This window comes from Xenopus laevis, chromosome 8L (genome assembly GCF_017654675.1).
Source record: "Xenopus laevis strain J_2021 chromosome 8L, Xenopus_laevis_v10.1, whole genome shotgun sequence".
NCBI lineage: Eukaryota > Metazoa > Chordata > Amphibia > Anura > Pipidae > Xenopus > Xenopus laevis.
Genome location: NC_054385.1, coordinates 2,586,930 through 2,654,764, shown reverse-complemented (window position 1 = coordinate 2,654,764; position 67,835 = coordinate 2,586,930). Strand labels below are relative to the sequence as shown.

At 42.4% G+C, this 67,835-nt stretch overlaps 6 protein-coding genes across 6 annotated transcripts in view; 2 read left to right on the top strand and 4 right to left on the bottom strand.

The window, feature by feature from the left end:
- arrdc1.L (arrestin domain containing 1 L homeolog) overlaps window positions 1-1,869 on the bottom strand; it is an 11,358-nt gene extending 9,489 nt beyond the window's left edge. Inside the window, exon 1 of the mRNA XM_018229439.2 lies at window positions 1,646-1,869. Within this exon, the coding sequence (XP_018084928.1) occupies window positions 1,646-1,763 (118 nt within the window). The 5' untranslated portion in view covers window positions 1,764-1,869. The remainder of the gene's footprint in view (window positions 1-1,645) is intronic.
- A 17,465-nt stretch (window positions 1,870-19,334) lies between these two features.
- Window positions 19,335-24,937, bottom strand: glul.L (glutamate-ammonia ligase L homeolog). Its single transcript, NM_001089079.1, is given in 7 exon segments — window positions 19,335-20,082; window positions 20,644-20,843; window positions 20,927-21,054; window positions 21,555-21,701; window positions 21,794-21,955; window positions 23,190-23,368; window positions 24,887-24,937. Coding segments are annotated over 6 exon segments (1,179 nt in total). The 5' UTR covers window positions 23,356-23,368; window positions 24,887-24,937; the 3' UTR covers window positions 19,335-19,706.
- Window positions 24,938-38,039: 13,102 nt separating this feature from the next.
- On the top strand, window positions 38,040-46,339 carry LOC108698160. Its single transcript, XM_018229438.2, has 7 exons — window positions 38,040-38,911; window positions 40,468-40,595; window positions 40,784-40,886; window positions 41,168-41,283; window positions 43,365-43,432; window positions 43,740-43,881; window positions 43,994-46,339. Exons 1-7 carry the CDS (start codon window positions 38,795-38,797, stop codon window positions 45,654-45,656), a joined length of 2,337 nt encoding a protein of 778 aa, XP_018084927.1. The 5' UTR covers window positions 38,040-38,794; the 3' UTR covers window positions 45,657-46,339.
- Window positions 46,340-46,666: 327 nt separating this feature from the next.
- nelfb.L (negative elongation factor complex member B L homeolog) lies at window positions 46,667-53,246 on the bottom strand. The gene is given in 13 exon segments (NM_001096402.1): window positions 46,667-47,191; window positions 47,290-47,398; window positions 48,594-48,735; window positions 48,831-48,937; window positions 49,028-49,170; window positions 49,573-49,668; window positions 49,960-50,062; window positions 50,142-50,254; window positions 50,972-51,157; window positions 51,251-51,481; window positions 51,856-51,955; window positions 52,041-52,204; window positions 53,069-53,246. Coding segments are annotated over 13 exon segments (1,734 nt in total). The 5' UTR covers window positions 53,171-53,246; the 3' UTR covers window positions 46,667-47,053.
- Window positions 53,247-57,490: 4,244 nt separating this feature from the next.
- fcn2l.L (ficolin 2-like L homeolog) lies at window positions 57,491-61,702 on the bottom strand. The gene is given in 8 exon segments (NM_001086304.1): window positions 57,491-57,931; window positions 58,498-58,632; window positions 58,883-59,012; window positions 59,272-59,399; window positions 59,715-59,753; window positions 60,116-60,160; window positions 60,555-60,668; window positions 61,585-61,702. Coding segments are annotated over 8 exon segments (906 nt in total). The 5' UTR covers window positions 61,652-61,702; the 3' UTR covers window positions 57,491-57,683.
- A 2,217-nt stretch (window positions 61,703-63,919) lies between these two features.
- Window positions 63,920-67,075, top strand: LOC108698159 (nicotinamide N-methyltransferase). Its single transcript, XM_018229437.2, has 4 exons — window positions 63,920-64,024; window positions 65,089-65,294; window positions 65,408-65,612; window positions 66,233-67,075. The coding sequence occupies exons 2-4, from the start codon at window positions 65,147-65,149 to the stop codon at window positions 66,660-66,662; spliced, it is 783 nt and encodes a 260-aa protein (XP_018084926.1). The 5' UTR covers window positions 63,920-64,024; window positions 65,089-65,146; the 3' UTR covers window positions 66,663-67,075.
- Window positions 67,076-67,835: the final 760 nt, after the last annotated feature.

The window sequence follows — 67,835 nt, the reverse complement described above, 5'->3', positions numbered from 1 at the left end:
CATGTCAGCACCTGAATGACTAATGAAACGACACAGTGTGTACAAAATACAGTCCCCGCACCTCAGCACCGGGACCTTTAACCCAAACAGAACTTGCTCTGCAGTGTCCCCACCCCGGGCCCCAACTCAACCGACAAACAAAAGTTCTTGGGTAGCCCTGAGGGAGGTATTAGGGAGTAGCCTTGTAGTTACTAGTAGTGAGTTATTTACCCCTGGGGGAGGTATTAGGGTTACTAAGAGCTGGGAGTAGACTTGTAGTAATTAGTAGTGAGTTATTTACCCCTGAGGGTGGTATTAGGGTCACTAAGAGCAGGGAGTAGACTTGTAGTTACTAGTAGTGAGTTATTTGCCCCTGAGGAAGGTATTAGGGTCACTAAGAGCAGGGGGTAGACTTGTAGTAATTAGTAGTGAGTTATTTGCCCCTGAGGGAGGTATTAGGGTCACTAAGAGCAGGGAGTAGTCTTGTAGTTACTAGTAGTGAGTTATTTGCCCCTGAGGGAGGTATTAGGGTCACTAAGAGCAGGGAGTAGACTTGTAGTTACTAGTAGTGAGTTATTTGCCTGTGAGGAAGGCATTAGGGTCACTAAGAGCAGGGAGTAGACTTGTAGTTACTAGTAGTGAGTTATTTGCCCCTGAGGGAGGTATTAGGGTCACTAAGAACAGAGAGTAGACTTGTAGTTACTAGTAGTGAGTTATTTGCCCCTGAGGGAGGTATTAGGGTCACTGAGAGCAGGGAGTAGACTTATAGTTACTAGTAGTGAGTTATTTGCCCCTGAGGAAGGTATTAGGGTCACTAAGAGCAGGGAGTAGACTTGTAGTAATTAGTAGTGAGTTATTTACCCCTGAGGGAGGTATTAGGGTCGCTGAGAGCAGGGAGTAGACTTGTAGTTACTAGTAGTGAGTTATTTGCCCCTGAGGGAGGTATTAGGGTCACTAAGAGCAGGGAGTAGTCTTGTAGTTACTAGTAGTGAGTTATTTGCCCCTGAGGGAGGTATTAGGGTCACTAAGAGCAGGGAGTAGACTTGTAGTAATTAGTAGTGAGTTATTTACCACTGAGGGAGGTATTAGGGTCGCTGAGAGCAGGGAGTAGTCTTGTAGTTACTAGTAGTGAGTTATTTGCCCGTGAGGAAGGCATTAGGGTCACTAAGAGCAGGGAGTAGACTTGTAGTTACTAGTAGTGAGTTATTTGCCTGTGAGGAAGGCATTAGGGTCACTAAGAGCAGGGAGTAGACTTGTAGTTACTAGTAGTGAGTTATTTGCCCCTGAGGGAGGTATTAGGGTTACTGGGAGCAGACTTGTAGTTACTAGTAGTGAGTTATTTGCCCCTGAGGGAGGTATTAGGGTTACTGGGAGCAGGGAGTAGACTTGTAGTTACTAGTAGTGAGTTATTTACACCTGGATGAGGTATAAGGGTAATAAGAGCAAGAAGTAGACTTGTAGTTACTAATAGTGAGTTATTTACCCCTGGGGGAGGTATTAGAAGAAAGAGGTAAGGTGAGGGCAGATTGGAGTAGTAGTTGGGGTGTAGGTGAGAGGGAGAGAAGTATGAGAAGTATTAGGAGGAGTAAGAGGTGAGTCATCAGGGGGTAAGATTGGCCCCAGTCAGCGCCAGTGACAAAAGAGCAACAGTTGGGGGGGGACTGACCTTTATAAGAGAGGGGGGCGGCGGAGCGGACGGTGACGGTACCAGCGAGGGGCTCCCCGGGGCTGTAAATCACCCGACTGTCCCTCAGGCTGATGTCGAACTGCTGTACTTTACCCATGGCAGGAGCTGAGTGTGTCTGGCGGCGCTGGGACCGCAGCTCTCTCCCCTGTCTCACAGCCCTCAGCACCCCGTGACCTCCGGAGTCCGCCAATCACCAGCCTGGAACGCACGCACGTCACTGTCAGACACGCCCCCCGCTCTGCTACACTGTATTAGCCTGTGTCTCTCACTTCCGGACTTCTTTCTGTCACTGCCGGGGCTGCTGGGAGTTGTAGTTCAGTAGCAACTGTACAGAAACAGACTGGATACTCTGGCCAAGGAGCTTGCAGTCTAATTAAATGGAAGAGAAGGTGTAGGATACATAGCAAGTCCCCTTCTCACATCTGCATCTTATATACTGAATGTATGTTGGGAATTTACTTACAATGAGACTTTCTTTCATTGGGCCAAAAAAAAAAAAAGATTTGAGGCGCAGTTTACCTTTAATTTCACTTAGAGGGGTTGTTCCCCTTTAAATAAACTGTTAGTAGAGAGGGATATTCTGAGACAACTTCCTATTGGTTTTCATTTCTTATTATTTGTGTTTTTTTGACTTATTTAGATTTTTATTCAGCAGCTCTCCAGTTTGTAGTTTCAGCCATCTGGTTGCTAGGGTGCAGATCACCCTAGCAACCATACATTGATGTGAATAAGAGACTGGAATATGAATTGGAGAGGCCTGAATAGAAAGATGATTCATTAAAAGAAGCAATACATTTGTAGCCTTTTTTAGATGGGGTCAGTGCATACCTCCCAACATTTTCAAAGTAAAAAGAGGGACAAAAAAAATGTTTCCGCATGTAGCGCAGCAATTTTTTGACCACACCCCTTTCTGTGGCCACACCCCCTAATTACCAAGTTCGTTTTACAAAATTTGGCAGGTTATGAAAGTTTGAAAATATTTCTCCTTATCTAAACTGTGTTTTTATGTCTCAAAATTGTTACAAAGTATCTTATTTGCACCTGTTAGCTGTTCTGGGCTCTCTGCTAAAAGCCAATTAAGTGAGAAACTTTGTTTCTTTTTCTGGCTGTTCAGTGCAGAGAAAGTTGAAATTTCACTTACCGTAATTTCTCTTTCCTTTTCAGTCCAATTGTCAGCACACAAAAGAGAATTGGTGTCTCTTAACCCAATTGGTAGGACAGTAGGAACAATAAAGTTTTTCTCCTATAAAGACCCACCCCCCCCTCCTCCCCTCATGTTCTTTTCAAGCAATAACCACATCAACACTGAATGCATAATAGTTTAATAGGGAAGGGATAGATCAATTGTGCTGACAATTGGACTGAAAAGGAAAGAGAAATTACGGTAAGTGAAATTTCAACTTTCCTTAACGTCCAATTTCAGCACACAAAAGAGATCTAGCAAGAAAGGGTGGGATTCAGGAATCCTTCATGTTTGATTGCAGAATGGTTCTACCAAAAGCTGCCTCCTGGGAAGCCTCTATGTCTAGTCTGTAATGCTTAGAGAAAGTGTGGAGACTTGACCAAGAAGCCGCTCTGCATATCTGATCCATAGGAACCAGGAATTTTTCTGCCCAAGATGTAGCCATCGCTCGGGTTGAATGTGCCTTCACAAATATTGGAGGTGAACGATCATCTGCAATGTAACAAGTTTGAATGGTATCTTTGATCCATCTAGCCAAAGATAATTTTGAAGCTGTCTTTCCCTTGTTATTTCCACAAAAGGATATAAACAAGCTTTCTGATACTCTAAATTCCTTTGTTCTCCTAATATATTCTTTGAGAATTCTTCCCACATCTAATGAATGTAAACGAACTTCTTCAGGCGTCGAAGGTGTAGGTAAGAATGTAGGTAAACAAATTTCCTGATTTATATTGGACCAAGACGCTACCTTTGGTCTGAAATGAGGTGTTGTTCTTAGTAGGACGTAATCTTGAAAAAATCTTATATAAGGTTCCTTCACTGATAACGCCTGAAGCTCACTGACTCTTTTGGCTGATGTAATTGCTGTGAGAAACAGTGTCTTGAACGACAGATGTTTTAAGTCTACTTTCTCCAATGGTTCAAATGGAAAACCACACAATCCTTCCAGGACCACATTTAAGTCCCACTGTGGGATGGGATGTAAAACAGTTGGTCTGAGCTTTCCTGCAGCTTTTATAAACCTTTTAATGAGAGGATTCCCAGAAAGCCTGATTCCTAAACAAGCCGACAAAGCGGAAACTTGCACTTTGAGAGTATTTGGTCTAAGATTGTTCTCAAGACCTTTCTGTAGGAATTCCAAAATGTGACTAGTGTTAGTCTCCGACCAGCAAAGCTTCTGAGAAACACACCATCTCTTAAAGGCTTTTACAATCCTGGCATATACTTTTGATGTTGAAGGTTTTCTTGATTGTAGTAACGTATTAACTACCTCCTTTGACAGCCCTAATTTGTCTAATAAGGGCCCATCAACTTCCAAGCTGTTAACCTCCACCTGTGTAGATCCTGGTGAATCTGATGGCCCTGCTCCAGTAGATCTTTCTTCATCGGGAGGATCCAATACTCCCCGTGACACATTTCCATCAGGCTTGAGAACCAACTCCTCTTCGGCCAGAAAGGTATTACTGCGATTACCGAAGCTTGTTCTCTTCTGATTTTCTTTAGGACTCTGCCGATCAGGGGGATGGGAGGAAAAAACATACGCCAGTCTGAAGTTCCACCGAATGGAGAACGCATCCAGGACCCAAGGGTTGTCCTCTCTGTACAGGGAGCAAAAACTGTAGGTCTTTGCATTGTGCCGTGTTGCCATTAAATCCACCTCTGGTACACCCCATCTGTGGATAATCGTCTGAAAGACCTTCTGGTTCAATGACCATTCTCCTGGGCAAACCTTTCCCCTGCTCAGCCTGTCTGCCAGAAAATTGTCCTTCCCCCTGATATGGATCGCCTTGATATCCAGAAGATTGGTCTCTGCCCAATCGAGAATCTTTAAAGACTCTGTGAGGAGAATCCTGGACCTTGTGCCACCTTGTCTGTTCAGGTAGGCTACTACTGAACTGTTGTCCGTTTGGACTATGACAGCATAACCTCTGATCTGTGACTGGAATGCCTTCAGAGCTTGGAATACTGCCCTTAACTCTCGGAAATTTGATGAGAGAGAGCTCTCTACATGATCCCAGGTCCCCTGGACAGTACGACATTCCAGATGAGCCCCCCAACCGAATTTGGAGGCGTCCGTCGTGACAATGAGCCAGCTGTGTTCTCTTATTGATCTCCCTCTCTCCAGTCTGTCCTTCTGGAGCCACCACTCCATCGAATGCCATACTGGTTCCGGAATGAAGATCATTGAATCCAATGTAGCTATGTTCCGATCCCATCTGGATAGTATCTCGTGTTGAAGCAATCTCATGTGAAGACGGGCCCACGGAACCGCTTCTATGGATGCTGTCATAAGGCCCAAGACCCTCATCATCTGACGGAGAGAGACTGGAGAGCGATATTGCCATTTCCTGATCTGTAGCTGAAGGGCTACAATCCTCTGGTCTGTCAGTCTTATCGACATATGCTCTGTGTCTACAACAAAACCCAGAAATTGTTTTTGTCTTGCGGGAAAAAGGGAGGACTTTTCGAAATTTACTATCCAGCCTAGAGCCTCTAGGACTTTGAGTGTTCTCCGAATGTGTATTGTTAGCAAAGAAGCCGTTCTGGATTTTATCAGCCAGTCGTCCAAATACGGGACAATATGGATCCCCTCTTCTCTGAGACTCGCTACTACAGCTACCACTACCTTTGTGAAAACCCTTGGAGCAGAGGTTATTCCAAAGGGGAGGGCACGAAACTGAAAATGCCGGACTTGATTGTTGACAACCACTGCCACTCTTAAAAACTTCCTGTGCTTTGGAAAAATTGGGAGGTGCAAATATGCATCTCTTAAATCCAGAGTGGCCAAAAAATCCCCTTCTTCCAAGATCTGTATGACTGATCTTATAGACTCCATCCGAAAATGCTTCTTTCTTATGAATCTGTTTAATTGTCGTAGATCGACTATCATACGAAAAGTTCCGTTTGGTTTTGGAACTAAAAAATTCTGGAATATGTTCCCAGACCTTCTTCCAAAGATGGGACTTCCTCTATCACCCTCATCTGAAGAAATTTTAGCACGTATTCTTCCAGTGCTAACTGTTTTTGAGGAGAACAGGCTCTCTGGGTAATGCAGAATTGATGAGGTGGTTTTCTTAGAAATTCTATCTTGTATCCTTCTTTTACTAAATGAAGGACCCAGGGGTCGGTTACCCATAACTTCCACTGAGGAAAGAAAAAAGTTAGCCTGCCTCCCACCTCTAGTCTTCTGGCGTCATGAGGAGAAACGATGTCCTCCTGGGACACCTCTGAATCTTCCTCTTGTAGTTCTGGCCCTTCCTTGACCTCTGAATGATTGAGGTCTATCTTTCTCCTTTTCGCTGTCTTGGAACCTTGACTGACGAGTTCTGGGCGGAGACCTTCTTTGCCTGCGAAAAAAGAAATTTCTACTGCGTCTATCTCTATCTTGTGGTAGAGACTTTCCTTTTTCATCCGAGAGTTTTTCCATGAGATTATCCAACTTGGATCCAAATAAATGCCCTGGTTCAAAATCCATGTTGCACAGATTTATCTTAGAGGTCGAATCTGCCCTCCAGGGTTTTAGCCATACTGCACGCCTAGCTGTCGTTGCTAGCGCCATATTTCTGGATGCAAGTTTCAATGCTTCGATTGATGCATCACATAGAAATTCTGAAGCAACCTTGATTATCTTCATCTCTTTTAACATGTCCTCTCTAGAGATTTTACTTTGCATATCCTCTTCCAACTGGACTACCCAGTTCCTGAGAGCTCTGGACACCTCAGATGCTGCAATAAGAGGCTTGCACTGATTTGATGAAGTGGAATATATTCTTCTAAGAGAACACTCCGCCTTACGGTCCATTACGTCTTTAAGACCGGACCCATCCTCCACAGGAATTGTGGTTCTTTTAGATAGGCGTCCAACGGCAACATCCACTTTGGGTGGTAATTCCCATACTTTAACTTCATCACTGACTGGGAACAGTGTCTTAAATCTTTTACTAATTACAGGAGCCTTATCCGGATTCTTCCATTCGAATTGAATGAGATCCTTAATTACCGGATGAAGTGGAAAAACCCTTTGTTTACTCTGAGTCCATCCTTTCTCCTTTTCTGGGCACAAGGATCTTCCTTCCTGATCCTCAATAGCTGTTCTAACCGCCTTAATTAGTTTAGACACTGATTCCGTCTGGCATACTGCCATCTCAGTTTCTTCCTCTTCCGAAGAAGAAAAAACTTCATCGATTACTGTATACTCTGCCCCATCCAGGGATCCTGGAGACTTCTCCACATCTCTTTGTGCAATAGACTGTTTAATCTCTGAAAAAGATTGTTGGAGGAAATCTTTAAGCCATGACAAAGAACTTTCTTCTTGCTGAGGTGCATCATCTGTTTTTGCTAAACATTCCTCACAACGTCCTCTCTCATAATTATCTGGTAACGGTACATCACATACACGGCACACCAAATGCCTTGTCTTAGACTTTCTTTTCCCAGAAGTTTCTTGACTAGACATCTGTAACACAAACACATATACATTGTGGTATATACTGTGGGCTAAGAATAATCCATGTCTAGTAAAAAGACAGAGAGGAGAGGACGTGAGCATACCTTAGGCTTTATCCCAGGCAAATACAGCTTTTAGGACCCAGCATACACACACAGCTGACAGTAGGAAGCAAATCCCAAATGCAAGCGCCTCTCCTTTGGAGTCCCGCGCTAAACTCTTCCTGCTGGCGTAAAATATGCGCTATCCAGCGTGTATGCGCGTGATGACGTTAGACGCAACGTCCGACTGCGTGATTACGTCACTGCGCCTGGAATGCGGAAGTACCGGACTTGCCGGTAAAAAACTCCGCAATTGCTCACAAGGGGCAAGAAACTGCAGCGCTATATCCTCCCCTGTAAGGAACACCAGACTCGCTGGCTCCCTACCCGTCCACGGCTCACTTGGAGCCGGAAAAAAAGAAAAGAAAAAATGACGATCCTACCATCCTACCTAAGGTAGGACAGAAAAAAACATGAGGGGAGGAGGGGGGGGTGGGTCTTTATAGGAGAAAAACTTTATTGTTCCTACTGTCCTACCAATTGGGTTAAGAGACACCAATTCTCTTTTGTGTGCTGAAATTGGACGTTAAGGAAAAGAGGGACTTTCCAGTACAAATGAGGGACTGCGGGTTGAGCTGTCAAAAGAGGGACTGTCCCTCCGAAAAAGGGACAGTTGGGAGGTATGTCAGTGACCCCCATTTGAAAGCTGGAAAGAGTCAAAGGCAGAAGGCAAATCATTTAAAAAAATAATAAAAATAATAAATAATGAAGACCAAATGAAAAGTTGCTTATAATAGGCCATTCTATAACATACTGAAAGTTAACTTAAAGGTCAAACACCCTCTTAAAGTGAGGTCCCGCCTACCCTTTAATGTTTAATGGGCCTTTCTACTGTATCCACCATCTCTCCCTACTATACCTGCTATCCCACAGTCACACTCCCTTCCCAGAGACTATTATCCACTGTTACTATAGACACCATCTCTCCCTACTATACCTGCTATCCCACAGTCACACTCCCTTCCCAGAGACTATTATCCACTGTTACTATAGGCTCCATCTCTCCCTACTATACCTGCTATCCCACAGTCACACTCCCTTCCCAGAGACTATTATCCACTGTTACTATAGGCACCATCTCCCCCTACTATACCTGCTATCCCACAGTCACACTCCCTTCCCAGAGACTATTATCCACTGTTACTATAGACACCATCTCTCCCTACTATACCTGCTATCCCACAGTCACACTCCCTTCCAGAGACTATTATCCACTGTTACTATAGGCACACATCTCTCCCTACTATACCTGCTATACACAGTCACACTCCTTCCCAGAGACTATTATCCACTGTTACTATAGGACACCATCTCTCCCTACTATACCTGCTATCCCACAGTCACACTCCTTCCCAGAGACTATTATCTACTGTTACTATAGGCACCATCTTCCCCTACTATACCTGCTAACACCACAGTCACACTCCCTTCCCAGAGACTATTATCCACTGTTACTATAGGACCATCTCTCCCTACTATACCTGCTATCCCACAGTCACACTCCCTTCCCAGAGACTATTATCCACTGTTACTATAGCACATCTCTCCCTACTATACCTGCTATCCACAGTCACATCCCTTCCAGAGACTATTATCACTGTTACTATAGGCACCATCTCTCCTACTATACCTGCTATCCACAGTCACACTCCCTTCCCAGAGACTATTATCCACTGTTACTATAGGCACCATCTCTCCCTACTATACCTGCTATCCACAGTCACACTCCCTTCCCAGAGACTATTATCCACTGTTACTATAGACACCATCTCTCCCTACTATACCTGCTATCCACAGTCACACTCCTTCCCAGAGACTATTATCCACTGTTACTATAGACACATCTCTCCCTACTATACCTGCTATCCACAGTCACACTCCCTTCCCAGAGACTATTATCCACTGTTAGCTATAGACACCATCTCTCCCTACTATACCTGCTATCCCACAGTCACACTCCCTTCCCAGAGACTATTATCCACTGTTACTATAGCACCATCTCTCCCTACTATACCTGCTATCCCACAGTCACACTCCCTTCCCAGAGACTATTATCACTGTTACTATAGACACCATCTCCCTACTATACCTGCTATCCCACAGTCACACTCCCTTCCCAGAGACTATTATCACTGTTACTATAGGCACCATCTCTCCCTACTATACCTGCTATCCACAGTCACACTCCCTTCCCAGAGACTATTATCCACTGTTACTATAGCACCATCTCTCCCTACTATACCTGCTATCCCACAGTCACACTCCCTTCCCAGAGACTATTATCCACTGTTACTATAGGCACCATCTCTCCCTACTATATCTGCTATCCCACAGTCACACTCCCTTCCCAGAGACTATTATCCACTGTTACTATAGGCACCATCTCTCCCTACTATACCTGCTATCCCACAGTCACACTCCCTTCCAGAGACTATTATCCACTGTTACTATAGGCACCATCTCTCCCTACTATACCTGCTATCCCACAGTCACACTCCCTTCCCAGAGACTATTATCCACTGTTACTATAGGCACCATCTCTCCCTACTATACCTCTATCCCACAGTCACACTCCCTTCCCAGAGACTATTATCCACTGTTACTATAGGCACCATCTCTCCCTACTATACCTGCTATCCCACAGTCACGCTCCCTTCCCAGAGACTATTATCCACTGTTACTATAGGCACCATCTCTCCCTACTATACTGCTATCCCACAGTCACACTCCCTTCCCAGAGACTATTATCCACTGTTACTATAGACACCATCTCTCCCTACTATACCTACTATCCCACAGTCACACTCCCTTCCCAGAGACTATTATCCACTGTTACTATAGACACCATCTCTCCCTACTATACCTGCTATCCCACAGAGAAAATGACACCTACACATCCTCCAGAGACAAACATGGTGTTTTATAGGAAAAAACTTTATTGTTCCTACTTCCACAATGTAGACACCATTCCTCTTTTTGTGCTAATTGACTTAAGGAAAAAGACTTTCCATACAAATAGACTGCTTGACTGTCAAAAGGACTTCCCTCCAAAAAGGACAGTTTGGAGTATGTCAGTGACCCCATTTGAACTGGAAAGATCAAGGCAGACAATCATTTAAAAAAATAATTATCAATAATAAGACCAAGAAAATTCTCTATAATAGCCTTCTATAACATACAGTTCACAACCCTCCAAGAGTCCACCTTATTATCCTTTACTGTATCACCATCTCTCCCTACTATACCTGCTATCCCACAGTCACACTCCCTTCCCAGAGACTATTATCCACTGTTACTATAGACACCATCTCTCCCTACTATACCTGCTATCCCACAGTCACACTCCCTTCCAGAGACTATTATCCACTGTTACTATAGGCTCCATCTCTCCCTACTATACCTGCTATCCCACAGTCACACTCCCTTCCCAGAGACTATTATCCACTGTTACTATAGGCACCATCTCCCCTACTATACCTGCTATCCCACAGTCACACTCCCTTCCCAGAGACTATTATCACTGTTACTATAGACACCATCTCTCCCTACTATACCTGCTATCCCACAGTCACACTCCCTTCCCAGAGACTATTATCCACTGTTACTATAGGCACATCTCTCCCTACTATACCTGCTATCCCACAGTCACACTCCCTTCCCAGAGACTATTATCCACTGTTACTATAGGCACCATCTCTCCCTACTATACCTGCTATCCCACAGTCACACTCCTTCCCAGAGACTATTATCCACTGTTACTATAGCACCATCTCCCCTACTATACCTGCTATCCCACAGTCACCTCCCTTCCCAGAAACTATTACCACTGTTACTATAGCACCATCTCTCCTACTATACCTGCTATCCACAGTCACACTCCCTTCCCAGAGACTATTATCCACTGTTACTATAGGCACCATCTCTCCCTACTATACCTGCATCACAGTCACACTCCCTTCCAGAGACTATTATCCACTGTTACTATAGACACCATCTCTCCCTACTATACCTGCTATCCACAGTCACACTCCTTCCAGAGACTATTATCACTGTTACTATAGCACCATCTCTCCCTACTATACCTGCTAACCCACATCACACTCCCTTCCCAGAGACTATTATCCCACTGTTACTATAGGCACCATCTCTCCCTACTATACCTGCTATCCCACAGTCACACTCCCTTCCCAGAGACTATTATCCACTGTTACTATAGGCACCATCTCTCCCTACTATACCTGCTATCCCACAGTCACACTCCCTTCCCAGAGACTATTATCCACTGTTACTATAGGCACCATCTCTCCCTACTATACCTGCTATCCCACAGTCACACTCCCTTCCCAGAGACTATTATCCACTGTTACTATAGGCACCATCTCTCCCTACTATACCTGCTATAACACAGTCACACTCCCTTCCCAGAGACTATTATCCACTGTTACTATAGACACCATCTCTCCCTACTATACCTGCTATCCCACAGTCACACTCCCTTCCCAGAGACTATTATCCACTGTTACTATAGACACATCTCTCCCTACTATACCTGCTATCCCACAGTCACACTCCCTTCCCAGAGACTATTATCCACTGTTAGTATAGACACCATCTCTCCCTACTATACCTGCTATCCCACAGTCACACTCCCTTCCCAGAGACTATTATCCCACTGTTACTATAGGCACCATCTCTCCCTACTATACCTGCTATCCCACAGTCACACTCCCTTCCCAGAGACTATTATCTACTGTTACTATAGACACCATCTCTCCCTACTATACCTGCTATCCCCACAGTCACACTCCCTTCCCAGAGACTATTATCTACTGTTACTATAGGCACCATCTCTCCCTACTATACCTGCTATCCCACAGTCACACTCCCTTCCCAGAGACTATTATCCACTGTTACTATAGACACCATCTCTCCCTACTATACCTGCTATCCCACAGTCACACTCCCTTCCCAGAGACTATTATCCACTGTTACTATAGGCACCATCTCTCCCTACTATATCTGCTATCCCACAGTCACACTCCCTTCCCAGAGACTATTATCCACTGTTACTATAGGCACCATCTCTCCCTACTATACCTGCTATCCCACAGTCACACTCCCTTCCCAGAGACTATTATCCACTGTTACTATAGGCACCATCTCTCCCTACTATACCTGCTATCCCACAGTCACACTCCCTTCCCAGAGACTATTATCCACTGTTACTATAGACACCATCTCTCCCTACTATACCTACTATCCCACAGTCACACTCCCTTCCCAGAGACTATTATCCCACTGTTACTATAGGCACCATCTCTCCCTACTATACCTGCTATCCCACAGTCACACTCCCTTCCCAGAGACTATTATCCCACTGTTACTATAGGCACCATCTCTCCCTACTATACCTGCTATCCCACAGTCACACTCCCTTCCCAGAGACTATTATCCACTGTTACTATAGACACCATCTCTCCCTACTATACCTACTATCCCACAGTCACACTCCCTTCCCAGAGACTATTATCCCACTGTTACTATAGACACCATCTCTCCCTACTATACCTGCTATCCCACAGTCACACTCCCTTCCAGAGACTATTATCCACTGTTACTATAGGCACCATCTCTCCCTACTATACCTGCTATAACACAGTCACACTCCCTTCCCAGAGACTATTATCCACTGTTACTATAGACACCATCTCTCCCTACTATACCTGCTATCCCACAGTCACACTCCCTTCCCAGAGACTATTATCTACTGTTACTATAGGCACCATCTCTCCCTACTATACCTGCTAACCCACACTCACACTCCCTTCCCAGAGACTATTATCCCACTGTTACTATAGGCACCATCTCTCCCTACTATACCTGCTATCCCACAGTCACACTCCCTTCCCAGAGACTATTATCCACTGTTACTATAGGCACCATCTCTCCCTACTATACCTGCTATCCCACAGTCACACTCCCTTCCCAGAGACTATTATCCACTGTTACTATAGGCACCATCTCTCCCTACTATACCTGCTATCCCACAGTCACACTCCCTTCCCAGAGACTATTATCCACTGTTACTATAGGCACCATCTCTCCCTACTATACCTGCTATAACACAGTCACACTCCCTTCCCAGAGACTATTATCCACTGTTACTATAGACACCATCTCTCCCTACTATACCTGCTATCCCACAGTCACACTCCCTTCCCAGAGACTATTATCCACTGTTACTATAGACACATCTCTCCCTACTATACCTGCTATCCCACAGTCACACTCCCTTCCCAGAGACTATTATCCACTGTTACTATAGACACCATCTCTCCCTACTATACCTGCTATCCCACAGTCACACTCCCTTCCCAGAGACTATTATCCCACTGTTACTATAGGCACCATCTCTCCCTACTATACCTGCTATCCCACAGTCACACTCCCTTCCCAGAGACTATTATCTACTGTTACTATAGACACCATCTCTCCCTACTATACCTGCTATCCCACAGTCACACTCCCTTCCCAGAGACTATTATCTACTGTTACTATAGGCACCATCTCTCCCTACTATACCTGCTATCCCACAGTCACACTCCCTTCCCAGAGACTATTATCCACTGTTACTATAGACACCATCTCTCCCTACTATACCTACTATCCCACAGTCACACTCCCTTCCCAGAGACTATTATCCCACTGTTACTATAGGCACCATCTCTCCCTACTATACCTGCTATCCCACAGTCACACTCCCTTCCCAGAGACTATTATCCCACTGTTACTATAGGCACCATCTCTCCCTACTATACCTGCTATCCCACAGTCACACTCCCTTCCCAGAGACTATTATCCACTGTTACTATAGGCACCATCTCTCCCTACTATACCTGAAGTACATTCAGTAACATTGATAAGATTCTCTTGTTTCTGATGTGTTGGCAGTTGGAGGAGGAAGTTCTGGGATGTGGGAGTCCTGGTTACTGATTATTCACTTTCCTCTGTGCTTCTCTGCTGACAGTTACATAACAGAATTACCAGACTGTGTTGGATACAGTTACTCAGTTCCGCAATTGCTGTTAGGAGAAATGTCTGTCTCTGACCATACAATATATATTGGGGGGGAAGTAATTGCCTCTTGCGCCTGTCACTTCCTGAGCAGAATTGATTTGCATAAAGAATTGCTGAGATTGTGAAAAGATGAAAAGACAAATATTAGATGAAGAGGTTCGGGTTATATGGGGCTGAGTATTGATATTGAGGAGATTATTTCTGGGCACATTTAAAGGTGAGTATTTGTATGAGTTTGGTAAATAGGGTAAAAGGAAAAAACAATCTTGCATGAGGTTTCCATAGTAACACGGACAAAAATAGGGATTTAAAAACATTGCATTTTTTTCATTTCTATCCATGGGCTCGGCCTGTTACCCACAAGTGTAGGTGTCATTCCATTTTGCCATGAATGTGTGTGGCCCCTGATCCCAGGTTCTTTGAAGGGCCCTAGGGGGCCCAATGTGATACTGACGGTGAATAGCCAGAAGCAATAGGGGCTCTAGGTTTCCCTGCAATCCCAGCAAGATACCACTAGGAGTAGAACACAGGGTTGGACTGAGCTGGCGGGACACTAGGAAAACCCAATGGGTCCCACCGACTCGGACCTGGTCCCCCCCATTCTGGGTGCTGCACCTCTATCTCCACCCAGTCCCCAGGCCACAACAAGATCAAATAATGTAGAATTAGGGGGGATTGCAGCTGGTGTGCCCAGGGGGTTTGTGGCAAACCCAGTGGGCTCCGGACCCCCCCCCCTCCAAGTTTGACGCTGGTGGGCCAGGGAATGTCTTGGGCTTGGAAAGCCACCAGGTAGTGTCCATGATGCCCACTCCTAGCCCTCACTATCCCTGGCTATTCAACCCGGCTTATTCCTGTCCCCCTAGTGGTGGTCCCAGGACGACTTTATATTACTGCAGTGCTGTAAAGAAATCCTGTGTCTGTAGCAGAGGGATTCAGCACTTCCTAGTTCCTACGAGACTTCCACAGTGAGCGTCAGAAAGGGCCCCAAGTAGAACTGCTTGTGTAAATTCCCAGGTGCCACAGGGAAAGTCCACATTCTATTTGTTCTACAACAAAGTATGGCAGCTCCCACCCATAAACTATCTGGAGAAGGGAATCAATATGGCAACTCTTACTTGTATGACACACAGAGCTGAACATCCACACGAGCAGCAAGCAAAGAGTTAATTCATAGTATTTCGTGTCTGATTGGCACATGGGGGGCGAGTATTTATTAGACCCAGGGGTTTGAGCTCAGTGGGCAGCAAAGTAAACCAGTAGCCACATCGCTGAATCGACACAATGTAGAGCTGTTTCCCAACTACAAGTCCCATGATCCCCAGCGCAGCAGTTTGGAGCAATTTCAGACACTTTACTTCTGCCCCTAGTGGTGACTTGCTGGAACTGCAAAGAGGATTCTCAGCCCTCGCTGTCCCTTGTTGCTCCCACTAGTGGCAATAAATAAATATATATATAATGTATGACATTAGTTGATGGATATATCATAATATAGAATAATGTTACATCAACCTGGCAGTTACACTGCAGTCTCAGATCTCATTGGTGAGTGGGATGAACTTTGTACCCCCGACTCTAATCCCCACACAATGAATCCCTGTCCTCTGCTCCCTTGTACACAGCCCCGTCCTGGCCGATCAGGTCCAGCAGGTTATTCCGCACCCTTTCCTATTATAGGTCCCGTTCTGTTCCATTGACATAGCTCATCAGTGCTAATTGGCTTTTCTGACAAGCCCACAACCTGATCCTGCACTGTTTTTGGGGGGCAGGAATTTAGCTGTGGCTCAAAGGCTTACAATCCATCCTTAATCAACATAATGAGAAGATACACTTACATTTTAACCACAAGTGGCTGATTCAGTCCTCCAGATGTTCTTAGACTACATCTCCCATCATTCCCAGCAGGCCCAAATGCTGAAAAGCCATCTAATCCCCAGAACAGCACCCTCTTTCTAGTTGGAGGATTATGGGAGGTAAAATAAAACGACAGCTTTGTGACACTTTCTCTTTGATTTCTATTTCAGTTGGGCCCCTGGCATAACTAGATGTTACTGGGCCCCACAGCAAATTCATTTTAGGGCCCCCAACATATGCAGAAGTTGTCCTATTTTACACTAAAATTACTGAAATTACTTTTAATTAGGGCCTCATGGGGACCCTATGTCTCCTGGGTCTCCCTGCAGCCGCTGGGTCTGCTTCCTCTGCAGTTACACCCCTGATTGGGCCCCACAATTAGCCCCAGATACCCGGCTGTACCTTCCCCTCTGCCCTAGAGACCTGAGCTGCTGCTCCTTGTCCAACTGGATATTGGAGCTAGAGTGCCCCCTAGTGGTCAATAACAGTCACTGTCACGACTGTAAAGAGCTCACAATCTATAGATAGGCCCTTGTGTTTCTGATACATAAGAGACCCAAACCGCCACTCACAGGTAGGGTTGCCACCTTTTCCGGAAACAAATACCGGCCTTCCTATATATTTATCTTTATTCCCTATTAATAACATTGGGATCACTGGCCTTCCTATATATTTATCTTTATTCCCTATTAATAACATTGGGATCACTGACCTTCCTATATATTTATCTTTATTCCCTATTAATAACATTGGGATCACTGACCTTCCTATATATTTATCTTATTCCCTATTAATAACATTGGGATCACTGACCTTCCTATATATTTATCTTTATTCCCTATTATAACATTGGGATCACTGACCTTCCTAAATATTTATCTTTATTCCCTATTAATAACATTGGGATCACTGACCTTCCTATATATTTATCTTTATTCCCTATTAATAACATTGGGATCACTGACCTTCCTATATATTTATCTTTATTCCCTATTAATAACATTGGGATCACTGACCTTCCTATATATTTATCTTTATTCCCTATTAATAACATTGGGATCACTGACCTTCCTATATATTTATCTTTATTCCCTATTAATAACATTGGGATCACTGACCTTCCTATATATTTATCTTTATTCCCTATTAATAACATTGGATCACTGACCTTCCTAAATTATTTATCTTTATTCCCTATTAATAACATTGGGATCACTGACCTTCCTAAATATTTTATCTTATTCCCTATTAATAACATTGGGATCACTGACCTTCCTATATATTTATCTTTATTCCCTATTAATAACATTGGGATCACTGACCTTCCTATATATTTATCTTTATTCCCTATTAATAACATTGGGATCACTGACCTTCCTATATATTTATCTTTATTCCCTATTAATAACATAATTTCTACTGGCCAGGCCTGTAAAATACCGGTCAGGTGGCAACCCTACTCACAGGCCTAAACAGCTCCCCTCCAGCCCAATAAATCGTGAGTGTCTATGGCAACTTACAGCAGCCCCTCAGATTGCGTGTTGCTGCTACATTGCTTGAGTAGTCAGAACCCGAGGTGCATTTATTAACAGGGAATGTTGCTTTTAGACAGAACTTTAATTGATCACTGGGAAAACACCGGCTATTGTGTTGGGATATATTTGTACAGAAAAGTTGCATGTGCCCATGATAAATGATCCCAACAACCTGCCTCTGTTTCTAAAAAGACAAGTTTTTGTTGAGCTGAGAGAAGAGTCATTGTTGCTCAGTCTCATCTGTGGTTACACAGAAAGGTCAGATAAAGGCAGATAAGGGAGGGAATTATGGGTGTAGCCCTTGATAAAGGCCTTAAGTCTTGTTGTTCTCCCTTTCTGTGTAACCAGACAGGACTATTTATTGTGTTTTCCCCAGCAGGAAGTCCAGATTTATCTAGTACTTGTCAAGAGAAAATTCTAAAAATAAAATGTATTTATTCATTCATATTGTTTCCCTTAGACAGTACAGTATGAGGGTATAGTTTATTGTGTGCCCAGAACATTCCTTCTCTGTATATTTGTATTTATACATATGGGAGGAGGTGCCATATTGATTCCCTTAGACAGTACAGTATGAGGGTATAGCTTATTGTGTGCCCAGAACATTCCTTCTCTGTATATTTGTATTTATACATATGGGAGGAGGAGGTGCCATATTGATTCCCTTAGACAGTACAGTATGAGGGTATAGTTTATTGTGTGCCCAGAACATTCCTTCTCTGTATATTTGTATTTATACATATGGGAGGAGGAGGTGACATATTGATTCCCTTAGACAGTACAGAATGAGGGTATAGCTTATTGTGTGCCCAGAACATTCCTTCTCTGTATATTTGTATTTATACATATGGGAGGAGGAGGTGACATATTGATTCCCTTAGACAGTACAGTATGAGGGTATAGCTTATTGTGTGCCCAGAACATTCCTTCTCTGTATATTTGTATTTATACATATGGGAGGAGGAGGTGCCATATTGATTCCCTTAGACAGTACAGAATGAGGGTATAGCTTATTGTGTGCCCAGAACATTCCTTCTCTGTATATTTGTATTTATACATATGGGAGGAGGAGGTGACATATTGATTCCCTTAGACAGTACAGAATGAGGGTATAGCTTATTGTGTGCCCAGAACATTCTTTCCCTGTATTTATGCGTCCATTAAAGGTAATGCATGTATTGGACAGGTAGAGGCAGGCGAGGAGGTAGAAGTAGGGTTGCCACCTTGCCGGTATTTTACCAGCTTTGCCGTTAAAAATGATTGCTGATCCCAATGTTATTAAAAAGGAAAAAAGGAAGGCAGGTATTTTTTCCCCCAGAAAAGGTGGCAACCCTAGGTAGAAGTAAAGGGTGAGGATCAGGACTGAAAGGAGGAAGAGGATAAGAATTTAGTGTATCCAGGACATTCCTGTCAGTATATTAGAATGTAATAGGTGGGCGCTACCATATTTCACCCCCCCAAAAAATCAAATTATTTAAAGTTTAAAATTTTTATTAGACAGTAAAAACAATACAATGGAATACAGTCATATGGCGGGTACAAGACCCTATCAGTCGTTTTATATAAAGCCCGAGCTCCAAGAGGAGCCAATTAACAATTCTGCCCTCCCCAAAAGGGATCAACTGAAGGAATCACTTGGCACTGGCCACATTTCAGCAGGTCACTTGCTTTGTTCTTATCCTATAAAATCTGTGCAACCCCCCCCCCCCCATGCCCAAATTGGCCCTCCATCTCGGCAGATAACACGGGAGAAACCATGTTACGGTCTCTGGTTCTAGGAATGCCCCTCCTTTCCAAAGGAATTTTTACTTCACAAGAATTCAAGTAGTGTCGGGAGACTAACGGGTTAAAACACAGCGGCGTCTCGGGGAGATGCCATACCGATTGCCCGGGAGAATCCAGCTCCGTTCTTATAGTCTTTGGTCTCGCTGCCGGTTTCGTTCAGGATGGTGGTCCTGACCAGCGCCTCGGTTACTGCGTAGGGGTCGCAGTTGGCTGCCGGCCGTCGGTCTTCAAAGTAGCCGTAGCCTTCCTGGCCCACCTGACGCGGGATGCGGATACTGGCGCCCCGGTTGGCCACGCCGGCCGAGAACTCGTGAATACTCGACGTCTCGTGTTGGCCGGTGAGTCTCCGGGAGTTGTCTTTCCCTCCCCGCGGGTCGTAGACGCAGATGTGGTAGTCGTGTCTCTTCCCCAGCTTCTCTATGGCATCTTCAATGTGTCTGGGGTGAAAGAATAAGGGGCAGATTTATTAAGGGTCATGTTGAAAATTCAAATTTTTTTATGTTCAAAACAGTTATAAGACTAGGTAGTTATCCAAACTCTAGATTTTTTTTTTTTTTTTTTTTTTTTTTTAAATTTCAAACTCTGGCCCTTAAGAATTCGAATTTGACTATTTGCCGCCTAAAACCTGCCGGTTTACGTCAATGGGTGAGATCCAGAGATCAATTTGGAGATATTTGCAGCCTTCCTGACATTCAAGGTTTTTTTTTTTATTCTGAGAAAAACCTCGAAATCGAGTTTGATTGAATTCTATAAGCCGTTTCGGGTCCTTCAATTCGTCAGAGTTTTAAAAAAAAAAAAAAAAAAAAAAAAAAAAAAAGTGATTTTATTAATACATTTTGACTAATGAAATTTTGATTTTATTTGGGAGTTTAAAAACACATGAATTTAAAATTCGACCCTTGTTAAATGTGCCGCTAAAAGTCAGAAGTTTGCCTGTAGCTGGGAGCTGCCATATTGTTTGGACAGATTATATAGAAGCCAACAGAACATTCACTCACTTGAGTCCTCCTTCCACCCTCATGCTCTCCGTGCTGTAGTTGGTGTGGCACCCGGCTCCGTTCCAGTTTCCGGTCATGGGTTTGGGGTCCAGAGTCGCCACCACCCCAAAGTCTTCACAGACCCGATGAAGGATGAACCTGGCCATCCACAGGTGGTCCCCCATGTCGATACCTTCGCACGGACCCACTTGGAACTCCCACTGAGAGAGGGAAACAGGGCGTTAAAACATTTGAGATTTTGGGTTACACCCGAGCACCACTCCGGGTATATAAAAAGGGGTACCTGCGAGGGCATGACTTCTGCGTTGGTGCCACAGATTTTAATGCCAGCGTACAGACAGGCCTTATAATGCGACTCTACCACATCCCGGCCATACACCTTGTCCGCTCCAACGCCGCAGTAATAGGGACCTTCGGGTAAAAACAGGATACACATGAGACAAATGCCTAAGACAATGAATAATGATGAGCATAGTTTTTCGCCAGCCATGGATTCTCAGCAAAAAATTTTTATGCGAACCTGCAGCGAAAATTCGCTGAGAAAAGCAAAAATGGGTATTGCCTCTAATGCATTTGGAGAGATAAAAATGGTCACACGTAAAAAACACCCATTGACTTCGCTAGTTTTTTCCGCAGCTTGGCAAATTTTGTCGGCGAAGTTAAACGGGACAGATTCGCTCGTCGCCAACAATAAAGCGTTAATATCAAGGGAGAAAGGGCTGATGCCGACTGTCAGTTGATTGAGAGGCTGTTCATGCTGGAAGCAGTCACATGTCCTCAGCTAAAAGCACCATCAGCCGCTAATGAGTGCAAACGAGGCACAGGAGACAGATGGCAACTCATTAGCCATTATATGGCGTCTCTTGTTCACGGGGAGACAGACAGAAAGCTGAACAGAGTCAAGTTTTTACCTTGTGGCCCTGGGAAACCATTTTCTGGCCAGCCATACGGGTGCCCATTAATGCCCAGCAAGGTGTATTCCTGCTCCATTCCAAACCACGGGCGGTGGTCATTCACCATCTCCATGATCTTCTTGCATGTGTGTCTCAGGTTGGTCTCTGGAGGGGTGAAAAGAAAGTCAAAATCTCTGCCATAAAGCAACACAGGACTGCTGCTCACAATGGAGACATCAGCACACAGGGGACCTCACCTGCAGACTTGCGGTTGTATTTCAAGACTTCACACATAACCAGTTTATTGGGGTCCAGGCAGAATGGGTCTCTGAACATCTGGACTGGGATGAGATACATGTCACTGTTTGAGCCTTCTGCTTGGTGAGTACTGGATCCATCGAAGTTCCATTCTGGGATTTCTGAAATAGGGAGAAAACATTGGGGGGTTTAGCAACTCCCATCACCCCCCAACAGATCTAGTTTCTAGGGGTACCCAGGGCACAAATAAACACTCAGCCCAAATCTCCCCCTAACTGACCTTCAGGCTGGGCCCCCTTAGCTCATAACAAGGTTACAGATATATAGAAACATTGGGGTGTCACCCTGCTATAGTTCCAGGGGTACCCAGGGTACAAATAATCACTCACCCCAAATCTCCCCCTAACTGACCTTCAGGCTGGGCCCCCTTAGCTCATAACAAGGTTACAGATATATAGAAACATTGGGGTAACAGTCACCCTGCTATAGTTCCAGGGGTACCCAGGGCACAAATAAACACTCAGCCCAAATCTCCCCCTAACTGACCTTCAGGCTGGGCCCCCTTAGCTCATAACAAGGTTACAGATATATAGAAACATTGGGGTAACAGTCACCCTGCTATAGTTCCAGGGGTACCCAGGGTACAAATAAGCACTCAGCCCAAATCTCCCCCTAACTGACCTTCAGGCTGGGCCCCCTTAGCTCATAACAAGGTTACAGATATATAGAAACATTGGGGTTACAGTCACCCTGCTATAGTTCCAGGGGTACCCAGGGTACAAATAATCTCTCACCCCAAATCTCCCCCTAACTGACCTTCAGACTGGGCCCCCTTAGCTCATAACAAGGTTACAGATATATAGAAACATTGGGGTGTCACCCTGCTATAGTTCCAGGGGTACCCAGGGTACAAATAAGCACTCACCCCAAATCTCCCCCTAACTGGCCTTCAGACTGGGCCCCCTTAGCTCATAACAAGGTTACAGATATATAGAAACTGGGGTCACCCCTAAACCTGTAAATAAGAGCAGCTTAGTTATCAGTGGGTGGGGTAATTTTGAGGTCTTTGTGGCTTTATTTGTGTAACAGTTTTGGACAGTGAACTACAGGTCTTGCAAGTCGCATTCCATGATTGAAACCAGACACTCTGCATGTAGGTCTATTGTAAGGGATAACATGGGGAGGGGCAGTAAAATGAGGCAATTAGGAGGCAGAGAGAGAGCAAACTGGGGTAATAAAGAGAATAGAGCGTTTCAGTGGGAATGTCAATTTGCAGGATTAACTCCCTAAACCAGTGGTGATGGCAGATACAGTAAACAGTTTCAAGAAAGGGTCGATACCAGTTTAGCAAGGGAGTGGCAGAGACTTCATTCAGCCCCTGGTTTGAGAGCTTACCATCTATGGTTTTGGGTTCCTGATCCAGAGTCCTGGTTTTGCACCTCACTCCTTCCCCGGTGCCGTCGATCCACACGTAGGTGACCTGGACCTTTTCTCCTTGGGGCAGTTTCATGTACTGTTCCCTCACCCCCTTGTTGAGTCTCGAACTGTGGGAGACGGACATGGCGGCAGCTGATCTGGAAGAGAAACGTTAGATCTGAATGAGGGGGGGGATAACTCAGCAACTCCCAGCAGTACAGATCCATGTCTGAACGCACTAAATTTACCCTGTTAATTTTTACTCCAAGACTGAGGGGCAGACTAAGGATTTATACAGATCTGTTGCAGTTTCGAAAAAAAAAAAAAAAAAAAAAAAAAAAAGTTTCCTCCCTGCTGGATCCCTTTAACTTGTGCCAAAAACGTCATGTTTCAACTATAACCCAGTTTCAGCCCATTCTGTAAAGCCTGGATCTGTAGAAGCCAATGAGACTCCTCTTAAAGGCTTCAGGGGCATATTAGTCACACTGGACTACATTTCCCAGCATGCTCCATCAGAAAAGAATCTTTTGTCCAGAAATAACTGGTGAATTAAAAGTTAACTACAATACATCCCAGCCACATCTACTAGTGGTGTATTCTCGGGATTACAGATAATTTAACCAACAATTGAGACAACTACAAATCCCAGCAGCCTCGACATGCACAAAGATTATGTTTTTTATGCAGATTCCATGGAACGGGTAAATTTAAGTTTATTTAGGAGAACAGATCGACTGGACGTCTCCTCACAAAGGGTCACATGGTGCAGTCAACTGATGTTAATGCCAATTAAGCCAGCAATGAAATTGAATTAAAGGGGAACTAAACCCAAACATTGTGCTGCCTTGATGGATATCAGCTTCCGGATATCCATATATTAGATAGTCAGTGGTTCTAGTTATGCGTAAAGGGAATAATTATGGAAATGGAGTCTGCCCGGCTGTTTAAACCCCCCCCCCCCCCCCCCCGAAGCCTTAAAGGAAACAGTGGAGGATCTAGTTAAAGCCCATGCTGTGAGTGGAGATAAACCATGTGATACAAAGACCATTCTGCCCAACTGCCAGCAGGAGCAGAAAAACAACACAGGGAACTGGAAACAACCAGTTTAACAATTGTAGTGACAAGTCAATGGTCAGTTCTTTGGGGGGAGGGAGCATCTCACTTGTTTTTCTTCAAAGGGAGGGGGAATAATTATTAGTGACCAGGACAAAGAGCCTGTTTGGGGGGGTAAATAAGACTAGAGACTCAGAAAACAATGCTACCAGTTTTTCTTCCCTTAAAGACAAATCAGTTTCAATTTTACCCCTAGAACTCCATTGTACCCCAAATTTATCCTGAAGCAAATAAGGGGTACAGACACCTGACAATTTTGTATTTTACAAAAGGGGCAATCCCATAGGACTTCATCCCAGGAGTGAAAAGAGTGACCCCTTGCTCCATCCTCAAACTAAAGCGCTGCAGGGAGTTTATAAGAAGTTAAAGGGTCACTAATTTACCCAAATTAAAGGGCACAATAAGAAACAAAGAAAAGACAGCGATAGTTGTAAGTAGACACCTATTGGCAGAGCAGTGATGGGAAAGCAAAAAAAAAATTTAAATATCCTTAAAGTGACCCTTTACAACTTAATGCCATGTGCCCTCACCCCACCCCCTGCTCCATCCTCAGCCCCTCGTACCTTATGAGCAAGGGAAGAAGCCCCGATCTTCGTTTCCTCAGCAAGTTTGTTGACAAACACCCACTGAGAACTTTTCCCCGGCGCTCCGCCACGTTTTATAGTCGGAGTTGCAGCCACGCCCCTTCTCCACTGATGCAACGCGTGTGTAACAGGGGCGGGGCCGCTGACGTGCAAGGACTTTGGGTCACGCCCAGTGTTCTCTCGCTCAGAAAGTTACTTGCAGACGTTGCGTCAGCTTTGTAAAGGGAAAGCAAAGCCTCCCGACTGTTTTGCTTTAATTTTAAGAGCTCAGATCGGAAGTAGAGACCTTCTATTTGCTGCTGTGTCTGTTACATTCCTGTAACGGTCTGACTTTAAGTATAGGAGTTTTGAGGGGTATTTACTAACGTAGACCCACAGCATTGTGGGTAATTATTTATGATAATGAATTAGGGTGCACAGGCATTTTTTTTTTGTTCTAAAGGTATTTCTGTTAGGGTACTGCTGAGTGTAGAAGTCCCTGCGAAATGTGTATTTCTCTATTCATCCATCTGTTTGTGAACTACAACTCCCCACAGCTGTTGTACACAGCATAGTAGCACATGATTCCCCCCAGAATGCATTGCAGTCAGGTGAATTAGAGGGATATGAATTTATAGAGATTCTCTGATATAAATGAGTGCATTGTCCCCCATAATAGATTCATTTAATGGGACGGGGCCATGGCATTATGTATCTGTATATAAATGGGGAAAAACATAACAACTCCCTGCACCCTGCAGTGACAAGCTGCTTAGACCTGGTTCCAGGATGTGTCTCTAAGAGACAAATAGACAGAGCTTAACTGGTTGTGTTGTATTTACAGAATCCATGTGGCAGCTTCCGTCCCCGTGTCGGGATCAGGTGTTGCACTAACGTGGGCCGCCTTCTCTGTGATTGGGCAATGAAGGTATCAGAAATCCATCTATCACTAAACCCTACTCAATAAGCTGATGGGCTCTGTGATGCTGCTCTTGGGGTCCTGTTGTAAGACTACTGTACAAACCCAGCAGGACGTTATAACCTTTCCCCCACACGTTGCAAGTTTATGTTGGTCTCGCACAATCGACATTCAAAGCATTGCATTAACCCCAGACATGTCCGTAAGATCACTGCAGAACATGGATTCAAAGCATTGCATTAACCCCATCATGTCCGTAAGATCTCTGTATAAAATGGATTGAGAGCTTTGCCTTAACCACAAACATGCCAGTAGAGTTGGGCAATGTAATACTGGTGCCTGGGGCTATACTAATGATGATATGGGGGTGTAGGGGGGTGGATAGCTCTGCCAAACCGAAGTTTACCTGTGGGGACACAGGTTCTGAATTCCTTCCACAGAATTTAATTCCAGAATAGGGAGCATCGCTGACACTTTGCCCTTATACTTTATGTGTACAACACCCCATTAATCAGCATCTGAGGGCAAACACGAGATGCTTTAAAGGGGAAATAAACCCCATCCATCCATAAGTATAATTTCATTTTTCAAAAGTACAAAGCTTCCTATATTTATCTGGGTCTGTATCTGAATATTAGTGAAGCTCCCACACAGTCTCTCATTTTAGACTGACACCCCAAGACTCTTCAAACACAGGGGCTGTGTGTATCCAGGAGAAGCCCAAGGCCAGTCAGTCACATGTACATGGTTAAAAGCCCCAACAGCGGCTAATGAAGACAAGGCACTGATTAAGTGGTCTGCAGTGATTTGAAGTGCAAAAAGCCGCACAGCAGCCAGATGGTCCCTCATTAACCCATTACTGGGTTATCCCTTATGATACATGATTGATACTCAGCCTCGTGCCTTTATATGGTCACAGAACAACCCCTCAGTGACTTCTAATATCCTTATCATTTACAGTAGGGGGTACATTATCCCTTATAATACATGAGTGATACTCAGAGTTCCCTGTATAACTCAGCCTGCAGCCTTGTGCCTTTCTATGGTCACAGAACAACCCCTCAGTGACTTCTAATATCCTTATCATTTACAGTAGGGGGTACATTATCCCTTATAATACATGAGTGATACTCAGAGTTCCCTGTATAACTCAGCCTACAGCCTTGTGTCTTTATATGGTCACAGAACAACCCCTCAGTGACTTCTAATATCCTTATCATTTACAGTAGGGGGTACATTATCGCTTATAATACATGAGTGATACTCAGAGTTCCCTGTATAACTCAGCCTGCAGCCTTGTGCCTTTATATGGTCACAGAACAACTCTCAGTGACTTCTAATATCCTTATCATTTACAGTAGGGGGTACATTATCCCTTATAATACATGAGTGATACTCAGAGTTCCCTGTATAACTCAGCCTGCAGCCTTGTGCCTTTATATGGTCACAGAACAACCCCTCAGTGACTTCTAATATCCTTATCATTTACAGTAGGGGGTACATTATCCCTTATAATACATGAGTGATACTCAGAGTTCCCTGTATAACTCAGCCTGCAGCCTTGTGTCTTTATATGGTCACAGAACAACCCCTCAGTGACTTCTAATATCCTTATCATTTACAGTAGGGGGTACATTATCTTACACATTTTGTCCTATTGTCTCTTTCCCAGGAGTAGGGTTAGCATAGACTCCATTGGATAAGATAAGGACTGATTTAGCCTTTTGTTATGATATTAGAAGCAAACAAAACCTACTTTTCTGCCCCTTTTAACATAATCCTCCTGTAGGGAGGGGGTGCAACAAACAAAACAATTAGCTCCGTCACTACAGTCAGTGCCAATAAGGATATGCAAAGCTCTCTCTGTGCCCTGAAGGCACTCCATGACCTATTACAACAAGCTCTGGTTGGAAACAATATATTAGCTGAATATTCCACACCCAATGTTTGTATGAATGGGGCCCCGAACATGTATTTGCAGGGTGTCCTGGGAGAGTCAAATGATGTCACTGCAGGAACCTCCTGAGATACTTATACCGTGCCTCCTTCTAACTAAGGAAAAGGGAATTATCTGCTAATATAGAGGATATTCTCCCATGAGACGTGGCTTTTACCAGGAACAGGGTCCCCTGGATATTTTTAATGGGGAGACAGAGGAGAAAGACCATGGTCCGTATATACAATTCCTATACAAGGCATTTGGGTGCCACCGCCCTGACAGCTGGGTGCAATCGACTCGCTCATCTGCTCTGAACTTTGTACAAATTTCCCATCTGTGTCGGATCAGCAGAAATAGTAGAAGAGAAGCAAGTTGTGTCTGCGATGTGCTGAATGCAGGGGGTTGCACCACAGGCCTGACATCTGCTGCAGGGTCAGCATTGGCCAGGAGTGGGTGGGTTGCAGTTGAACCACAAATACTGACCACGGCTCACTCAGCTGGTATCTCAGGACACTGCTGATGATGGGAGAAGTGATGCCGCAGAAAGGAAGAAACTGCTACGTCTGAGGGTTCCCCATGTCCCAGTAGGGTTGGTGCAGGGTGTATTATTATTATTATTGTTATTATTATTAATCTCCTCTAGCCAGGAAGTTGCATTAAATGAAGCCCCCATGGGCAGCCTGATAGCAACAAGACCAGGTCGGGGTCCCACTAAATGGAACTCAAGAGCTCACCACCACTCACAGGCCTTGACCACCTTGCAGCCAATCAGATCATAAGGCTGAGCACAAGGTTAGACCAACCAGCAGCCAATCCCAGCATTATAATATGTAATATTGAGGGGCTAGATTATAAAAACAATGGATATGATACTAGAGACTCAGCGTACGACTCCTGATAGAGAGCCAGGAATAGGGATACATGGAAGAGACTGGTAATAACCAGGGCCACAGTCAGTTTTCTTGGAAATGTTCAAGGTTTTATGGCTCTGTTTGTTTCAGAACTTGCCCAGAACAGAGAGGAAAAGCTGCTGACGAGCGGAATCTGGTTGTGACCCTGGGACGCTGTGAGTATCTGATTATAGAGGAAGGGCCCAGGAGTCACAACAGGTTATTTAAGCCAAGTATTGATTATTATGCGAAGACATTTCTGGCAGGGAGGGTTGTTATGGAGAAAGGAAGGGGGGACAAGGGCAAGTATTTGGGGCATTTGTATGATGATCAGCTGTATATCTGACCATGAGTTACTGTTAGAGTCTCTCTACCACCTAGGGTTGCCATCTGGCTGGTATTTTACTGGCCTGGCCGGTAAAAATTATGGTTGATCCCAATGTTATTAATAGGGAATAAAGATAAATATATAGGAAGGTCAGTGATCCCAATGTTATTAATAGGGAATAAAGATAAATATATAGGAAGGTCAGTGATCCCAATGTTATTAATAGGGAATAAAGATAAATATATAGGAAGGTCAGTGATCCCAATGTTATTAATAGGGAATAAAGATAAATATATAGGAAGGTCAGTGATCCCAATGTTATTAATAGGGAATAAAGATAAATATATAGGAAGGTCAGTGATCCCAATGTTATTAATAGGGAATAAAGATAAATATATAGGAAGGCCAGTGATCCCAATGTTATTAATAGGGAATAAAGATAAATATATAGGAAGGCCAGTGATCCCAATGTTATTAATAGGGAATAAAGATAAATATATAGGAAGGTCAGTGATCCCAATGTTATTAATAGGGAATAAAGATAAATATATAGGAAGGTCAGTGATCCCAATGTTATTAATAGGGAATAAAGATAAATATATAGGAACGCCAGTGATCCCAATGTTATTAATAGGGAATAAAGATAAATATATAGGAAGGTCAGTGATCCCAATGTTATTAATAGGGAATAAAGATAAATATATAGGAAGGTCAGTGATCCCAATGTTATTAATAGGGAATAAAGATAAATATATAGGAAGGCCAGTGATACCAATGTTATTAATAGGGAATAAAGATAAATATATAGGAAGGTCAGTGATCCCAATGTTATTAATAGGGAATAAAGATAAATATATAGGAAGGCCAGTGATCCCAATGTTATTAATAGGGAATAAAGATAAATATATAGGAAGGCCAGTGATCCCAATGTTATTAATAGGGAATAAAGATAAATATATAGGAAGGTCAGTGATCCCAATGTTATTAATAGGGAATAAAGATAAATATATAGGAAGGCCAGTGATCCCAATGTTATTAATAGGGAATAAAGATAAATATATAGGAAGGCCAGTGATCCCAATGTTATTAATAGGGAATAAAGATAAATATATATATAGGAAGGTCAGTGATCCCAATGTTATTAATAGGGAATAAAGATAAATATATAGCAAGGATGGTATTTTTTTCCAGATACGGTGGCAACCCTACTGGCACCCCTTAGCAGGGACCCAAAATAAGAGCCCCTATAAGAGGTCCCTGTTATATCTGTACCAATATATGCAACGGAGACCCCTCCCAAACCTTTTGGAAGATCACCATATTGACATTACACCTCAATTGGGCCGTCTAAATTTGGGGTCAAGAAGGGAACCCTATGTACTGTTTTTATGCTCAGGGCTGGGTATTTATACACTTGTTTGTGCACATTACAACAATACGTAGGTGGGACCATTGAAGCCAACCCACAATTCCATAGGGTGTCGGCGCACCATTGGCCAACCTTGGTCACCTTTCACCCACAGAAACTCGCTATTAATCTGGGTGGGGAGACTAGTAAAGCAGTGATGGGTGGGTTGGGGCTAAAGCGTTCCCAGGTTGCTGTGCTGGGGCGTTTGCTGAGTAATTAGGGAGTGGGAAGTGCAAATATCCCACAATAGACACATTTATTTATCAAGCTGCCGCGTGGCACAATGTATAAAAAGGGGCAATTTTGCATTTGCCCCCTAAGCCATAGTAGAGGCCCAAGCTATAGGGACAAGGGGAGCCCTCTGAGCACCCGTCCTTTCCCCACAAAATTCTGCCCCCACGTGCCAATGAGCCTTTGTACTGAGGAAGATGAAGAGTCTCATTCAGACGTATTTACTCCTGGAGCCCTCCAGGAATAATCATCTTGTGTTCCGCTTACCAGAGCTCCACTCCCAGAATCCTCTGTAAAGAGCAAAGGTCAGCTGACCTCTCGGCTTTCCTTGGCACCCACTGAGCCCTGGAGCTTTAATGGGACCTACGTGAGGTTCTTACATACTTTCAGCGACCCTCCACGTTGGCTTCTGACCTTTACAGATAACTATAAACCCAGGGAGAATGTGCAGTGAAAAGGAAGCTGCTGAGAATTCATTCATGGGTGAAGTTCCCCTTTACTAAACAATACCAGTCTAGGTGTGTTCTCAAATCTGGGTCCCTTTGCACCTCAGGGCTTATCTCTGTACTGGGCTGCCACAGGGGCGAAGATTGGCCAAACTGGTTTTCACTAGAAATAGAAATAAAAACCCCATTCAGTGTGGTGGCAATCTCTAGAACAGTGGCCTCAGCAATCTCTAGCACAGTGGCCCTACCAATCTTTAGAACAGTGGTCCCACCAATATCTATCACAGTGGCCCCAGCAATCTCTAGAACAGTGGCCCCAGCAATCTTTAGCACAGTGGCCCCAGCAATCTCTAGAACAGTGGCCCCAACAATCTCTAGAACAGTGGCCCCAGCAATCTCTAGAACAGTGGCCCCAGCAATCTCTAGAACAGTGGCACCAGCAATCTTTAGAACAGTGGTCCCACCAATATCTATCACAGTGGCCCCAGCATTCTTTAGCACAGTGGCCCCAGCAATCTCTAGAACAGTGGCCTCAGCAATCTCTAGCATAATGGCCCCAGCAATCTCCAATAAGGTACAATAGTCCGAAAATTTGCCAGGGAGCGCAGACTAATGAAACTATCACAGGAGAACACTCTCTGATTGGTGGACATCTGATTCCTGCTGCAGAAAACAAAGGGTGAGCCTTTGGGTACCAAGAAGCTTAATGGAGCCCTCCTTCTTCAACTGACTAGGGACTAGAGCAACAGACCAGACCAATAGAACAGCGCCCCCTATGAATAAGAAATAATAAAGTATTTCCTACGCAACGTCGTTTTCTGCAACATCAAATAATTAACATACTTCTTCCCCTTTAAATGGTGTTATTTAGTCTGGCCACAGTCTCGGGGAGGGATGCTGGGAGTTGCAGTTCAGTGAAATTGTTTGTTCACTTTGTAGCAATTCCAGCTAAAAATAGCCACAGACGAAAGGGCAAAATGCTGTGTTGTTGTTTGTTTTGCTCTACTACAGAAAAGCCACAGAGAGTTACAGCCAATCGGCCCAGTGATGAATGGGCCCTGCTAACCTTGTAGTATGGGGCCCCAGGATTCCTGATGGTGGTGTTGTCCCCATTATCCCCAGTGATCTGATCTTATTTATTAAGACCACCCTTTATTTCGGGGGGGGGGGGGGCTGAAGCCAGTGCTGCATTAGACCCATCCATGTCCCCAAACAAAGGCGGCACCATTCAATGAGTTTGGTCTAGTAGAAAGGATAAAATTCAATAACAGGAAACTCTGTATTAGAAAATAGATTTTACTTCCCCTTTAAACCTGCTGCAGCAGCACAAAGGGCTGGAAAGTGATCAGTTCCTGGTAATTTGCGATCCCGCCCCATTCAGCATGAGCTGCGCACGTGCCCAACACCTGCAGACAGGTAACGTCACCTGGGGGTGGCTCCGAAATTCCTGGTGAATAACAACAGAGGCTCAGGAATTTGGCTCCTCCCTTTACCCAACGGGGGGGGGGGTCCACTGTTATTTACATAAAGTTATTCTGTAATGTGAAGCCAAAAGATGCTCCTGTGTTTGTTCAACTACAACTCTCTGTAAAGACCGGAACTGGTTTACTGAGTGCAGCAAAAGGAATTAGCAATTAGCTGTCAGGGGATGCTGGGATTTGTAGTTTACTGAAAGCTGGATGATATCCTTTGTTTATAACTAAGCAGAACTGTGGCCCGGACTTAATGTTTTTGAAACTGCTTTACATTAGCCTCACACACAGCAGCACTAGAGAGTGAGCCAGGACATTCCCACCTACAGTGAGCCAGGACATTCCCACCTACTCCCAGTACCTGGGCACAAGGGAGGATATGTAGGTATGCATTCATACATAGGGGTTGGAGCTGCCATATTGATTGCCTAGTGGGAATCTCTCTGAATGAACACTAGGGGGCGCACTTCTGCACACATACTAGAAACAACTGCCAGCTCACTGCAAAGGGTGGATATTTATTTCAAGTTTTGCAGCAATGGAGGCAGCCATCTTGGATTGTGCCGAATATACTGGGTCATCGGGGGACCATCCCATGAGGTGGGAGTAGGGTTGCCACCTTTTCTGGAAAAAAATACCGGCCTTCCTATAAATTTATCTTTTGTCCCTATTAATAACATTGGGATCAACCATTATTTTTACCGGCCAGGCCAATAAAATACCGGCCAGGTGGCAACCCATATTAGAGCCAAGGGTTCGGATCTCAGGCCCAATATAAGATTTTTATAGAAATGTTCTGGCAGGTTTCCCAGTCACAAGTCCAGTTCTGTTCTCCATTGTTATACAACTGCCCCCCTTGGATCCTTTGTGGGTCGGGGGTTCATTAGCCCAATGACAAGTTCTATGGAAGGGCCCATCAGCGCCAGCACCCACCATAGGGATCCAGTCGAATCCATCAGGCCTTTCGGAATATCCTCCCCGCCTTGCGGTAATCCTTAGCCCGGTCCCTTCGCGGGGCGTTGGCTGTGAATTGGGGGACGATGGGTCGTGACGAGGACCTGGTGTAGCTGTGGGAATGAAACAGAATACTGGTCAGTCTAATGACTCCTACAGGCCCCGGGGTCCCACTGCAAAATTAAGCTGAACTCCTGGGCCTCCAACAGCCGCAGGGTCTGGACAAATTGGATGCATTGAGGAGATGCCCCATGGGATGTGGCCGTTCCTGCTGAAGTCGGATATTGACTCTGTTACACTGGAGTAGGCATAAGAAATCTGTCTGCTCAGCAGGGGGAACTGATAGTGATCTTGATAAGGGCTGGTTCCTGTGAACTCAACACTGATTTAACTGAACAATAAATGCTCCCTGCCCTCATTTATGGCCCCTCACTAGTTACACGTGGGCCTCTCTCTGTATTTCTTGGTACCGGACTCAACGGGACTCGGGGCAAAAGTAGGGAAAGTGCAGAGTCAGGTCTTTTCTACTGAGTCCCTTCCCTCTGACTCCAGATCTCTCTCCTGCAGACTGTTCTGATTTCTGTGCAGCCATGCAATGTGCATTTCAGTTCTCTGCAAGTCAGACATTTAGCATGTAGATTTTATGTGTCCCCATTATAGACCCCAACATCCCAGAGAGGCACCCCATCCTCTTGTTTCCAGCAAAGCTGCCAGCTGCTTCCATTGGTGCTGCCTAAAGATATGGCACACAACTTGCTAACAGGAGGCACGACATTAGTACTGCAGAGCTTCCACCTGGCACCCAATCAGTTGAGTCAGAAAAATCATCAAATATTTATATAGAGACACACACTCAGCATGTGGCCCCATGCATTGCTGCCATTATACAGAGAAGGCATGTTCTGGGAACACAATAAGCTGTACCCTCATACTGTACTGTCTAAGGGAATCAATATGGCACCTCCCTCCTCCCATATTTATAAATACACATTTTACAGAGAAGGAATGTTCTGGGCACACAATAAGCTATACCCTCATACTGTACTGTCTAAGGGAATCAATATGGCACCTCCCTCATCCCATATGTATAAATACAAATATACAGAGAAGGAATGTTCTGGGCACACAATAAGCTATACCCTCATACTGTACTGTCTAAGGGAATCAATATGGCACCTCCTCCCATATGTATAAATACAAATATACAGAGAAGGAATGTTCTGGGCACACAATAAGCTATACCCTCATACTGTACTGTCTAAGGGAATCAATATGGCACCTACTCCCATATGTATAAATACAAATATAAAGAGACGGAATGCTGTGGGCACACAATAAGCTATACCCTCATACTGTACTGTCTAAGGGAATCAATATGGCACCTCCTCCCATATGTATAAATACAAATATAAAGAGACGGAATGCTGTGGGCACACAATAAGCTATACCCTCATACTGTACTGTCTAAGGGAATCAATATGGAACCCCCTCCCATATGTATAAATACAAATATAAAGAGACGGAATGCTGTGGGCACACAATAGACATGGCACCTGTGCTTATGCATTAGCTATATTCTGTGATGCTGGTTCCAGTGCTTCACACTACCATTCCTGACCCAGAACATGTGTAGAAGGAACAGCCGGGTGCCAGAATTGTTAATCCTTGAAAAGATTTAGTAGAAAGCCCCAGATTACACTCTGCAGCTCCTGATACAAATGATCCGTGTGCCCCCCTTTAGCCTCTTTAGATCCAGACATTGTGACTCGGCAGCGTAACCCTTTTGTGTCTGGCACACATGCATCCCACCATTAACCCACTGGAGCCCCATAGACATTACATACAAATACTGAGAGGTACAGAAGGCCCTGTCCATTAGATCTTACAAACTAAAACACAAGATGTGGATCAGATTATTAAAGATACAAAACACCCTAGCATTGGCAAATGGGTACACAGCTGGAGGAGGATTATGGGAAATGTAGTACCCGTTACAGAAGGATCCAGAGATACCTCTATGGAGACTCACCTGGAGGACCAGACTGGACCTGACTGTTTCTTTGGCTTGCAGGCTAATTTCTTGTATTCCATCCAACCGCTGACCAGCTCCTGCAGAATCACCATATACAAAAGGAAGATGAGGATCTTGGGGTCTATTTGGGGTAACTCCGAGCCTGGTTCCCCAGACATGGCATCAAACACAAAGAAGGGGCAGCAAAGCCACCTAGATGTGTGCTGCAGCGGAGGCTGATGAGGGTGAAGGCTGCTGCTTCTGCTGAAGATGATGATGAGGGGGAGGAGGGTGCTGGTTTGTTGGAGAGGGTTACACAGGCTCATGAATGATGCACATCTCCCCCAGGCAGGAGCTGGGTGGGTGTTGCAGAGTGTTTCTAGATGGAGCTGCAATGTATTTAGCAGAAGCTGCATTTGGGCCTCGCAGCACAAACTTAATCTGGCAAATTAGCCATTAGCCATATAGTTCCACCAATTGTGTGCCCAGAACATTCCTTCTCTGTATATTTGTATTTATACATATGGGAGGAGGAGGTACCATATTGATTCCCTTAGACAGTACAGTATGAGGGTATAGCTTATTGTGTGCCCAGAACATTCCTTCTCTGTATATTTGTATTTATACATATGGGAGGAGGTGCCATATTGATTCCCTTAGACAGTACAGTATGAGGGTATAGCTTATTGTGTGCCCAGAACATTCCATCTCTGTATATTTGTATTTATACATATGGGAGGAGGGGCCATATTGATTCCCTTAGACAGTACAGTATGAGGGTATAGCTTATTGTGTGCCCAGAACATTCCTTCTCTGTATATTTGTATTTATACATATGGGAGGAGGAGGTACCATATTGATTCCCTTAGACAGTACAGTATGAGGGTATAGCTTATTGTGTGCCCAGAACATTCCTTTTCTGTATATTTGTATTTATACATATGGGAGGAGGAGGTGCCATATTGATTCCCTTAGACAGTACAGTATGAGGGTATAGCTTATTGTGTGCCCAGAACATTCCTTCTCTGTATATTTGTATTTATACATATGGGAGGAGGAGGTGCCATATTGATTCCCTTAGACAGTACAGTATGAGGGTATAGCTTATTGTGTGCCCAGAACATTCCTTCTCTGTATATTTGTATTTATACATATGGGAGGAGGGAGCTGCCATATTGATTCCCTTAGACAGTACATGAAATTGAAGTTCCATTGTATGGCATTTATGGCAGTATAGTTAATATTGCTGGTCTATAGCAATATTAATAACTAAAGGGGAAGCTAAGTTGAATTGGTTTTATGAAGCACTTGGAGCATATAACCCCACAGCTGAGGACAGGAGGCCTGGGAGGAATCCTGGCTGTTGTGGGATGAGGAGGAGAGAAAAGCAGATGCTTTGGGAGGTCACATGTTAAGGGATGAATGATGGAAAGATCCAGTTTCCATGGTAACCGGAGCTCTTGTAATGAGGATGCTGTCACTTCTCCCAGGGTATCTGTAGGGCAGCTGCTGGCACTGGTTGGTCCCATGGTGAGCGTATGTGCTGAGCTTGTGGGAGTCTATGTCCCTCCCAAACCTTCTGTGTGTGAGTGTGTGTGTGGGGGGGAATAATATTATACAAACAGTGTCTCCCCGCACAGCCAATAAAAATAACAATATAATAAATGACTTGGTATTGTATTTGTCTGTCGCTGTGAGTCAAATTGTGTGTGTGCTAATCACTTCCCCGGCCAATTAACCAACATGATTTTACTCTACTTTAAGTGCCGCATGTGATCTTCCCTCTGTATCGGATTATTGATCTGTTTGTATTGCACTTGCACTGCCTGACTGTTTTTATCTTTACACAGAACTGGACCAGGGTAACTGAATACAGAGCATCAGTGCTTATGCCAGGTCATACCAGAACTTACATGATACATTTCCATATGTTCTAGGACTTAATCTAAAGCAAATTCCACTTCTTGCCCTACTGTCTCCATCTTGTCCTACTGTCTCCATCTTGTCCCACTGTCTCCATTTTGCCCTATTGTCTCCATCTTGCCCTACTGTCTCCATTTTCTCCTACTGTCTCCATCTTGCCCTACTGTCTCCATTTTGCCCTACTGTCTCCATCTTGCTCTACTGTCTCCCTCTTGCCCTACTGTCTCCCTTTTGACCTACAGTCTCCATCTTCTCCTACTGTCTCCCTTTTGTGCTACGGTCTCCATCTTGCCCTACTGTCTCCATTTTACCCTACTGTCTCCCTTTTGCCCTACTTTCTCATTATTCTCTTACTGTCTCCATCTTCTCCTACTGCCTCAATGTTGTCCTATTGTCTCCATTCTGCCCTACTGTCTCCATCTTGTCCTACTGCCTCCATCATGACCTACTGTGTCCTTCTTACCCTACTGTCTCCATCTTGTCCTACTGTCTCCATCTTGCCCTACTGTCTCCATCTTGCCCTACTGTCTCCATCTTCTCCTACTGTTTCCCTCTTGTTCTACTGTCTCCATCTTGTCGTACTGTCTCAATTTTGTCCTACTGTCTCCATCTTGTCCTACTGCCTCAATCTTGTCCTACTTTCTTCATCTTTTCCTACCACTTCCATCTTGCCCTACTGTCTCCCTCATATTCTACTCCAATCTTTTCCTACAGTCTCCATTTTGCCCTACTTTCTCCATCTTCTCCTACTGCCTCAATTTTGTCCAACTGTCTCCATCTTGCCCTACTGCTTCTATCTCACTCTATTGACTACATCCTGTCCTACTGTTTTTATATTCCCAAATACAATTTCTGCTATAAAAGCCCAGTAGATCCAGGCCCCAGGACAGACAGTAGAAGTTCACTGATCCATGTGCATGCTTCATTTAGAGGATTCATTTCATTTACAGGCGACTCTCCTTTACACCAGTCAGTGACAGGTATGACAGATAGAGTTTCCTATGAATAAATCAGTTCCCTGTGGCCCAGCAGTTGGGATTTATTACTGTGCTAATGTCTATGAATCTAATATCTCTTATTTAGATACTATAAAGACAAACTGGCCATTTAACCCCAGATACAATGAGGCCTGGAGAGACTGGTAGAGACTCAGTAGAGTTAATGGGATGACATAGGTGCAGGTAATTACCCCAGGCAGGCGGGTCAGGGGTCGGAGAGGTGAGAGAGTTTCAGCCAGTGCCGCTCTGCTCCTCGTCTCTCCATTCATTCCTATGAGACAGGGAACTGTCCCTGGTGCTGAATTCCCATCCGCTCGCTCTGCGCTCCTCAGCCTGACAGCGGCCCTCGATTACACACGCCTAGTTGCCCGGGAAACGAGAGACGCGCAATGGCGAGCGCCACGGACAAGAAGCGCGATTTAAAGGGACTGGACAAGCGGAAAGTGGAGGCGGCGGAGGAGGAGGCCAAGGAGCGCGGGGTCGGGGGGCTCATACAGTCACGGCGGGTAGGTGGAGTGATGGAATCAGATAGGAGAAGAGAACTGGGGCAGAAAGAGGAGTATGATGTACAGAGGGATATTCTGAGACCATTACCTGTTGGTTTTCATTTTTTATTATTTGTGGTTTTTGACTTATTTAGCTTTTTATTCAGCAGCTCTCCAGTTTGTAATGTCTGGTTGCTAGGGTCCAAATTCCCCTAGCAACCATGCACTGATGTGAATAAGAGACTGGAATATGAATAGGAGAGGCCTGAATAGAAAGATGAGGAATAAAAAGTAGCAATAACAATACATTTGTAGCCTTACAGAGTATTTGTTTTAGATGGGGTCAGCGACCCCCCCATTTGAAAGCTGAAGAGAGTCAGAAAATGATTGAAAAACTATAGAAAATAAAGAAGACTAAATAGAAAAGTTGCTTACAATTGGCCACTCTAGAACATACTAAAAGTTAACTTAAAGGCGTAGCATCCCTTTAATGTATGAGCACCCCCCCCCAAGAAACTAGGGGGCAAATTTAATAAAGGGCAAAGTGACTAACACTGGCGAAAATTCGCTAGTGCGAGGTCATTTCGGAACTTCGTCAATTTACTAACGGTCACCGGTGTAACTTCACTAGCGAAGGAGACAGACCCTAGCGGTACTTCGCTCCCTTACGCCAGATGAATTTGCGTAGTTATGTCCATTCGCCAGAGCGCAAATTCACCTGGTGTAAGGGAGCGAAGTACCGCTAGAGTCTGTCTCCTTCGCTAGTGAAGTTACACCGTTGACCGTTAGTAAATTGTCGAAGTTCCGAAATGACGTCGCACTGGTGAATTTTCTAAAATGCGGATTTTACTGAATGTTGCCTCTTGCGCCAGACTTGCCTTCACCCGCTCAGACCAGGCGAAGTGCAATAGAGTAGATAGGACTTGCTTCAAAAAAAAAGTTTACATTTTTCCTAAGTCCCAATAAATGTTGCCGACTTTACATTTTTTAGGGTGATAAGCTGCAAAAGAGCGTACATTTTTTCTGGGGTAACCGGCTTCCCCCCTACATTTCCTAACATACGGCACATAAACTATACACTGGGCTCACGTGTAGGGCAATGTAACAACTTTATTTTATTTTATTAAGGTTTCCCAGGTTGTGTAGTGTAATGTATTTGCTGCAACATATACGTCCATTGTACTTTAACTTCTCGCCGTATGCAAATTAGACATCGCTAGCGCAACTTTGCTTCGCTTGGCGCAGTAACGCTAGTGCAACTTCGCCAGCGTTTGGCTCACTGGCTGCAACTGCAGATTTTAGTGAATTAGCATTGTCCTGGCGAACCTGCGCTTGGCGAAGTGTTGCGATGTGAGCAAAGCCGTCGCTGGCGAATTTTCAGAGGTTAGTGAATTTCTGAAACCAGGGAGCCTTGCGGCAAAACCGAGAATTGGGTGCAGGGGGATTCTAAGACCAGATTGCTATAGGGTGGCATCAATAGTAAATTCAGCCCTGCAGAGAGACCATGGAAATGTTCCAGAAGAATAAAGCTCAAAAGAAGGACAGACTCACTATTCTTTTGCTTTGTGACCTTCCAGTGTGTAAATGCACATGATAAAGTAACAGGGCACCCCGTATCCTGGGCATCACCCTATGAGAAGAGAAGCCCCACCCAGAGACCAGCCTGGAGGAGCACGTGTAACATGGAGAATGGGCGCCGGGCAAGGTAATGGCTCTGAATATAAATCTTATAGTCACTACTAATGATAGGGGGCTCACACATAATCATTTGCCCCTGTATAGAAGCAAGGGAAACCCTCAGATATTACTTATACATGGCTTATGTTACTTGGCTGGGTGGGTCAGATCTTACTTGGCAACTAACCCCCCAATAAACCTTCTTCGGATCCCCAGACCCCCAGTTCCTACTTGTGCCGGCGCCCCAGGCCTTCCTACGTGGGCATCGGATCTCCAGCGGAAAAAATTGACTTTAACTAATCTCCAACTGGATCCAAAGGTCGGTGTCTTGTCTTGAGATGAGTTTTTATCTGTAAGATTAGCAGTTTATTTAATGATGGGCCGATAGGAACAGCTCCAGGGTTTTATGGATCATAAATAAAAGATATTTACTGCGAGTAGTAAAGGTGCAGGGAGTAGGGGCTGATTATTCCTTCCTGGAGCCTGTGTTTAAAGGCACAATATGCCAAATGTTTACTTCCCCTTTCCCATATAAATGCTATGTACAATATATTATATAATATATATTAATATCTTTGCATTGAATCCTGAATGATGAAGAGAGGAGCTGGAAGCAGAACACCAGGACTATCAGTCGAGCCCAAGTTTCTGAGCACCCCAAATCACAGAGAACAGAAACCTCAGCCCCTCATACCTGTACGGGTACAAAAAGCAAGGTAGGCACTGACACTCTTTAAAGGCAAACTACACCCAGAATGTCGTAAAAGGCATTTCTAAGCACCTCCCAATATACAACTGAATGCAGTATCTGTTTATCCCTTTCTGTTCTCGTGAATCAATGTAGCAGATATCAGTTCTGTTAATCAGTTGGCTTCTGCGACAGTGTTTCAGGAGTCAGAACCAGCAGTGCAGAGAATACAAGCAGCCAGACAAATACTGCAATTACATTGACCACAGAAAAATCTACGGACTTGCAGTTCCCTGATTCTTAGCCAATGACTGTCTAGTTTTATCTGGTTTCCTATTCCACTTCCTCTTTATAACTTTACGTTACCTTTCTTCCATTTAGGTTTTCCCCTTAGACACAAATTTTAGTTGCCCAGAATCTTTGTATTTACACATATGCTATAAAGTCTGCCTTGCCTGCGTCATTCTGCAATAACATCATCTGTTTATAGTCACTAGATGCTACTGGGATTGGCTCATTAAAACAAAAAAATACAAATATGCAGAGAAGGAATGTTCTGGGCACACAATAAGCTATACCCTCATACTGTACTGTCTAAGGGAATCAATATGGCACCTCCTCCTCCCATATGTATAAATACAAATATACAGAGAAGGAATGTTCTGGGCACACAATAAGCTATACCCTCATACTGTACTGTCTAAGGGAATCAATATGGCACCTCCTCCTCCCATATGTATAAATACAAATATACAGAGAAGGAATGTTCTGGGCACACAATAAGCTATACCTTCACATGCTACTTTATGATGCAGTTGTTGTTCCTTGCAGCTATCTCACTGTGCAGAGGTTCATACTAGTCAATTCCCTGGTCCAAAGTCTTAGCCCTAAGATCAAAGTTTTTTTCAGCTGGAAAATATAATGATAATACAAGAGTGATACTGAGAGTTCCCTGTATAACTCAGCCTGCAGCCTTGTGCCTTTATATGGTCACAGAACAACCCCTCAGTGACTTCTAATATCCTTATCATTTACAGTAGGGGGTACATTATCCCTTATAATACATGAGTGATACTCAGAGTTCCCTGTATAACTCAGCCTGTAGCCTTGTGTCTTTATATGGTCACAGAACAACCCCTCAGTGACTTCTAATATCCTTATCATTTACAGTAGGGGGTACATTATCCCTTATAATATATGAGTGATACTCAGAGTTCCCTGAATAACTCAGCCTGCAGCCTTGTGCCTTTATATGGTCACAGAACAACCCCTCAATGACTTCTAATATCCTTATCATTTACAGTAGGGGGTACATTATCCCTTATAATACATGAGTGATACTCAGAGTTCACTGTATAACTCAGCCTGCAGCCTTGTGTCTTTATATGGTCACAGAACAACCCCTCAGTGACTTCTAATATCCTTATCATTTACAGTAGGGGGTACATTATCCCTTATAATATATGAGTGATACTCAGAGTTCCCTGAATAACTCAGCCTGCAGCCTTGTGCCTTTATATGGTCACAGAACAACCCCTCAATGACTTCTAATATCCTTATCATTTACAGTAGGGGGTACATTATCCCTTATAATACATGAGTGATACTCAGAGTTCCCTGTATAGCTCAGCCTGCAGCCTTGTGCCTTTATATGGTCACAGAACAACCCCTCAGTGACTTCTAATATCCTTATCATTTACAGTAGGGGGTACATTATCCCTTATAATACATGAGTGATACTCAGAGTTCCCTGTATAACTCAGCCTGCAGCCTTGTGCCTTTATATGGTCACAGAACAACCCCTCAGTGACTTCTAATATCCTTATCATTTACAGTAGGGGGTACATTATCCCTTATAATACATGAGTGATACTCAGAGTTCCCTGTATAACTCAGCCTGCAGCCTTGTGCCTTTATATGGTCACAGAACAACCCCTCAGTGACTTCTAATATCCTTATCATTTACAGTAGGGGGTACATTATCCCTTATAATACATGAGTGATACTCAGAGTTCCCTGTATAACTCAGCCGCAGCCTTGTGCCTTTATATGGTGACTTTTAATAAATCCTTATGATGTATTTGACCCTCAACTCTTTTCTTGTACAAGGCTGAAGATTATGGACCCAGAGAGAGTCAGGACTTTACGTTCTGCCGGACTGCACGTTCCAGTAGCAGGTTGGTAACAGGACGGACTGACCTGAGATGCCCTATTCTTTGTGCTACAGGCAGTTTGTTTGTTTGCCCAGAGTGTGAATGTGAAAACCAGATGTCCCCTGTGACATTACAGTTGCACAATGTGCCCAGTTACTGGTTTTACTTTCCCTTCAGCAATCATTAGTACATAGTCTGCTCCCCAGCACCCGGGAATTAAAGGAAAACTTGCATGGAAAATCCGATGTATGTGGTTTAATTCCCTTTGGGCACAAGTCATTTAGACATATTCTGCCCCAAACATCACAGTTCTGTCATTGTGTATTTGTAGGAAACACAGGAGTGAGGCTAAATATCCCGAGGAACAGTCAACTGGCTCTGAGAACCAAACCGCTCGCCCCTCCAAAAAGGCCAACTAAGCACACATGCTCCGCCCCTGCTCTGAACCGGAGAGAAACTGCCCCCATTATGTGGTGAGGGGGTTCTAGATAAAGTGATGACATGATTAATTTATTGTTGTTTCAACCTTAGAGAATAAATATTCAGCTTTACACTAATCAATGTATTTCTTCATTCCCCGAGAAGCCGTAAGGAGCAAACGGAAAAGGAGGAGCTGAGCAATCCCAAGGAAGGTCTACTATTGGCTCAGCAGCTGGAGCATATTGATCTAAGGGAGGAGAACACCACACAATCATATCTGGATAGAGCACCGTCAGTGACTATTTACCTGGATGGACCTAAACAGAGTGCAGAAGAACAGTGCTTGAAAGACGTGGAGAGTATGGACAACCAATCTTCATTATTAGAAATGGAGGAGACAATTAGCAGTAAAAGTGATTCAATAAAGATGGTGACTTGCAACCAGAGCTACAGGACACCATGCTATGTTCAGACAAAGCTCTCAGGGCAAGATTGCTCTCTACTACAGTCTTTAGACCACAGGCAAGAACAGTTTTCAGAAGAGGTTGAAGACCACAAAACTGTAATACATACCTCAATGGAGGTCTCAAGGCAGGCCAAAAGACAAGGAACTGTAGGCTGTACCCAAGTACAACGTTCAGAACAGGCTGAAGGGCAAGGAACTGTAGATTGTACCCAAATACAGTATTCACAACAGACTGAAGATCAAGGAACTCTAGAGCGTAGCCAAGTACAGCTTTCAGAAGAGCTCGAAGGCCATGTTACTGTAGAACATATGCAAATGGAGGTCTCGAGGCAGGCAAAAAGTCAAGGAACTGTAGGCTGTACCCAAGTAGAACATACAGAACAGGCTGAAGGCCAAGGAACTGTAGATTGTACCCAAATACAGTATTCACAAAAGGCTGATGATCAAGGAACTCTAGAGCATAGCCAAGTACAGCTTTCAGAAGAGGTTGAAGGCCAAGGAACTGTAGATTGTACCCAAATACAGTATTCACAAAAAGCTGATGATCAAGGAACTCTAGAGCGTAGCCAAGTACAGATTTCAGAAGAGGTTGAAGGCCATATGCAAATGAAGGTCTTGAGGCAGGCCAAAAGTCAAGAAACTATAGGCTTTACCCAAGTACAATGTTCAGGAAGGACTGAAGGGCAAGAAATTGTAGTCCACAACCACATACAGCTTTTATCAAAGGCTGAAGACCAAGAAGCTGTAGACCACATAGTCAACCACCCATTTATTTGTGTAAGAAATTCCCAGTCGAAGGCTGTAGGTCTCAGCAGTGACTCTTCTGACTCAGGTCTGGACTTGGGCTGTAGCTCAACTGAGGGTGTAATAGAAAATCCTGAGCATTGGAGCTCTGCAGAGAACCAGCTGAAAAGGGACAATATTATAAGGAGGAGTCAGGGGGTATTAGTACTAACGAACAGCACGGACGAGAACGCCATCTTCATACCCAAATTAGAGTTTGCCTTCACACCAGACAGTAGTGTTGACTACAGTGTATTACCTCAACCTAAATGGAATCATCTAATGAAGCGCAGTGAATCCCAGAGTATATATACCCCCCGGGGCCCTTCCCTAAGCAAGAGCATCAAATCAGACAAGTGTAAGTCATCCTTGCTTGTAGGGGGCAGATCTGAGAACTACCCAAGCTCCTCTGCATCCACCAGCACCAACAACAGGCATTTAGGTACAACAAACCCTAACTGCCCTCTGTACGGGATCGTAGATCTCTCGCTCTCATTTCGGGATAAATTCTTAGCCGAGACCGTCCCGTCAGACATTCCGAAAATACTTCTAACCGACGAGGAGAATGAGGATGACTAGACTGTCCGCTTAACCCCAATTATACAAACCAACAACAGTCTTTTTTTTTTTTTCATAAACCTCAGAAACGGACGACCAATGCAGAACTGCAACTCGAAGAACGATCTGTTTTTGAACCAATAAATCGACAGCTCAATGGGGCTTCTTTCATTGTATTTGTGTGTGTGTCTGTAGGACAGGCCTAGGGAATGTAGGATAGAGTAGTAACATTGTTGCTCAGTCTGCTGTTTTGGCAACTATTACACAACATATTATGTCACTGTGAGCAGTAAGGGCTATAAAGATCTTTTCTTTTGAAACCATGCAGCCGGCAGAGGACATTAAGTTATATAATCTCCATGAACCTCTGCCAGAGTTCCCCGTGATAGCAATGACTTTTGGATCACACTAGAATCGCCCTTGCCCTCACTGCAAGGACTCGTTACTGTACAATACAGAACCAACATCAGATAAGGCATTTCCCTCCAGGTTAAGACATGATAATTAGCACCACTTTATCTAAAAGCTGGAGCTTTGAGGGAAGGTCTGTCATCATAAATTAGACATGAGGGACAAATCGAATCATGAATAATTTAACTATCTTTCATGAAAAGAATAGGTAGAAATGGGGTATCCTACTGCTGCCAAAGCAGGGCACAAATGGAGGCAACAGCAGACAGCACACATGGGTCACAGCCAGGACTTTCTCTGAAATCTCCGCATTATTCTAAAAATGCAATAATTTTAACTGTAGGTGGTGCACTTTCTCCAGGGTAAAATGTAAAGGGAGATCCCCAGTTTTATTGAAGTTGTTTTGGGGATCTCCTCGTTAATTAGTACAAGCAGTGTGTATGATAGTGCTGATCTATAGCTTGGTATAGAAAGTTATTTGGCGCCTGCAACAGGTGAAAGGTGGTACAGCAAACAACAACAAGCTGGTGTTCCTTCGGAGAGGGCAATAGACACGTCTTTATAGCTAAATAACTAGGACTTGCATTTGGAAGCAATTTACAAAAAAAAATTAAAAAACATTGACTCGTTAGCACTTTATTTAAAAATAAACAAAATTATCAAAAGAATAGACAAAAGGCGTGTTCAATACCAAGCCTGTAGATTCGGCTCAGGTACACTGAGTGCTGGGATCAAACAAAAGGGCTAAAATAGCAAACGAGTAACTGCCAGTTTTATACAAAACCCACCTGGGTCTACCCTAAAGGCCAATGGGGGATGCTGGGAAATGCAGTGTGACACCAAGGGGAGATAGGAACTATAGTACATATAAATAGCAAATAAAATGGGACTTTGCATCTGTCAGTGTTTGAGAAACGTTACTGTGTTATCCAACTATCTCTGAAATATTGGGGGGGGGCAAGGTACCTCCTATAATGGTACAACACATCCATCTGCATTTCCAGCCACTAAATCACAGGGGTTGTTGGGACAGCATGAAGTGGTAGATCCATGGATTGTGGTTCCGGTTCTGGTGCTGGCGGGCTCTTTCTCTGCTGGATTTTATCGCTCAGCGTGTTGTACAGCTCTTTCAGCGGCTCTCCACTCTGAGAAAAGATACATTTATTTTAGTTACCCCACTGGTTGCTAGATCACACGACAGGGCATAAAACATCATCACTCTTAGGTCACAAGCAGCACTTACTGTTTTTGGTGGTTCCAGGGCTTTCTGTAGGGCCTCCAGTTTGACAGGTGCCACCTTGTGGTGAAGGTGAAGCAGTAACCGGAGCACGTGCCTGTGTACATTCTCTTTTCTGCAAAGACATCGTCATGCGTTTATATTAAAATGGAACTATAATGAAAATTTAATATAAGCTTCATCATACTGAAATAAGAAACTTTGTAAATACAATCAATTAAATAATTTGCATTGTTTCTGAACTAATCATGTTTATTTTCACTATCCTTCTCTCAGTATCTGTTTCTCTTCATTCTGTCTTGATACAGCAGTTGGGTGTCAGATAGTCATTGACAGTTAGATACAATATATCTTATAGGGAGCTTCCTTTCCAAGCAGATGAATTAGAGCTCACTCAAATAATTGATTCAGTACAAACAAAATAACTGCCTGCATGTAGAGAGACATGATGTCTGGTGATTTTAATAGAGTGAGCTCTGCTAGGAAAGGAAACCCCCCTATAACATATATTGGACACCCAACTGCTGCATGAAGAGAGAATGAAGAGAAACAGATGATGATAAAGAAAGTGAAAATAAACTTGATTATTTCAGAAACAATATAGAATATTTAATGGATTGTATTTAGAAAGTTTATTATTTCAGTATGCTGAAGCTTATATTCCATTTTCGCAATAGTTCCCATTTAGGGTCAGGGCACACAGGCAAATTCGGGGAGTTTAGTCGCCCGGCAACTTCAGAAAATGAATCGCTCTGAGTGCCATCCCGCTGGTGATTTACATTTAGCCGGCGGGAAGGCAGTTCGCCTGGAAGGAAAGAAGATTTGTCGCCGGGTGACTAATCTCCCCGTGTGCCCTGACTCTAAAGCTGCTCTTTACAATTTATAACAAACAAGGGTCATTGGATCAAAGCAGAACAAGAGGGTCTTGTGCACAAGAGCTCATAATCTAAAGGCTGTAATGAAATCTCCAAGCTAAGCCACAATCAGGTGCTGGCAAAACTGTGCCTGCGGCATTTACCCTTGACTAACAAAAGAGCAATTGTTTAATAAGCAGAATGTGGTTCCTCTTGTAATGGGCCTGATTATGTGCCGTAAGTACATTGTTTGTTCTATAAAGGCAGCCCAAGGACACGATGATAATGCACAATGGACTGGCACGTACAGAAGTGACAGATTGAGGTCACACTTGCGGCTGAAGAAATGCATTTGTGCCCCTAGATGGGGATAAGTGGGCGAGTGCTTGGATCAAGATACAGAAGTGCTCAGAGCATGGGAGTTCGATGGGAGGGTATATGAGGGGCAAATCTTACTTTGAGCAACACGTAAGGAAGAAGCCATCAAATACACTAGAGCAGAAGTCCTCCGAGCCAAACTCGTCGCCCAGCAGGGTCAGGTTACTGGTGAACAAGTGCAGGAAGATGTCAGTGAAGGCAGTGTCACCGGACATCTCCTCTGTAAAGGCAAAAGCAGTACAGATCAGCGGAGCCCGGGGAGGGGGGAAAGCAGTGTTACTGTACCTTTAAGGCTACATGGGGGGTGTGACTTACTGAGTGCAGGGAGTAGGCGGAGTAGGAAGTTCTTATTCCTTTGCTTGGTGATGTGCAACGTGTAATACAGTCCCACCTCACACGCGAGTCGGTTCTCCTGCAGAAACCTGACTTGGGGATACAAAGCAATGTTAGACTGGGGTACCCCTTATATATGGTAAAGAGTCCCCCACCCTTTTCTTTCCTTCGTCACGCACTTTGTAAAGACATCGGGCAGGGTGTTGGGGTACGTGACCGGCACCTTCTCTTCGGTTGGCAACTTGCTTTCCACGTTGAACGTATAATCGTCCACCACTAATCCAATGAGCAGGGGCAGGAATTTCGTGATCAGCTCAGTATCCTGCAGAAAGGGAGGAGCCACTGGTTATGACCCCCCATTTAAAGTGACACTACAATTATTACGCCATCATCACATAGTTATAACAAATATGGCTGCCTGCACCAAGGTAGCTCCCCTTCAATATATCTCTAAGATGTAGACAGTAAAATTCTTAGACAATTTAGATTTATTGATCATGGTTTTTGACATATTTACATTCTGCATCTCTCAAGCTTGGCATTTCAACTGCTCTCTGGTTGCGACAAATAAAAGTTCCTAGAACCCAGGTAGATGTTTGGAATAGAAGAGTAGGAGAGGACAAGAAAAAAAAAAAACATCTTTACCCTTGCTGTGACTTTCATTGAGGGATATGACAGAGCCCCCTTTTTTTAGTGTAATATATTAATAGCACATTAACTTTACCAGTCTGGGCTCTTTAAAAACTTGGCTGTCGATCATATCCCATGCGCCATGTCCAAGCGAGAGCATCCTCAGCAGCAGGAGAAGTTCCTGATTGTCCTGTAGAAAGCAAGGAGCGTTAGGACAGGCCCAAAATTAATCTAAAATACAAATATAGTCTCTGGACAACAGAAGTGGTGGGATCTAGAGTGCCAAAGAGATGAGTTTAGGTGTGTGGGGAGTTGTATTACAGTCCATTAACAACTAAAGATATGGTGATGTAACAGTTCTGATACAAATACTAAAGATTCAGTCTCCTAACCCACAGCAACCAATCAGCATTCAGTGTTCTACTGCTGTCTGCATAATGAGAGAAAGTTTGTGATTGGCAGCTGATTTTATGACACTTACTCTAGGCAAAGACTCCTGGCTGATGAGTTCTTGCAGATTTCGGATGGTGCTCATGGCCAGGGTGTTGATGGCGAAGGGGTCGCACAGGATCATCGACAAGTCTCTGCGTCAAAGCAAAACGGAGTGAGTGTAAAGCCTTGGAATGGTCGGATGCCAGAATACTGCACCCTTATAATTCTCACCCTAGAACCTGCTCCTGTCCCTTTTTCACTCCATCCAAAAAGCCCTGCAACTCTCGTGCTCGCTTGGCGTCCACAAACTTCTCACGGATACAGGCGTCCAGGCACCAGGTGAACTGCAAAAGCACGGGAACCATACATATACTATACAGAGATGGAACGTTCTGGGCACACAATAAGCTATACCCTCATATTGTACTGTCTAAGGGAATCAATATGGCACCTCCCTCCTCCCATATGTATAAATACAAATATACAGAGAAGGAATGTTCTGGGCACACAATAAGCTATACCCTCATACTGTACTGTCTAAGGGAATCAATATGGCACCTCCTCCAATATGTATAAATACAAATATACAGAGAAGGAATGTTCTGGGCACACAATAAGCTATACCCTCATACTGTACTGTCTAAGGGAATCAATATGGCACCTCCCTCCTCCCATATGTATAAATACAAATATACAGAGAAGGAATGTTCTGGGCACACAATAAGCTATACCCTCATACTGTACTGTCTAAGGGAATCAATATGGCACCTCCCTCCTCCCATATGTATAAATACAAATATACAGAGAAGGAATGTTCTGGGCACACAATAAGCTATACCCTCATACTGTACTGTCTAAGGGAATCAATATGACACCTCCTCCCATATGTATAAATACAAATATACAGAGAAGGAATGTTCTGGGCACATAAAAAGCTATACCCTCATACTGTACTGTCTAAGGGAATCAATATGGCACCTCCTCCTCCCATATGTATAAATACAAATATACAAAGAAGGAATGTTCTGGGCACATAAAAAGCTATACCCTCATACTATTACCTTATGACAAGGATCCACAGTACAGATCTCACTTATATCCAAGTCATGGAGAGACATGAGCAGCTCCGCCCTCAGGGTACAGTAATGCACATTGCGAGTCCTTAGGAAGAGAGTCCGCAAAAACTGCAGAACCATGTCATAGAGCTTCACATTCTTCCCGATCATCTGGGTCAGTTTCTGCACCACCTGTTATGGCAAATGAACAGAAGGCAATACAATGTAGACACTGGCTCAAAAAAACCTCCTTCATTCCCCACCAACTTAAGACTTGGCCCTTACCTCACCCTGCCTTCTGGTTTTGGGGGATTGACTGAAGAAGTTGTGTAGGACAGAGAGGTCGCTGCTGAGCAATACATTCTCTTTCTCCAGGATGTACTGCTTGAGCAGGGGGGACACCTCATCTCCAAACAGAGCCTGATTGTCCTGCCAGATCTGCCTCTTCACCTCAACCGCGCACGCTTTGTATAGATCCTTATCAGCCATCACCAGCTTCAGCTTCTTCTCCGGCACCTGTGGGTCAGCAACGATTATTGTACAGCGCTGTGGAATATGTTGGTGCTTTCTATACAAATGTATTTCGATAACCATCGCCATTCAATATTTGCAGCTTTATAGAAGTACAACCAAGTGAAGTGTTCTTCTACAACTTGCCCACCAGAGGCCGCTGTTTGATTGGATGATACATAACTGGTTGCTATGGCGAGTTCTGCAGCTTTTCCAGTCCAGGGGCCCATGCTTAATGTAATTCCGAGCCCTGATCATGTTGTTCTTTAGTTAAATCCCCCTGTGATGCTCCACGTTGCCCCCTCTATCAGCCTACTCTCACACTGTATGTGCAACAGAACCAGGAAGGAATTTAAGATCCATTTGGGATCCGGCGGTACCTTTGGGAGATGCTTCATGACGCACATGACCACGGGCTGGATGGAGGGCATCTTCACCAGCGCAAAGCACTTCTCCAGGAGCTCCTCCAGCTTGCCGTACCTGAAGGGAAACCACACAATGCTCATTGATTTCATTTATTTAGCTCAGCGCCGACCCATTACAAGCCCCAATGCCCCTCACCCACCTGCCCCCATCCTTTCCCTCGGCGGCGATGGCGGTGACTCTCTCCAGCAGCTTGTCCCTCAGCTCCTCCAACACCGTCTGGTGGAACTCATAGCGCGGGATGCTGTGCAGGTCCAGGAAGGGCAAGGCAGACTGGAGGGAGGGGAGCAGCACCCCATTCTCAATCTACAGAGACACAAACACAACTGTCACTTAGCCCCGCCCACTCATCTGTCACTGAGCTTCCAGGGGCCACATGTAGAAGGGCCCGAGCCCAGCATTAACTTACAGCAGCCATTGCCCCTGTAAATCCCATCAGCCCTTGCTTGGATGTACCAAAGCTCCCAAGATCCCCAAATATGGGAATAAATGAGGGAGGGGGCAGCTATGTCTGGGGAGAACTACAATTCCCAGCAGCCCCTGCCTGGACATACCAAAGCTCCCAAGATCCTAAAATACGAGAATAAATGAGAGGGAGCCATGTCTGGGTGAACTACAATTCCCAGCAGCCCCTGTCTGGACATACCAAGGCTCCCAAATGAGAATAAATGAGGGAGGGGGCAGCTATTTCTTTGGGAGAACTACAATTCCCACCAGCCCCTGCCTGGACATACCAAAGCTCCCAAGATCCCCAAATATGGGAATAAATGAGGGAAGGGGGGGCAGCCATGTCTGGGGTGAACTAAAATTCCCAGCAGCCCCTGCCTGGACATACCAAAGCTCCCAAGATCCTAAAATATGAGAATAAATGAGAGGCAGCCATGTCTGGGTGAACTACAATTCCCAGCAGCCCCTGCATGAACATACCAAGGCTCCCAAATATGAGAATAAATGAGGGAGGGGGGCAGCTATGTCTGGGGAGAACTACAATTCCCATCAGCCCCTGCCTGGACATACCAAAACTTCCAAGATCCTCAAATTTGGGAATAAATGAGGGAGAGGGGGTGAACTACAATTCCCAGCATGCCCTGTGCTGCTAGTAAGACAGTCTGGTGCATGTCAGGAGGAGTATTATAGGGTTCAGTAGCAGCAGAGGTCAGAGACTCGCACCTGAAACTGTTCAATGGCCTTCAGGGGCTCAGTACAGTTAGTGAGGGTTTCCTTCAGTTCCTCCCCATTGGCGACCCCCAGCTCGGACAGACCCGCGAACATTCCGCCTCAGCAAGTGGAGCCTGCGCTTCTCCTTCCAGTAACGGACCCCGTTATCATCAGCGCTATTTAAAAGTCCCGCAGAAACGCTAATGTTTAGCTGCTTGGTTCCGGACGGGCAGTAAGCGCAACAAGTCTCATCTCGCGAGACTGTGACTTCCGCCCGCCGCGCGTAGAAAGTCAGTGACGCAGAACGTCGTCGTTGTGTGGTGGGAGTGGCTTACATTAGTCTCATTCTCACACAAAGCGGCAGCCTGTAAAGCGCGGGAATCTGTGCTGCTCTTTGGAAACGCGCTGTTTTATGTGGAAACTGGGCAAAAATGTTCAGAATTTACCACAAATGGCCTAATTTATGAGGGTGGGAATTGGTGGACTATGTCAGCAGGCTTCTTTTTTTTTAAAAAAAAACTTCCCAGACCAAGTATTGTTAGTGCAACAAGGTCTGGATTTGTCACATGCTAAGTGACTCCAGAAAAAAGGGCTAAGAAAGCTTGAAATTGAGCAAAAGTAATTTAACTGTGGTTTCCACACTGAAATGTGCGGATTTCCAGTCAGTTCCATCCGTGGCAGAACTATCAGGGCCCAAACAAGGCTTCGCTAAGGGGATTCTTCAGTTCATAAAGCACCCGTTACCCATAAACAGACTGCGCCAATTATTTCCACTTCTGGTCTGATGTGTCATTTAAAACTAGGGCCATATTTTTACCACAGTTTTAAGGAGAAAAAGGGCAAATTTAGAAGAATATAATAGGCGATATAAACGAACAATAATCCCTAATGGATTATGTGCAAACAAAGGCAGCATTTTTCAGAATTTAAGAGACAAAATATGGTCTAATATTGGTAGGGTTGCCACCTTTTCTGGAAAAAAAATACCGGCCTTCCTATATATTTATCTTTTTTCCCTATTAATAACATTGGGATCACTGACCTTCCTATATATTTATCTTTATTCCCTATTAATAACATTGGGATCACTGGCCTTCCTATATATTTATCTTTATTCCCTATTAATAACATTGGGATCACTGACCTTCCTATATATTTATCTTTATTCCCTATTAATAACATTGGGATCACTGACCTTCCTATATATTTATCTTTATTCCCTATTAATAACATTGGGATCACTGACCTTCCTATATATTTATCTTTATTCCCTATTAATAACATTGGGATCACTGACCTTCCTATATATTTATCTTTATTCCCTATTAATAACATTGGGATCACTGACCTTCCTATATATTTATCTTTATTCCCTATTAATAACATTGGGATCACTGACCTTCCTATATATTTATCTTTATTCCCTATTAATAACATTGGGATCACTGACCTTCCTATATATTTATCTTTATTCCCTATTAATAACATTGGGATCACTGACCTGCCTATATATTTATCTTTATTCCCTATTAATAACATTGGGATCACTGACCTTCCTATATATTTATCTTTATTCCCTATTAATAACATTGGGATCACTGACCTTCCTATATATTTCTCTTTATTCCCTATTAATAACATTGGGATCACTGACCTTCCTATATATTTCTCTTTATTCCCTATTAATAACATTGGGATCACTGACCTTCCTATATATTTCTCTTTATTCCCTATTAATAACATTGGGATCATATCAATGACCTTCCTATATATTTATCTTTATTCCCTATTAATAACATTGGGATCACTGACCTTCCTATATATTTATCTTTATTCCCTATTAATAACATTGGGATCACTGGCCTTCCTATATATTTATCTTTTTTCCCTATTAATAACGGGAAGAGAAGTGCCACAATCGACCGAAAGTAAACATGCGTTTCATTCTTTCGTTGTGCTCCAAAATCAAGCCTGGACTGGCAATCTGTGGGTTCTGGCAAATCTCAGCGTGGCTGCCCATAGACAGTCACTATTTAGTGGGCTAGTGGAGGACTATTTGGGCCTCTGTGTACTTGAAATGCCAGGGCTTATTTTGACTCTCAGTCCCAAAATGTAACTGCTGTGCTATGTGGGTGTTAGTTACAGTTGGTAGGTATCAGTTTCTCGTCTCCTTATAGTGTCCGGGTTCCCCGAGAAAGAAAATGGACCCCTTTTTTCCGGCCTTATACAAAACTTCCACTTGACTTGAACATAGTGAGGATCGAGATGCAACTCCAGTGAAACTGGGTGGCATTAACCAAATACAAAATGGCACCTGTGAACGTCATGCGCATAGTGCATCATATTTTTCTGTAGTAACTGACTGTGGGTTGTGACAAGTGCTTGTGAAAGATGAACTGACGCCATAATTAAAAAAAAGCTGGGATATTGGGAAACAATAGGTCCCCAGAAATATTATTCTTTTTATACCATAGAGAAATAAACTTAAACCCCACACACATATAACTTTTTAATTGCTGCGAATTTCACTACTGGTCAGAAATAAGATATTTCTTTATAATATACCCGAGGGGAAGGTGTAATCCCCTGAAATATAATTTTCTATAAAATTTTTCTATGAAACTGAGAAGGGGGCGTTAGCTCCGACATATATTTTATTATATTAGCCAAAAAAAAAAAAATAACATATCTCAGGAGAGGGAGTAACCCCTCCCCAATTATACTGTTACCAAGGGGAATGGTTACTCTCACAAATATATTTTATTATAATATTACTGAGGGAAGGTTTATACTCAATTATATTTCTCATAACTGAGGGAAGTGGGTGACCCATATATTTATAATTGTTTATTAAACTAAAGGGTAGATTCACTAAAGGACGAAGTGGCTAACCCTAGCGACAATTCGCCAGCGTTGCCACCCGCAGGGACATCGCCAATTCCACCAACAGGCACAGGCGCCAATTCGCTAGTGAAAGAGACCGTCACTAGCATTCATTCACAAAATATAAAGAGAAGACACACACCGATTAAAGTAAAATGACGGGTTCCAAACCATAGGGGACTCCCCATAAGGGTCTCCAAACAAGACTATAGATACTCAGAGTAATGGATAGCACACCCAATTTGAAAAAATAATAGAAAATTTATTACAAAAAAGTAAAGAAAAATACAAAAATTATACAAAAATATTAATAAAATAATTATACAAAAATATTAAATAATATAATGATAACAGTGAGCCCATGTTATATTATTTAATATTTTTGTATAATTTTTGTATTTTTCTTTACTTTTTTGTAATACATTTTCTATTATTTTTTCAAATTGGGTGTGCTATCCATTGCTCTGAGTATCAACTAGCGTTCATTCACACTCTTTCGCCAGGCGACTTTTTGATGTGGCGAAAGGTCATTACTCCGCAAATTTAGTAAAGTGCGGATTTAACTGAACGTTACCTCTTTCACCACAGTTGACTTTGCCACCTCAGAGCAGGAGAAGTGCTAAAAAGAAGCTAGATCTTCCTCAATCTTCTGTCACTTACATCATATCCTGTGTGCCGAAAATGCATTAAAGTTCCAAAAACTCTGGCGACTTTTCCATTTTTGAAGCGGGATTGCCTGTAAAAGGAACCGGTTTTCTCCAGACATTTCTTAACACATGGAACATTGGATTTTTGTAATAAAAAGTGGAAGCTTCAAGCACCAACATTTATAATAAAGACCTCCATACAACTTTAAAATGAAATTAAATTGACCTAAGCGCAAGATCACTAGAGAATTTTTGATAGGCACAAACGAATGCTAGCGCATCTTCGCTAAGAAATGCTCGCACTGCCGCAGTAATGCTAGCGAAAAGTTGCAAGCGTTCGACACCCAGGGAGCAACTTTGCATATTTAGCGTGGTGGTAGTGAATTTGCACCGCTGGTGACAATTCGGCCTTTAGTGAATTTGCCCCTAAATCTGAGAGAGAGTGTAGCTCTCTAAAAAACAGTTTCTTAATTATACAGAAAACAATTTAAAATAATGTTTTCTGTGCATGAAGGTGCTTAATATTTTCATATATAACCTCGATTTCATGTTCCATGAAGCTACTTTCCCCCCCAAAATTATTCAGTCCAACACAGATTTTTGTGGTCTCTGTGAAAACCTAAAATTGGATTCTACTGTACACTGAAATAATGTTTATAATAATATTGACACCGATCAGAAGCTCCACCAGATGCACAGTTTTTCCATGTGTTGTGTGATGCTGGGGCACAGAAGATTTTGTGTAGATTAGGAAAAGTCACACTTCTGTTATATTGATTTTCTTTTAATATTGGCTCGTAGTTATCTGAATTGAAAATAGCTTCAGTGTATAAGTAAGGGTTGTAAGCAATTTTAAATTAAAATAATGATTTCCTTTTGTATTTGAATGGCAGAGGAGAGCTTTATTTAAGATTTTTATTTTTAGGTTTTTTTCTTAAAAACTCAGAAATCTTGTTTGTGCTTAACTATGAAAATCTTGATAATCAAAACTTGTAAAGATAACCCAAACGCAGTTCAATCACATTCTAGCCTTTATTTTCAATGTCTACCATAGATGTTAGGCCCCCATAATATTTTAAAATGTAATTATTGATAGTTTACAAAGGCCTAATTTTCATTTCCGAATGTTTGTAGGAATAATTGTGCCCTCTGCCATACCAGTTGATCCCCTCTGCTGTGTTGCTGCTGTGACTTCCTAACAGATACAACCCATTGAGGTTTGAATGATGACAACCATTGTACCACCACGCTCCCTTGTATTTAGTAGCACAATGTTCAGACCATAAGTCGTTGTCTTGATCCTTGGTGGAAAATGGCATGGTGTTGTGAACCTTCATAGAATCCCCTAAAAATAAAAGAAACATGAATTTACACATGACAGAATAAATCTTTGATATGATGCCCCTCCTTCTGGTTAATTACTGATTTCATAGCCGATGACAAATGACAAAATTAATTTACATTTCTGATGAAGAATACATACCATTTAAAATATTTTTTTTTTTTAAAGGAATATGTCTTACTGACATTTAGGTGGTCGAAGAAAAAGAGACAACTTTTTGGCAAATTTTTTCAAGTCTAATTTTTTCTGTGATTAATAAATCTCAAAAATCGAGGTTTAGAAACTCTTTCGAATTTTCAATATTTCCCTGTAAATACTTGACTTAAATTTTGAGTTTTGATCCTAAGAAATTTACCAATTTAATGTTATTCGTTTTTCTTGAGTAATAATAAGTCAGCACCTAAATGTCCATTGGTTTGTGTAGACGAGTGTTGTGTTAACCATATTTATAAATTATAATTTTTATAAGTCTGCAATTTCAGACCCCCCCAATGGTCGTAACGATCTTTATATTTTGAAGTTTGGTGTTACCCCTAAACAAAGAGAATTGATAATGCACATTCACTTACCTATATTACCCTCCTTCATGGCTCCAATTAATAACTTATACTTCTCTGACTCCTCCAGAATCTGGAAGGTTTCATATTTAGCAAAGTGCTTTGTGTTCTCAAAGTCATGCAGATCAATCCTCAATTCCCATGAGCCTTAAAGGAAAGAAATAGAATTTAAAATTAGATAGTGCCGCCTTCTTAGTGGAATTATTATTCTCCCTGTACCATCTATGCCAAAGGAACAAAGAGAAAGCTCATCCAGAAAACAAAAACCTGCATCACTTTTCAGTAAATGTTTTCTGTGGGGTGTTCAAATACTAGAAACACAGCACCAGGTTGTGATTTTGAAATTAACCTTGTTTTTAACACCTGCATCTGTAATTTGAAATGAGATGGACCTTACCCGATGAGGTTAATTTATGAAGATTATCATTCCCCAGCCAAAACTCATTAAGCCTGCTGCCAAACCCTGATTTATAGGACTTCCAGTCACGGAAAAAATCCACAGAGCCATCCCAACGTCTTTGGAAAACCTAGAATAATGGAACACAAGAAAAAATAATGTATTTAGTCAATACAATGGTTTTTAGTTAGTGTATTCGCCTGGTAGACGTCATGATTTATGAGAACAACCCCAAATCAATTGCAATTGCACATTTTAACTTATACATTTTAAAGGGTTCTGCATTGTGTGTCACTGAACAAATGTGAGCAGATATGCATATATTATAAAAATGCCTATAACATCCCATTGAACCCGCTACTAAAAGGAAGGCTAGAGTGCTGACTTACTATCCAGCCTCCTCCGTCGGTATGCATGTCACACAGCACCTTCATGGGATGGACACCATCTGGGTATATTGTGTACCAGTCGCTGAGGACCACTCCCTGGTCTAGTAGTTCCTTACAGTTTCTAGCAGCTGGAATAGAGTTTATAGATATCAGAAAGTAAAAGATTGTATGGACCTGAGTTTGGTTTCAGCCAGTCTGTGAAGAGTTTGTATTTTCTACCGTGTGGATTTCCACTGGGGTCTCCAGTTCCCTCTTACACTCCAAAAGCATAGAGGCAGGTGAACTGGCTTTTAATTGGTGCTACTGGGGGAAGGGACTTTAGATTGTAAACTCCACCGAGGAAGAGACTGATGCAAATGATGTAAGGAGCTGTGCCACGGTGTTGGCTCCATTTAAATATCAGGAAATAAAACAATAGTAGAAATGAAAGCCATATCACTCACCATATACCAAGTTAGCATCACCATTGTCTCCCTTTTCACCTAAGTGTCAAATAGTATCACAGTGTTAGTAAGCACTTGATAGTATACAAACATGTCTTTTTATCTGAAGATTGCCTGCCTATTACACATATTTTGGAATTACAGAATGTAAAGAATGTCAGACTGGACCAGAATAAATAATTTACTTTGTGTTCTGTTTTGTGGTGTTGGGTGTATATAGGGATGCCAAAATGGAAAATATTCTGTCGAATGAAGATTTATAGGGATATAACTTCATAAATTATTGTATGTTAAATTAAATTCTCTTTATGGGAAAATCCTAATAATGAAACCCATGGGTTTCCTACCCTCATTACCGAAATCTATACATTTTATATGTAGTATGTGGGTTTGTCACTAACCTTTCTGACCTGGAGGTCCATATTTTCCCGGCTCTCCACGGGCTCCTTTTTAATGCAGAAAATAGCATGTTGGAGACATAATTAGAATATATATATATATATATATATATATATATATATATATATATATATATATATATATATATATATATATATATATATATATCTTTATTGCAGAACTTTACTTTGGTTTAGTAAAGCATTAACAGTGTTGGAATTCATTCTTTTTAAAGTGCTCTATTTTTCAATTAATTAGGATTACAGGAAATGAAAGAAAAAAGAATAATTAAACAATGGAAAGAGAAAAGACCATAAAAATATAAATTATAGCTTTAAGTTTACAGGAGATCTGGTAAAAGAGATTTTAATTATAGGCTCAACTTCATCAGCAATTGGTAATTTATACTATTATTTTTGTGGATTTTTGAAGTCCAATTACCTTTCTCTCCTGTTGACCCCAATTCTCCTTTTTGACCTGGATGTCCTGGTATTCCTGGACATCCTCTGAGTATGGTCAGCGTGCCTGAATCACCGACACCCACAACTTTCACTTCTGTGAGTGTAAAAAATAACACTTTGAAAAATTTAAGGATGGGTGAAAATGAAGAAATGTTAAAAATGTCTACAAAAAGTTCTGCCTCAGTACCCTTGTGTTGGCCTTTAAAATATCTAATATATCTAATATATAAAGAATATACAAAGAACATGATGATGCATTGCTGAAATACCCCAATTTAATTTAGTATTGTCTTGGCACATTTATCAAACAGTAAAGAGATTTAAAACAAAAACATATCCATGTTGTAATCCCCTGAAAACAAATCCTCACCCAATACACTTTTGTGTTGTAGTGACATGGGCAGATGCATTTATGAAAATTAAAGGCTTTGAAAAATGTCAAAAAAACTCTCTTTAACAGCTCCATTGCCAGTTTATTTATGAAAAGTCAATTCTTGGAAACTTGATCACTTCAAATCGTGTAAATAAAACAATTGTGCTCTAACACATTCTAGTCTTCATAATTCAATGAATCTGCAACTTATTTTGAAGAACTTGAATTTTAAAATATCTTGAATTTTGAAAACACACCTCCCTTAACTTTGACAGAAACTTTCAGCTGCCGATTGAATTTTTTTCTTAATGAATCTCAAATGAAATCTCAAATTCAGAGTTTTGGAAACTTGAGTTTGAAAACAGTCAAGATTGAGTTTTACAGCAAAATCAAAGTAAAAACTCTAAATCTACCCCATGCCATATTTTTCACTGAATGTTTGTGGAGTATTGTCTTTAAACTATGTATTTCTTTCTTGATTTGAACATATTACAATATTACAAAAGAAAATCTAATACTAATGAAAAACTGTATTTCATCTGTATCTCCTTTGGTGCACAACAACAATTACTATTGTAAAATTGGCTATGCAGAGGCCTGAGTTTCCCCACATATTTTTGCATATTCCATATATTACCTGGACATGTATCATGGGCTTTATAGAGAGGAGCCAATAGGCAGATTATGATAGCTGGTGCCCACATGGTAGATTCTTCCTGGTCCCACAGTAGTAATTCTATTTTAGCTGGTGCAGTGTTAAGACCCAGTTTAAACACCTCCGTTATACCTTTTCTGTGAACTTCTTGGTACATAGTCCAAAGAAATGGCAAAATAATTAACAGCTTGTAAATAAATCACCAAGTAATCCAATAAATCACCAAGTAATCCAAGCATTGTTAAATCAACTGGATAAAGTGCAGAAGAGATGTGACTCGTTTGACCATTTACAAAATTCTTTCTGTTAAAAGTAGACAGTACAACCCTTAAAAACTTCAGAAGTTAAAAAAAAATTAGTTACCTAAATACACTTCCTATTGACTTCTATACAACCTTGAGGGTTTAAGTTGTTGATGTGTTTAACATTTTTGAGATTCTTTGGCCTTTAAAACATTTTCAATATTCAAGTTTGAAAAACTTAAGCTAAAATATATTTGTAATCATTTTATATTTTTTTGCTTTTTAAAAAAAAAAAAAAAAAAATTGAGTTTTAGGAAATCAGCCCCATTGCAGTTTTTGGATTTATACAGCACAGACTTATTTGTTAATATATATAATTTTTATGTGCACTTCTGTTTTCTACATTCGCATTCTTTTGCCAGGTGAAATTTTGCATCTTATCCTATAAATTTAGTAATTTAGCCTGAGTGTCTTTTTTATGGGCTGGTATCGACAGAACTATTTCCTTGCGATTCTCCCTGATACTCCTTAGAAAGTTATTACTATATGCCCTTCCATGTCTAAATTGGAAGCTAGGAGCAACTACAGTGAAAAAAAGGATGTTGGGCACTACAGGCCCATATCTGTACTCAATCCAGGGCCTCCAAGTTGTTAAAAATTTCTGTTGGGTGTTGAGTAAAATGCTAGTAATTTTTTCTTGGGACATAATCCAGTTGATTCTGGATTTTACTGGGTCAATTGGGATTTGTTTTTGTTTACAGGCCCTAGCTAGGGTCCTTTTAGCTGCCATTAACAGACTGAACTGTCCATTGTTGAGTCCTTCTGGTTTTATGCCTAATAAGGCTATTCCATGAGCATAGAAACTCCCAAAACAGAGTAGACCATGTTAAAAATCCTAATCCAAATTCTCCGAGCATTGGGGCATGTCCACCACGTATGGAACATTGTGCCTATTTCACCACAGCCCCTGAAGCAGCTAGGGTTGGCTAACGGAGTGAATTTAGCGATGCATGCTGGTACTAAGTACCTTCAAAAGAGTACTTTATAGTTTGTCTCCTGTAAGGAAACATCATTCAATGACATTTAAGCAGTATTCCACGCTTGATCCCAATCCTCGGGAACTAGTTCCATAGAGAGATCTTCATGCCGAGCTAGCATGTAAGGTAACTTCTGGGGCAGTGGAAGATCAAAGAACTTATTGTATAGGCACAATACTGATTTACGTAATCTAGGAGAGTAGATGTACCACCTTTCAAAAAATGTTTCTGCGTTATCTTTGCTCTTTACGTGTAGCCATTGTGAATGTATCTTTTGCCTTGTGGGATGGAGTACTTATCTATCAGCTGTTGAAGGGGGAATGGTCCCGAGGATGAGCATAGCTGGCCCACTGCCAGACCACCACTTAAATTTTGAAGCTTGTAGATCTGGAATAAACTGTGGATTCCATAGTATAGGTGCTGCTGGACTGTGGGAGAACCCAAATTTAGTTTCTTGTTTAAGGTATCCCAAAGTTTTAAGGTATGTTGAAGGCACCTGCTGGCCTTTTTGGGTCTCTTCCCTAAAGGGCACTAGATTAGTGCAGTAGGAGAATACGGCTGGATGAAGGTAGCTTTCAAAGATACACAATGAGATCTATCTTCTAAGGTGTGCAAGGTTAAAACCTGTGCCAGTTGGGCGGCTTTATAATAGAAAGTGTAATTTTAACTGAGTTTATACGGTCTATCCAAAATATATGGTGGGAACGCCACATTTTTATGTAGCTTCTGTAAGAACAAGTCATTAGAATAATATTGACAAACAGTCTACATGTCCTGTAGGTATTTATAATCACTCCCTTATTTATATTTCTTCATTTACATAAGCAGAAATATATTGAGAAAAATACATTTAACAATATTTATTTATTTATTTTAATATAACAAAGTAATACAGAACTCTTGATCCATGTGAATCTTTGCACTGTTTTACCCTTTGGCGTCATTATCATAATTCATTAAATAAAATAAAAGCAAAATTAATGTCAAGTGAAATGTTCTAAAGTAAATTTACACTCTTTTGCATGAAGTCCAATGTTTGCTCTTCTCATGCAAAACAAATTAGCCGTCCTCTTAATAGTATCTAGGGAACCAAACCTAGGAACCACAGCTTCAGTAGAGCGTTGCCTGCACCCAAAAGAAACGGTAAGTTACTGAAGAGGGAACTTTCTAAGTATATACAGTTCACATCCTTTGTGACTTTGTGAGGCACAAATGCATTCATTTTTTTGGCTTCATAGGACCTACAGTTCTGGAATCCTATTTGTCTAACAATAGATTATTCAAATGTATTTTAATTGATTAACTTGCTTTACCACTCTACATAGACCTAGAGGCACATTTATCAAAGGTCGAATTTCAAATTCAAGTGATTTTTTAAAAACTCCCATAAACTCCCATGAACTCGAAATTCGACCAATCAAAATTTATTTAAAAAAATCAAATTTGTTAAACTCGAATCAAGTTCAAATCAAATTCGATTCGAGTTTTAAAAACTTGATTCGAGTTTTTTCTCAATGTCAGGAAGGCTGCAAACAACTCCAAATTGATCCCAGGATGTCTCCTATTGACTTAAACAGCAAATCGGCAGGTTTTAGTTAACAAATTGTCAAATTTGAGTTCTTAACAGGCCACAGTATGATAATTTTTGAAAATTGAGGATATGCCCCCAAATGTTAATTGTAAAATGTAGATCTTGCCTTTGATTTATAACTTATGTTTGTAGGATATTTAAAAAACAGAAAATTCTTGCCAGGTATTTGGTGGCAAGATTTTTAATTTTTGATAAAACTCGGATCACGGGGATAACAGTGGCACACAAAGAAAAATAACTGATGAAGCGCATTAAGGAACTCAATGCCATTTAATACAATAGGTTATACCGATCTGGACGCTTGAAAAGCAATAAATATGCCACTTCAATGGCTTAATGTAAACCAAGCATAAATTTGGGTTTAATTTTGATTTCTTTTAAATCCAAACTACTACTATGGCTGGAAAATTACATAGGGAGGTATAACAAACCGTAGAGCAACCAGTAGGGTGTTTTCTAAATTTCTGGGTAGTTTTCTTATAAAGTTCTAATTTAAAACACTTGAATTCAATATTTGACTTATAAATGAATTCATTAATGTTCTCTATGTTGAATTTAAAGATAATGACACAATTGATCTCTATTAATCAAAATATTCCCTCTTTTTTTTCCGTAGGAACACTACCTTGACATTTTTAAGGAAACTTAAAACATCCACTTCCACTTTGCTTTCAATGGCTTCTACTCAATATAAGCATTACCATGATAAAGAGTATGATCCTTGCATTTTATTTGAAACATACTTGGGGACCGATATGGATGCTTCCAAGAACCAGTTGATAGAATATCCTATTAAATCTCTTCGGGATATATTGTCTTCAGGTATGACACAGACACAAACTCTCCTGGATACAATAGTCTCTCATATAAACTATTTACATTGATTTCATTAATCTTATAGTTGTGCTAATGCTTTTTTTATTTATTTGATGCAGGTTTGGTGAAAGGAGAAACTCTGATTGAACTTAGTGTTACATCTTTTATGCATATGTTGGTGGCTGCTGATTACTTTGACAACATCATCATGTTACACTCCTGTGAATCCGATGAACAAGAGGCACAGAAATGGTTAAACAAGGAACCAGAAGCCATAGACCACTCTCACCTTACAACCTTTGTCTGTGGTCTTAAAGGGGAATGGTGAGTAAAAGAAAGCGGTCAAAAGAAAAGAAATTTCTCTAATCGAGAAAGGTTGTAAAAAGAGTGTAAAAACCATGAAAAACCCTACTACAAAGGGGCCTGTGCTCATTCTATTGGACCATATTTTATCCATTACTTAAAATGAATGGTGCACAAAGCAAAAATTATAGTACTACCAAAAAAATGTATTGAAAAATTTGAAAAAAAAATATAAATTAATATTAACCACAGGACATACTCACAGTTCACCCCAGTTCCCGGGTGCAAACAGTGACAGACCAATAGATGTGATTTCCTCCAAAAAATAAGCCAGCAAGTAAAAAAATAAATGGGTCTCAAATATATTCAATATATTTTCAAAATGAGAATTTGCATTTAAAAAAATTGTTTACATAACTCTGCTAGAGATAAGCAATTTTTTCGCCTGATACAGGTTTGCAGCGAATATCATGTGGTTAACGTTTTCATGAACCTGTTTGCTATGGGTTTTGTCTTGCTCGAAAACAACTGAATGCTCTATAAGTTACAGTATATCTTCTAATCTTTCCAGTTAAGCTAATGTTTCCCTGACTTAAATTGAATGGAAAACTTGATTAATTATTTTAAGTCTTGTTTTCTAGCACAACATGTGAGGAACATGAAGAAAAAACCAGAAGAGCCGTCAAACAGGTGGTACGATGGGATATTACCAAAGAGAACCCACTTGGTGATGTTGTGTTGCCCCAAGCAGACTGTGTGCTCAGTTGTGCGTATTTGGATATTGTTAGTAAAGATCATGAGATGTATCTGAAACTTCTAAAACAAATCTCCTCCCTTGTGAAAATAGGAGGTCACCTGATCATGATTGGAGCCCTTAATCAAACGTACTACATGTTAGGCCAACACAAGTTTTCTTCCCTGACTTATGATGAAGAGTTTTTACGAAAGGCTCTGGCAAAGAACGGGTTTATAATAGAGAGATTTGGGAAAGAGAAAAGCAGACATAATTCTGGTTTGTGTGATTATGAATATTTGACATATTCTGTATCCCAAAAGGAAAGAGAGGCCTAAATTCCTGAATCTCCAAAGACAAAGTTGTGTTTATGTTAATGATTACATTGTTGTCCTTTAATTAGCTTTCGGTGATGCTGTGTGATGATAAATAACATAATAAATAACCTCATTAAGAGGCGCATAATATTTTGGCACTATATAGGATAATAATTAGTGGTGGGCTGAAAATTCTAGTCTATGGGCGACAATTTTTTTTCACCCATTGGAGTCTAAGGGCACTCTTTACTATTAATTAAATATTTTATAATATTTTGAATTGGTTGGTATGGGGTAATTGCCACTGCTCTGAGTATAAAATTGGTAAAATATTATAATGTCATTTAGAATGACATATTGTGTATGTGATTGGCTTTATTTTGGCTGCTAAACCATTGTAATCATTATCTAAATAAACATATATTTACACTTTATTTTCGAAACGTCTGAAATTTTTGTGTTTTTTTAAATATTTAAACTATGGGTCCCCCACACATTTGTTTCATTGTGGGAATTAAAAAAAATGTTTCAGAAATCCGAGAATGGAAAAACATACAGTTTAAGCTTTCCTTATATTGTCAAAAATATGTCCATGCATTTTGTAACAGAAAAGAGGAGTATGGGTAGATACTTTGCCTAATTTAGGATCTCTACTGAGAAGGGCTCTTGTTCCGTCTGTAGAGTGATTAAACTGACACACACAAGTAAAACATAAGAGATTTATTAATACTTAGCACAGTCGCTGAGGGACCCCTCCATAAAATGGCTCAGCAGGAATTCCAACATAACCAGTCACTCTGAAGTCCAGGCAGAAGTCATAGAGCCTCCCCCCAAATGAAGCTTTATATATGTGTAAGACGCGCCGGGAGATTGCCGAGGTCTCTTACCTCCAGGCTCTTTTCTCTAAGACTGCTTGTGTGGGCGCACACTTCCGGGTTCAGGGCCAAAGTGATGCTGTCGCTCAATGCTGAGCATTATGGCGTCACAAAAGGCGCCAAATTTAAATTCTTGCTGCCAAAACAGCTTTAAAAGCCCAGTCCTCCATTTTGATCCTGCCCAAGCGTTTATTCTGCCTTTTGAGTTCCTGGTTTTTGACTCCTGCCTGACTTTTTGACTATAATTACTGCCGCCTGCCTTGAACCTTTTGCATGAATCTTGACCACATCTCTAAATCCTTGCCAGTACCTCATTTAT

Excerpts from the sequence above, each read along its gene's own strand:
- LOC108698160 (XM_018229438.2), top strand. The coding sequence starts at position 38,795 with ATGGCGAGCGCCACGGACAAGAAGCGCGATTTAAAGGGACTGGACAAG. Across the intron at positions 40,596-40,783 it reads GAGAATGGGCGCCGGGCAAG|ACCCCCAGTTCCTACTTGTG; the intron begins GTAATGGCTCTG and ends TCGGATCCCCAG. Across the intron at positions 43,433-43,739 it reads ACTGCACGTTCCAGTAGCAG|GAAACACAGGAGTGAGGCTA; the intron begins GTTGGTAACAGG and ends GTGTATTTGTAG.
- LOC108698159 (XM_018229437.2), top strand. The coding sequence starts at position 65,147 with ATGGCTTCTACTCAATATAAGCATTACCATGATAAAGAGTATGATCCT. Across the intron at positions 65,295-65,407 it reads TCGGGATATATTGTCTTCAG|GTTTGGTGAAAGGAGAAACT; the intron begins GTATGACACAGA and ends TATTTGATGCAG. Across the intron at positions 65,613-66,232 it reads TGTGGTCTTAAAGGGGAATG|CACAACATGTGAGGAACATG; the intron begins GTGAGTAAAAGA and ends CTTGTTTTCTAG.